This window comes from Triticum aestivum, chromosome 1A (genome assembly GCF_018294505.1).
Source record: "Triticum aestivum cultivar Chinese Spring chromosome 1A, IWGSC CS RefSeq v2.1, whole genome shotgun sequence".
In the NCBI taxonomy this organism is placed as follows: Eukaryota; Viridiplantae; Streptophyta; class Magnoliopsida; order Poales; family Poaceae; genus Triticum; species Triticum aestivum.
The window spans coordinates 393364616-393436704 of NC_057794.1; the positions used below are offsets into that span (position 1 = coordinate 393364616).

The following is a 72089-nucleotide window of genomic DNA, read 5'->3' on the forward strand; positions in this document are numbered from 1 at the left end:
TTTGGGCACAGCACAAAAAGAAAAACCCGAGCGTGTGTGCGTGTACCGTTCTTGGTCTTCCATCTCTGTTAGCGCGAGCGAGTTGCCGATCTGAAACGACACTCTCGGTCCAGCGCGCAGGCGCCCGAGCGCCTCCTCACCTTGTCCCCGCGCCGCTCGTCGCTAGAAGCCAGCAGGTCACCGCACCTCTCCTCCGTCTCCTTCCTCTTGATCTCTCTCTTACCCGACTCCCCTTCCTCTCAGTTTGCCTACAGGAGGAGCCCCGCCTCCGCCCGAGGGCCTCGCCCGACCTCGCACACCTCCACTGGCCGGTGACCTCACCTGAACCTCTTCGACGAGCAGCCCGCCAGGCCAGGCCAGTCCGCTCCGTCCGGCCGCCTCCTGCCGTCCCCATCGCCATTGGACTGCACCGCCGCACCGGAGCTCCTTCCACGACACCCGTGCCCGAGCTCCTCGCAGCCCCAGCGCCATGACCTCCCTGACAAGCAGCACACAGGCCCGTCGCCCTTGCTCTCCGCTTCCCTGGTCTCTCTCTTCCTTCGCCCTCTCAAGTCTCTACTGCTCAGTCCCTCTTCCCTCGTCCGCAGGAGACCAACGCTATGGCCACCGCTCCATTGCTCCGAGACCAGCTATCGTTCCTTGCTGGCAGCCATTGTTTTCCTAGGCATCAAGCCATGTGCCTCCTCTGCATCGTGTGAAGCCGCCAGCGCCAAGTCCCGCTCCCCTGCGTCCTCTGCATCGCAGCCGCGGCAAGGCCTTTGCTTCTACTGTGTTGACCGTGCCTCCCCTACCTGCCCGTTCGATCTAGCTGCATCGCCCCGAGCCGGCCTCTTCTCCCTGTGGGCCACACAAGCACGCTGTGGCCCAAATCCTTCAGTCCGCCCCGGCCCAGCCTCTGCACCAGCGGGCCGTGGCCCAGTGGTGAGCACTCTAGCGCCCCCCGTGTGCAGCCTGCCACTGTTTTGGCCCGTAGCGAGTCTCGGCCCATGTCCTGCTTTTTTAGTCTCTGCAAATTTACTATATCTCCAGGGAATAACAGTTTTACAGAAAACCCCCTATTGTTCATGCATTTAATATCTCACAAACCATGCATCGGATTAAAATGATTTTAATATGTATAATTCTTAGAATTTCATGTACTCTCACAATATGCCACTTTCATCTATGTTTAAAATGTTTAAAATTTTACTTGATTAAATTTGCTCAAATAACATGCTAAAATGGTTTATTTCATAACTAAATAACCGTAGCTCCGAATTTAATAATCTTTATATGTAAATGGGGTAGAAAAAATGCATAGATTAACATGGTGACATTACTTTGCATGTTTAACTACTCTATAATATGGTTTAGGGCAAAACAGTACCAAATTGCTACATTTCATATGTTTTTTTCCGGAATTGCTGTTTGATGTTTCCGGCCTCATTTAAACTTGCCTAGATAGGTAGTTTTATTATGCTTCATCTCTTGCCATGATTAACAACATTTAATATTGTTGAGTAGCTTAAATGAGAGCAAATTAAATAATTGAATGTGGTGTTTTGTCAATATGCAACGCGTTGCATATTGAGCCCCACTTAATTTGTAGTGTTGTTTGTTGCACTTTGCCATGCCATGAATCATTAAGCCGGACATGCATCATACTTGATTGTGCATCATGCCATGTTTATGTGGTGGTTGTTTACCATGTTGTTTGCTTATTTCCGGTTGTGCTTCTTCTTGATAGTTCCGGTTATCATTGCGATTGTGAGGATTCGTTCGACTACGCCCGTTCATCTTCTTCATGGAGTCAATCTTCTTCCTAGCGGGGTTTCAGGCAAGATGACCGTCACCTTGGATCTCACTACTATCTTTGCTATGCTAGTGGTCTCGATGATATCGCTATGTCGCGCTACCTACCACTTGTTTATCGAGCCTCCAATTTCCATGACAGCCTTTAACCTTTTTACCCTTCCTAGCAAACCGTTGTTTGGCTATGTTACCGCTTTGCTCAGCCCCTCTTATAGCGTTGTTAGTTGGAGGTGCAGTTGCAGGTTGTTCCATGTTGGGACATGGTTAACATGGGATATCACAATATCTCTTATTTAATTAATGTATCTATATACTTGGTAAAGGGTGGAAGGCTCAGCCTTATGCCTGGTGTTTTGTTCCACTCTTGCCGCCCTAGTTTTTGTCATACCAGTGTTATCTTCCTTGATTTTGCGTCCCTAACACGGTGAGGGGTATGGGGCCCTGTTGACAGTTCTCTTTGAATAAAACTCTTCCAGCAAGGCCCAACATTGGTTTTAACATTTGCCATAATAATACTTGCACTAAATAATTAATTTGCATAGGGCGTCATGAACCCGAGTTTTTTTCCTACATAGCAGGGGGGCCAGTGCTGATGGTGTTGGTCCCAAACGGGCAGCCCGCAAGGCCACCTGGGGAAACTCGAGGGCTGGTATTACTCGTAGCTTGTCCCATCTGGTGTACCCTGATAACAAGATCGCGCAACTCCTATCAGGCTAGGTTGGTGCATCAGGAGGTCTTACTGGACTTGTTTTACCATTATCAAAATGTCTTGTGCACCGGGATTCCGAGTCTGGTCGGAGGGTCCCGAGATGGAGGATTGTCTCCGCGGATCGCGAGCTTGTCATGGGCTAAGTTGGGACACCCCTGCAGGGTTTAAACTTTCGAGAGACGTGCCCGCGGCTATGTGGCAGATGGGAATTTGTTAATATCCGGTTGTAGAGGACTTGAAGTAAACTCAACTAAAATACGCCAACCGCGTGTGTAACCATGATTGTCTCTTTTCGGGGAAGTTCGAGAGGAGAACACGGTTGGGTTATGTTTGAACATAAGTAGTTCAGGATCACTTATTGATCATTACTATTTTGCGAACGTTTGCGTACTTTCTCATCTTACTCTTGTATTCATAAGTTAGCCACCATACATTGCTTAGTCGCTTGCTGCAACCTCATCACTTATTCTTTTCGTACCCATTAAGCTTTGCTAGTCTTGATACCCATGGTAATGGGATTGCTGAGTCCTCGTGGCTCACAGATTACTACAACAACAGTTGTAGGCACAGGTAGTGCGAAGCTCTGATGTGAGAGCGATGCTTGATTGCTTTTGGAGTTCTTCTTCTTATTTGATCAAGGGATAGGTTCCGGGTCAGGGAGCCTGGGATTAGCAGGGTGGATGTCGTTCTTCTTTTTCGTTTGTGTTCATCCATAGCCGGATCCTGCTTTTATGTATGATGATTGATGTGTATTGATGAACTGATGTATTCATGATGTAGCTTGTGGCGAGTGTAAGCCTTTATCTTGTATTCTCATCTATTCAGTACATGGTATGTTGTAATGGTATCCACCTTGCTAGGCGCTCGAAATGCGATAGTGCCCCAATCATGAGTTCATCACGTGATTGGGATAGAATCGCATCTTGGGTGCTACAAACTACCTCTGCAGCACGAGATCGTTTCTACGGTAACACACCGAAATCCATTATTTTCGGAAAATTTATCCAACAGTCTGCAAATACCTTTCCTTACGCCAGTCAAATGTTCAAGCTTCTAAATAAACCTCTTTCTATTTTGTCTAAAGAAAAAATAATAAATATAACACCAGTTAGGTTGTTCCTAACAGGACAAATACATGACTAATTTTGTACAAAAAATTTCAGTGTCCTTAGCAAGAAGCAGGGACCAACCTTTGTGGATACTATGTTTGCAGACACATGATCTCCATTTGCAAATCTGCTGATAGTTGTGACGATCCTCACGAGTTAGTACCAGTAAGTCTATCTTAATTAATATCTTCTACTCCACTCATAAGGCACATTCTGATCTTAAAAATACTACAGCTCATCTTAAAACTGAGGACCCCTGAACCGCTCCCGGCTGGTGAATTGTTGATGGTTCGGAGATTTATCGGCGACTTCTTCCTGGATCACTACATCAATCCCACTGGTGATAATGAAGATTTCAGCATGCCTTCTCCTGAAACATTGAGTAAGAGTTAGCTGCTAAAAATATAACGCATGGATCCATTGTTTTCCATCTGATGAGGTCTTCGTATTTCGTACACTATGATTAATTATGTAATGCATATATGTGTGAACAAATCATTGGAATTTAGCTACCATATATTCAATTGCAATTGTTGCAAAATCTGATGAATGTTCTTCATGTGGACACTATTTGTTCAATTCAATATTGTGGCGAATTTGCTTTTTGCATGCCGATTCAAAATGGGATATTTTTGTTTATTTGTTCAATTGAATATTGTGGCGAATTTGCTTTTTGCGTGCTGATTCAAAATGGGATATTTTTGTTTTAACCTAGCAATTGCTCCGCACACGGTTCAACTAAATGAGTGTGTGCGATCCACAACGGAAAGCATACGTCAATCGTAGCGGAACCGTCGGTGATACACAGCAGATCACAAATGATTTGCTGCGCTACTACATGTGCGTAGGGTCTCCGGAACCCTTTGTGATATCACGTTATCGCACACGGGAACTAGGAGTAAACCGTGCTGAATGCAAAATACAATCCCAGTAATAATTTTTCAGGAAACATGTGGGATCCCAAACGAAAAGCACACGTCACTCTTGCGGCAACCGTCGGTGATACTCAGCAAATCACAAACGGTCTGCAGTAGTTGTATGTGTGCGAAGGGGCTCCTGAACCATTTGTCATAAAACATTATCACAGACGGTAATTGTTGGCAAACGTGTGTGATGGAGTTTAGCATGGCAAACGGGTTACGCAGAAAACTCGTGTGCGATGGGGCACAAATCGTGCACAGTTCATATGTTGGCTCGTGTGCCTTACATGCTGTTTCCCAAAAGGTTCATTACGACAGACCGCGTGGTTTCACTGCGTCATTAGAAATGCTTAATCACCAATACCACACGTGCGAAAAAATTTAGTGTGTGCTGCATGGCACACGATTACATTTTGGAAGGCTTCTGGTCACTGCTCCATACCCCCAACGGTTTCTGGGTCGTGTGGCAAGGACACCCTATCGCACACACTCACTTGGCGACGGTCCCAAATGCTGTCATGGAAAGGGGTTAAAAACCGTTTGTATAGCACTGACGCGTACCAGTGATGATCGAATCCCCCTCCAGTAGGATGCCTGAAAAGGCCCCAAGATGGGATCTCACGGGAACAAAAGGGTGCGGCAGCGTAAAAGTATTTTCATGGACTCTAATAACCCACAAGTATAAGGGATCAATTGTAGCCTCTTTCGATAAGTAAGAGTGTCGAACCCAATGAGGAGCTAAAGGCAGAACAAATATTCCTTCAAGTTCTATCGACCACCGATACAACTCTACGCACGCTTGACGTTCGCTTTACCGAGAACAAGTATGAAACTAGAAGTACTTTGTAGGTGTTTTTGGATAGGTTTGCGAGAATATAAAGAGAGCGTAAATAAAAAGTAGGGGCTGTTTAGATAAAGACACAACTAAGTTAGTCTCAGTAAAGAGATTTTTGTTATGAGAAAGTTATTTGTCCCTAGGCAATCGATAACTAGACCGGCAATCATTATTGCAATTTTTTATGAGGGAGAGGCATAAGCTAACATACTTTCTATACTTGGATCATATGCACTTATGATTGGAACTCTAGCAAGCATCTGCAACTACTAAAGATCATTAAGGTAAAACCCAACCATAGCATTAAAGTATCAAGTCCTCTTTATCCCATACGCAACAACTCCCTTACTCGGGTTTGTGTTTCAGTCACTCACGCAACCCACTATAAGCGAATCATGAACGTATTGCAACACCCTACAACGGGGATCCCTCACGCTTGCGCGACACGGAGAGCACCATAGGACAGCACCAATAATAAAACATGCAACTCAAACCAATCTTGATCATCAAATAGCCCATAGGACAAAACGGATCTACTCAAACATCATAGGATAGCCATACATCATTGGGAAAAAATATATAGCGTTGAGAACCATATTTAAGTAGAGATTACAGCGGGTAAGAGAGAGGTTACACCACTGCATAGAGGGGGGAAGAGTTGGTGATGATGGCGGTGAAGTTGTTGGTGAAGATTGTGGTGATGATGGTGGGCCCCGGTGGCACTCCGGCGCCACCGGAAGCGAGGGGGAGAGAGCCCCCTTCTTCTTATTCTTCTTCCTTGACCTCCTCCCTAGATGAGAGAAGGGTTTCCCCTCTGGTCCATGGCCTCCATGGCACGGGAGGGGCGAGAGCCCCTCCGAGATTGGATATGTCTCTCTCTGTTTCTGCATTCTCATATTCTACCCCTTCACCGTTTTATATATTCCCGAAGATCTGTAACTCCGATTGGGATAAACTTTTAACACGATCTCTATCCGGATATTAGCTTTCTTGCGGCGAAAGAAGGGCATCAACCGCCTTACGGGGTGGCCACAAGGGTCAGGGGCGCGCCTGCCCCCCTAGGGCGCGCCCCCTGCCTCGTGGCCCCCTCGGGCATCGTCTCGCGTGGATTTTTCTTCCCCAAAATCATATATATTCCAAAAAAAATCTCCATCAGTTTTTATCCCGTTTGGACTCTGTTTGATATGGATATTCTACGAAACAAAAAACATGCAACAAACAGGAACTGGCACTGGGCACTGGATCAATATGTTAGTCCCAAAAATAGTATAAAAAGTTGCCAAAAGTGTATGAAAGTTGTAGAACATTGGCATGGAACAATCAAAAATTATAGATACGACGGAGACGTATTAGACTCCTCTGAGGGTTTTGGAATATATGTGAATATATAGGATGAAGGGCTAGGTCAAGGGATCCCCGAGGGGGCCAGAAGGTAGGGGACGCCCCCCCCCCACCTAGGGCGCGCCCTCCACCCTTGCTGCCGCCTCATGTCTCTCCTGGCTTGGACTCCAAGTCCTCTGGGTGTCTTTTGGTCCAAGAAAAACCATCATGAAGTTTTATTCCGTTTGGACTCCGTGTGGTATTCCTTTTCTGTGAAACTCAAAAACAAGGAAAAAACAGAAACTTGCACTGGCCTCTAGGTTAATAAGTTAGTCCCAAAAATAATATAAAATATCATAATAATGCATATAAAACATCCAAAAGAGATAATATAATAGCATGGAACAATAAAAAATTATAGATATGTTGGAGACGTATCAAGGTGATACTTGAATGAGTATCCTATGGTGTGGACATCTCGTGGTGTTTATCAGTTCTAAAAGGGGTTATGAACTCTGAATCAAGACCAACAGTCTTGTCAGAAATCAAAGAAGTTGGAACAATATAGTTCTTATGACTATCATCTGCATTTGTATTGACATCTATATCTACACCAATCTTAGAAGCTACAGAGATGAAGGAATGATTATTGAAATTAGAGAAGTAGGGGGCATGGCTAGTGATCTTACTTTGTTCTTTGAAGACCTCCATGTTTTGTACTTCCTTAAACTACTGAGCCTTCCGAAGGATGGTTATGTTGTCTCCAGCATGCCTAAAGCTCATTCTAGAGGCTTGCACTGGTCCCCATCTCTCTCTTTTGCCAATGATATTTGCAGAGAGGTCTAGGAACTCAGCTTCATAAGGAGGCTAGATCTCTCCCTCTGCTCCATCTTTGACATTTGCGGAGTGGTTTCCTGGTGCTCTTCACTTGTTCCATTCCATTCTTCCTCAGAACCAAATTCCTCATCAGCCCAACCTTCCATCTTCCTAAGCAGGTCAAACCCATTTTGCATATTTCCAAATTCCCCTAGGAGAAAGTCTAGGGGTTTTGGTTTGGTGTTCTGCAGGTTCTCTGGGGCCTGGTTCTTGAGCAAGGCTGTGGGAGTTGGAGGTACTAACTCATCTTGGCAATGGTGTTTTGTGGGGGTTTTGGTGTGGTTTCCACCCCCAGAACCATTGCTGTTTTCTTATTTAGCATTAGCATTTTTGAGTCTTGTGAAGAACATTTGCTCCAGAAGAAGGGTCATTTGCTGTCCCAGGGTCCTTGGCCACTTGGTTAGTAGCAATTGGAGTCTTTTTATGTCTCAACACTTCCCTCAGCAACTGGTGTCTCTACTTCTACCTGAATTCTATATAGCTGTCCATGGATACCAAACACTCTTTCTCTTGGGATTTTGGAGTAATCCTTACAGGAAATCTTGACTCTAACTATCTCATAGAAGCTCTGGAAGTTGTATTGCCAATCCACATCTAACAGCACACCAAAGGTGGAGGTGATTTGATCCAATAGGGACCACTCACACCACTTTGGATTTAGTTTCGTGAGTTTAAGCCACACTTCCTGAAGATCATCCTCAGCAGTCACATTTCCAAGCCAAACATCCACCTTGACAATGGTATTCTCTTTTATTAGACCAAAACAGGGGTACCCAGTCACCTGTTCAACATTTATCTCAGGAGGAAAATTGACCAGGAATGTCTACTCATCTAAGGCATTGGTGGGTCGTGGGTGCGTCAGGCTGCAAGTGGAGGTGGGATTAAGTGGGACTAATTAGCCCATCCCACTTAATTTACTTTAGTGGGTGCCCATTGGAAAGAAAATAATAATAATCGGGCTAACCCACCTATCCCGTTGGGAGCCCACCTTTGTCCTGTTAATTAGAGATCGACCCTGGTGGGTCGTGCCCCAAGGAGCAGAGAAGAGGACGGTGCCGCAGCTTGGTCCGGCCGTCGCCAGTCCGCCATCGCACCCCTGCTTCTTCCTCCTCCCACCGCGCCACCGCCGGCGGCCTCCTCATCACCGAGGCCACTCGCGTTGCGTCGGCGCTGCAGGACGAGGAGCCATCGCTGTTCAGGAACATGCCAGGGATCTAGGCGTCGTGAAGCTCGTAATGGACGCCGTGCACGCCGAGGGCGCTGTCTTCTTCTGCTAGCTCCAAGACGCCGGGGCCGTCGTCAGCGATGCCATCCGGCAAAGGCATTAGGTGAGCCCCCAGGTGAGCTTTGAGGGCCGCCGCGAGGAACTCACGTCGCCGAGGAGGGTGGCGGCCGAGGATGCGCCCGACATCATCGACGCGTTCAGACGCGTCGCCAGGAACACCACCGATGTCGATGCGTGCGCGGGAGGTCGTTGTTACAATTTTCTTCAAGTGAAGGAGCCCAGCTTCCCTGTTTCATTTCTAAAATCAGATATCAACCTTACTGTGCCATGGCAGGCTTCGACGATGGCGAGCTCCAACCCATCAATGGTTATTTCGTCGACGACGACGGCGGCCCGGAGAGGCGGTGCTGGGTCGCACCGGAGGTGGTGGATGCATGCTGCTTTGAATGTGTTTTCAGATGTGACCATGTTGCTCTGTACTGGCGTACTGCTGTTCAGTAAACTGCTCTGATTTGTTAAGTGAGAATCCCATTTATTCCCACTTAAGCTATGTTTATTTCGGTGGGATGCTCACTTTTTCAACACCAAACTGTACTAGGACTAGGTGGATTGTGGTGGGACTTCCATCTATAGTCCCACCTGCAGCCTGATGGGTGCGTGTTCATGTATTTGGTCCTTGTGTTGGAGTTGCATGATGAAACATAGATAGAACCGGCGTGGTAGGTTGGAGCCTCGGAGGATACCACGTCAGTTTCGTGGCCTCCTCCTCCATCCCGTGCGTGCCACCCACAATCATATGCTAACCTGACGCCGTCAACTTCTGTAGTGTTAAAAACAGATAATGTCGTTACCAGAAAGACCAGGCCCACAGACCACCCCTACGGTCACGAATCTCAACGCATCATTGACCGGCTTGCATACGCCCAAGTCCATACACCGCGTGCACAGCCGCGATATCTCCGCGACACCGCCGCACGACTAGCCTCGTCGTCACTGTAAAGCTTAGATAAAGTCCGGTAGGTCGCGGCAGCGCTCTCAACTCCATCGCCTTCCTCCGATTCCGGCGATCCAGACCGAATCCGGCCGATTCGAGGCGGACTGGGGGTTCGGGTTCGGGGCGGGGAAGAGGGGAGGAGGGGGAGATGGACCAGGTGCTGAACAAGGTGGGGAGCTACTGGTTCAGCAAGAGGGCCAGCAAGGAGATCGACTCCATCGGCGACGACCTCAACGTACGCCCTCCAATCCCTGGTCTGCATTGCGCTTACACTAGGAAGGTCTCCGCCGTCTGCGCCGACGCCTAGTCGCTAAATCGAGGATAAGCTAGACTAAATCGAGGATTATTCGCCTGGGTTTGCCACGAGATCCGAGATGTCCAGGAGGATGGATAATTTCGATTTGTGCATCGTATTAGATTAATCCGTTTCCTTGCGCCGCGGAGATATGATTCCATCTTTGTCTTTTCCAGGGTTTTCAGCTGGGAGATTGCTTCTAGATCTAAGTAATGTATTTATTGTGTCATAATTCTCCAACCAGTGTTGAAGTTCCTTGGTAATTGACTCAACTAGATTGGGTTTACAGGGAAAGATGTGATTTAGCATGAGCCTTGTAGTAAGCAGAGTCTACCTGTAACCTCGCATGGGTAATCGATTTATCATTTATGTTAGGCTGTAATAGTGCGTGAATATGCATTCGCCTATTCGATCTATCTCATGCTATTTAAATGTTTCCAGTACTAATGTAGACAGGATAGTATGTGCAAATCTTGAATGTGCACATCGTCTCTCTCCACTTTATCTTGTGGGTCATACTAAAGATGTTTAGCTCGATGTTTCTTTGCTACATGTGTATTTAAACTTGTAGTATTTATGATAAGAAGAATGTCCATGGTTTCCTTCATAGAGTTACAAATCTGATTGACACAACAGAGGAAATTCTTAACCACTTTCCTATAGCATAAGTATAACTAAAGAACCAATAAATAATTATTGTTTCCAGCTCATGCTACTGGGTTAGGCAACCTCACATTCAGATTCCTGAAACTCTGACATGATTGTTACGACTTTTGACTTGAGGAATAATGCATGAAAGACACGCAAAACAATGCTACTATTTTTTTATTGGAATCTAAGCTAATGAATCGTTAGAAATGAGTTTATATACCTGTACGAACATCACCTCTGAAAGTGTGTCAGGCTATTTTGGTGCAGTGCGTCCTACCAAATACACATGTCCACAGCGATGCACATGAGTGATAATACTAGTTATCTCTGTTATGTTCTGCTGTTAGCTTTGTAGCATTGGAAGATTTTTATTTTACAGTAATTTATCTTACTTAAATGTGTTTTCAGTATCAATATGAATGTACTATGTGAAGCATCTCCCACTGTTTTGATGATTTACGTTGTATTTCCAGACCCTACTTATAGGAAAGCCAAAGCTCTATATGCATTTCCAGCTTCTAACATAACATTATGTACATTTTGAATCCAGTCGGTCTCTTCCAGTATTGGCGGGGGAGCTAAATGGATGGTGAACAAGATCAAAGGTATGCCATGTCTACTCTGTATTTTCTAATGGCAAACTATGTTGTAGCAAATACCAAATATCCATACGATATTACCTATATGGTATACTGCTGGTACAACACTCCAGCAGTATTTAAAAGTTTACTATTATAAGTATGGCACAATATACTTCTTAGTGTATAAATTTTGATGAAGCTCATTAGCTGATGCACATCGATATCTAGTATTGATAGAAAATAGCAATGCTTGTTTACACTTCATAACTAAATGGGGCAGCCTGGTGCTATGTTACATGGTACGGGGATACGAATACGGGGATACGGGAAAACGGCATTTTCTGAAAATAGACTTACGGGGATACGGCGAGTATATGTACAAATGCGCAAATAATTCAGTGGTTCAAGCAGCAGCACACAACAGTAGTTTAGTACTGAATAATTAAATAAAACATGGAATAGAAATATGAAGTAAATGTGCTAACTTGAAGGCCAAGGCGTCAAGCTTCAGATGATTCATCTCCTACCATCTCTTGCTCAAATATTGGCTGTGGCTTCACGATCTTCCTCGTGAAGTTGCTCGAGGACAGGATGAGCAATCTTGTTACATATCTTCACACCAGAACCTGAAATCTTCAAAAGATGTGCTCTCACTCTTGAATAACTCCCTAGGAAAACCTCATCACAAAAGTGGCATTTAAATCTTGAAATTCCTCCACGACCAGAGTCACCACCAGCAGTGTTGTATCTTGTAACATGAACCCACAGGGGATATTTAGGATTGGTATGCTGGTTCTCCTCAGCGGCGTTACTCCCAGAACGACAAATAGAGCATGGACGGATCGACATAGACGCCATTCCCTAATGCTGCGGCACTGCCGGCGGCCCAAAAGAGAGATCAGCCCGGCGCTGCGTCTCACTGCCGGCGTCCGGCGGGAGAGATCCGCGAGACGCTGCTTGCTGCCGGCGGTGCGGACAGATCGCAGATGCGATGTGGCAACTGCCAGGTGACGGCGGCGATACGAATGAGTCGTGCGTGAGGGTTTGTTTTAGCGATCATATGTCCATATGAGGCAGCCCACGTCGGCCTCCTGATGGGCTGTGGTTCAAATCTTTACATCCCTACGTATCCCTGAGGTATCCCTTCGTATCCCAGCCGTTTTGCAATTTTTCCTTTTTTTTAATTCAGAAAAAGTGGATACTTCGGGATACGTGTATCCCCTGCGTATCCATGCGTATCCCCGTTCTGGCCACGTTTTTTGCACCGATACGGCACCTCCCAGCCGTATCCCTGCAACATAGGCCTGGTGCATGTAGCTCCCGCTGGTGCAGGGTCCGGGGAAGGGTCTGACCACTTTGGGTCTATTGTACGCAACCTTTCCCTGCATTTCTGCAAGAGGCTGTTTCCAGGACTCGAACCCGTGACCTCTTGGTCACAATGCAACAGCTTTACCGCTGCGCCAAGGCTCCCCTTCCACTTCACATCTAAATGGGACTTCTTAAAATTGTGATTTATGTCTGGTTGTGGTTTATTTACATTTTTGATATTTCTGATAGCTGTGTGTTAGTGATATTGAGCAATGGCCATCTATAATTTTAAGGCGCTAACATGTGCTCCCTCCGTTTCAGAATAATAAAAAGATGTATTTTTTAGAGCTGGGCACACAAATTTAGTGTTGGTGACGTGTCTATATGGCCCATCTCTTTTTCCTCACAAAGTCATTAAGTTCTCCTTTTCCTCCACAAAGCAAGGCCTTGCAAGCACACTCTTTTTTATGACACTTTTTAAGGGCAAGTAGGAAGACATTGACTAAAATTGCATTGGAACTTTGGAAGTGTAGGACAGTTATTTTGACAAAACTTGGAGAGGCTAAACGGACGTCTATTTTGAAACGAGGGAGCAAGAGGAAACCAAGACATACTCAGATAATTGAAAATATATCACTTACCAGTTATGCACCACCTTTTTAGGGATAAAAAATAATAGCAGATTGTTCATTTTATTGGAGTAAATCTGGAAGGGGCGGCATTTGTTAGTTTTTGGAGCAGTACAAGGTTTTGACGAGTGAATGCCTTGCAGGAAAATATCCACTCATATTTCATATGCCATGTGGTCTAGTACCCAGTTAATGCTGGTTCCCTTTATGTGATAACCAAAAATGTGGGTTTAATTGTATTAACTAGAAACAAAGCAGTATCATGATGATGTATTCTTGAATACCAAAGGCATGTCAGAATCATCCCGAAACTCTGATGAGTTTATGCTCTTATCGGCAACCCTAGTTGTTGTATTATTTTGTTTGCTTTAATGATCATCAATTTCAGGTGACATCTTTTGATTGGCCAAAATGTCAGTTTTGGTAACCATGAGTCACATCTATGTAAAGTAATGCTAGTAAGGGTCCATCTGCATTGCGAGCAAGGCGTTACATGAGAGATTACCTTGAGGGTCATGTTCATGATCTTACTATGTCTCCCCATCTTTTTATAGACATAGCCACTTGTTTTGTTCCTTTCTCTCTGTCTGATTGTCTTGCAACAAAAATTGCTTCTGAAGCAAGCAAAATAGGCAAAAGCTTTGGCATGTTGAGAAGGCTGAAATTTCCAATGTTTACTGATCTTTTTCTTCAAAAACACGTTTGCTGACCTGAGTACAACGTGTCTTGGTCGCAGGCAAGCTGCAGAAAGCATTACCAGATCTTCTCAAAGAATATGACATGCCAGCAGGCCTCTTCCCACGGGACACAACTAATTACGAGTTCAATGAAGAGACAAAGAAGCTGACAGTGTACATCCCGTCAGCTTGTGACGTCGGGTACAAGGACTCATCGGTGGTGCGGTTCTTCACCTGTGTGACCGGCTACCTCGAGAAGGGAAAGCTTTCTGACATCGAGGGCATGAAGACCAAGGTGCTTGTATGGACCAAGGTGACCTCCATCAAGACCGAGGGCTCAAAGGTCCATTTCACTGCCGGCATGAAGAAGACCCGCAGCCGCGATGCGTATGAGGTTGTCAGAGATGGCATCATCATAGACAAGTTCTAGAGCATACCTGTACCTGGGCTGGCAGGTGCAATGTAATTACTTAGATATGCTACATTGGAATCTGTTGTGCTATCGGATCGGCCTATTAACCAACTGTGTTGCTCAAATCTCCCATCCATGACTTTCTCTATATCTTGACAATGTGTGCTTGTTTTGCTGTCATCCTGATTCTTACACCAGACCAGAAAGGGCGACCGGACCGGGGCGCCATGTTGTATCCAGTTTTTAGTTTTGAATTCCTCTTGATCTTTGGGTGTGATGTGGCCTGTAAACGCCATCAAGTTTGGATGCAGGTGGCAATGCAGGAAATGGAGAGAAAAATAGATTATGGGTGTGATTTTTGCTTGTTTTCTGGGGGAGGGCTTCATCGACCTCAAACCGTGCTTGTGCTCTAGTCTCTACATTTTTGCTTGTTATCTGATTGAGGCTTTGCCCAATACATTGCATCCTTGTACGTTTTGTTTGTTGCTTTTTGGCCCGGTAGATGACTTTGTTAATTCAAAGTTGGTCGTTCTAATTTTATTTTGGGTGGTAGATGACTTTGTTAATTTAAAAGTAGGACCTTGAGCCTTAGTTCTACTATGTGTTCGGAATTACTTGTCTCGAAAATGGATGTATCTAGAACTAAAATACGTTTAGATACATTCATTTTTGTGACAAGTAATTCCGAACGGAGGGAGTAGTAGAAAATAAAACAAACAAATGCATATTATAACAGATCATAAACGCAAAATACTATGAACTGCCTAAACCTAGAGTTTGCAAACAGGAAAATGTCAGAAATGCGCACCAATGCGCAGCTGTTATGATTTGCATATTGCATATTTGCAAAGCTTAGAACACACTCCCCTCTCTTTTCGCCTCCTCCTGCTATCCACCCATCATCTGTACCAAAGCCAGATCGAGGCCGCCGCTTCTCTTTCTCAGCCCTAATGATAGGAACCGAGATCAATTCGAGCGCAAGCACACAAGATAATCAAGAGAACCGGGGAATCAGAGGAGTGATTGGGTTTTAGATACCCCGAATCATGTCACACATACAAGTTCTCTTGGACCGAGCTAATTCTACCAAGTAGCTAGGGTTCTAGAGCTAGTTACAATATTTGAAGAAAAAAAATGATGCCCGATCCACGGCAGGAAATGACCCACGGCAGTTAACTGAAGGGCAGTGAACAAGCTTCAGTTATTAACTGTTAAATTTGTCGGACGGTAAACAGGAGAGCTGAGCGTCAACGTGAGCCGTTCGTTGATCTGGCGAGCTTCAATCGTAGCCATCCATCGAATCGTTGTACTTTTCCTGAGCTTGTTTCTTCAGTCCGTGTCTCGCTGTCGATTTCTTCAGTTATCTTCAGGTTCAGATTAGCAGGGTCCTGAGCCTGACACCGAGTCCTCCTCGATCGACCGTCTCCTACCTGGACTGGAGTGGACTCTCCTTCACGTCGCATTGCCGGAGAAGACCCACTCCGCCGGGACGCCGGATTCCTCCTCCCTATCAACTCGGGCTATACAACTCCGACACCAACCCCCTACTCCAGGAACAGGGAGAAAGATGCTATAAAGGGTCAGCCGATCTCCTCAACTTCCTCCTCACATCGCACAGCGAGATCAAGGAACCAAGGATCGTTTACCCACTTTCCCAAGGAAAACAACTGAATCCAATCGAGACAAACGCGCGTCCCATCCCATGGCGAGCCAGGGCGACGCGAGCGGGAAGAAAGACTACTCCACGGCGATCCTGGAGAGGAAGAAGTCGCCGAACCGGCTGGTGGTCGACGAGGCGACCAACGACGAGAACTCCACCGTCGCCCTGCACCCGGACACCATGGACAGCCTCGAGCTCTTCCACGGCGACATCGTCCTGCTCAAGGGCAAGAAGCGAAAGGACACGATCTGCATTCTACTCCCAGACGACACGTGCGACAAGACCAAGGTCCGGATGAACAAGGTCGTCCGGAAGAACCTGAGGGTCCGGCTCGGCGACGTCGTCTCCGTCCATCAGTGCCCGGACGTCAAGTACGGGAAGCGCGTGCACGTACTCCCCGTTGACGACACCGTCGAGGGGATCGCCGGAAACCTGTTTCGACGCCTTCCTGAGACCCTACTTCCTCGAGGCCTATCGTCCCCTCAGGAAAGGAGACCTGTTCCTGGTGAGAGGCGGCATGACGAGCGTGGAGTTCAAGGTTGTGGAGACCGACCCCGCGGAGTACTGCATCGTCGCCTCTGACACGGAGATATTCTGTGACGGCGAGCCTGTCAAGCGGGAGGATGAGGAGAGTCTCGACGACGTCGGCTACGACGATGTCGGTGGAGTCAGGAAGCAGATGGCCCAGATCAGAGAGCTGGTTGAGCTCCCGCTGCGCCACCCCAGCTGTTCAAGTGCATCGGTGTGAAGCCTCCAAAGGGTATCTTGCTGTATGGGCCACCTGGGACCGGCAAGACCCTCATTGCCAGAGCTGTGGCTAATGAAACATGCGCCTTCTTCTTCCTGATCAATGGCCCGGAGATCATGTCGAAGATGGCCGGAGAGAGCGAGAGCAACCTCAGGAAGGCGTTTGAAGAGGCCGAGAAGAATGCGCCGGCCATCATCTTCATCGACGAGATCGATTCCATAGCCCCAAAGAGAGACAAGACCAATGGAGAGGTCGAAAGGCGTATTGTCTCGCAGCTGCTCACTCTCATGGATGGGCTCAAGTCCCGCTCACATGTTATTGTCATGGGTGCTACCAACCGCCCGAACAGCATCGACCCTGCTCTCAGAAGGTTTGGCAGGTTTGACCGGGAGATCGACATTGGAGTCCCCGATGAAGTTGGGCGGCTTGAGGTTCTCCGGATTCACACCAAAAACATGAAGCTGGCTGAAGATGTTGAGCTGGAGCATGTCTCGAGGGACACTCACGGGTATGTCGGCGCTGATCTCGCCGCCCTTTGCACCGAGGCTGCTCTCCAGTGCATTCGCGAGAAGATGGATGTTATCGACCTCGAGGATGACACCATTGATGCGGAGATACTGAATTCTATGGCTGTCACGAACGACCATTTCAAGATTGCATTAGGGACAAGCAACCCTTCCGCCCTTCGTGAAACTGTCGTTGAAGTTCCAAATGTCTCTTGGGAAGATGTCGGTGGTCTTGAGGGTGTCAAAAGGGAGCTGCAGGAGACCGTCCAGTATCCGGTGGAGTACCCAGAGAAGTTTGAGAAGTTTGGCATGTCTCCCTCCAAAGGTGTTCTGTTCTACGGCCCTCCGGGCTGCGGCAAGACCTTGTTGGCCAAGGCGATTGCTAACGAGTGCCAGGCTAACTTCATCAGCATCAAAGGACCGGAGCTGCTTACCATGTGGTTTGGTGAGAGCGAGGCCAATGTGCGTGAGATTTTCGACAAGGCAAGGCAGTCGGCACCATGTGTCCTCTTCTTCGATGAGCTTGACTCGATTGCCACCCAGAGAGGAAACAGTGTCGGCGATGCCAGAGGCGCCGCTGATAGAGTGCTGAATCAGCTTCTTACCGAAATGGACGGAATGAATGCCAAGAAAACTGTGTTCATTATCGGTGCCACCAACAGGCCAGACATCATAGACCCTGCCTTGCTTAGGCCTGGGCGCCTTGATCAGCTCATTTACATTCCTCTGCCTGATGTCGAATCAAGGCTCCAGATCTTCAGGGCCTGCCTTAGGAAGTCTCCTGTGGCCAAGGACGTTGACCTGAATGCACTCGCCAAATACACGCGAGGGTTCAGCGGCGCAGACATCACGGAAATCTGCCAGCGTGCGTGCAAATACGCCATCAGAGAGAACATTGAGAAGGACATGGAAAAGGAGAGGCGGCTGAAGGAAAACCCTGAAGCCATGGAGGAAGACGAGGTGGACGAGATCAAGGCTGCTCACTTCGAGGAGAGCATGAGGTATGCATGCCGGAGTGTGAGCGATGCTGATATTCGCAAATACCAGGCCTTTGCTCAGACGCTGCAGCAGTCCCGTGGTTTCGGTACCGAGTTCCGGTTCGTTGATCAGCCGGCGGCAGGCACTACCGCTGCGACAGATGCTTTCGCATCCTCTACCACGGCAGCTGAAGAAGATGATTTGTACAGTTAAATTATCTGTTGTCTCTTGAACTTACTGTATTATATTAGGAGTATGCATCTGTAAGACATAGGAAGATCAAGGCAGCTGAAGAAGATGATTTGTACAATTAAATTGTCTGTTGTCTCTTGAACTTACTGTATTATATTAGGAGTATGCATCTGTAAGACATAGGAAGATCATGTAATCATATTTTTACGTGCGGTGTTGTGATGTATATATATATGCTGAAGTTTGAAGATTGTATCCTCCACCTAAAAGAAAGAAAAAAAACATTTCCTCTCGTCTCCTATTCCAGTCTGTGTGACAAGGATATATCCATTGGCCTGTGGTAAAGTTCTCTTGTTCTGTACAGGCCCTAGCAAAGGGTAATAGCAATTTAGCATTATATGTGATGCCATTTTTTTCTTTGAAATGTACTAATTCGATTCCTTTATGTATCTAATAAACCTTCTGTCATATAATGCTAAATAAACCTTCTATCATACTGTACATTTTGTTGTTGCAATGAGTACCTCTACTGAGAAAATACCCCAGCCTCTCCAGAATGATGACAAATTAGTTCAGCATTACCTGAAAGTCTCTACAATGCACGAATATCAAAATTTTGGATTCTCTAACAAAGTAACCGAAATAATTTGCAAGGCAGTAGATTATTCATGTTGATATTAATTAGTTAGTTATTCACATAAGATCCTTTGGCATCTGCTGTCGTGTCAGCAGAAGAAGACGATGATTTATACTACAGTTGAATTTTCTGTTGTGCCATGAACTTACTCTTAAGAAACACAAACCTTTGATGTCCTACTGTCTAGTGTCCACGAGTCGAGTCCAATCAGTGTGCCAGGTATTGGCATGTGGTAATTGTTGTCCCTGTAGATAGTACCTTTGCTGCTCCCTTAGATGCTCAGTATTGGCCTGTTTACTCTGATCCAGGTATTGGCCATGCTCTCAAGCTTTAACTTGGGAAGAAATTTTACCCCAGCTGTGATGGATTTTTGGTATGAGGTAGAGCAGATTGCCTCCAGCATTAACAAGGTCAATGGCATGGCTGCCCAGAAATATCTGGCAATATACCGACAGCGGATTTACTCAACCAACTCACTCTAGAAAATTATTAAATACATGCTCCTTCAGAAGTTGAGATTTCCCTCTGGCTAGTAAGTGGTACCTCATGGCAAAATGATGACCATGGACAATCTGAGAAGGGGAAACATGAATAAAGCAGAGGATCATGTCTTCTGTTCAGAAACTGAAACTGTGCATCTATCACCTACACACCTTTTCCTATTTCTGTCGTTCCTCCGTTCCTACGGCTTTTTATCTTCTATTCCGAACAGGGCCTTAGATATGTTTTCTCCGCTAGCTTACATTCAAATCGTTGTGCTATATGATCGGCCTATTAACCAACTGTGTTGCTGAAAACTCCCATCCATGACTTTTTCTGTATCTCCACAATTTAGTGCTTGTTTTGCTGTCATCCTGAATCTTCCACCAGACCAGAAAGGGTGACCGGACCGGGGCGCCATGTTCTATCCAGTTTTTAGTTTGAATTCCTCTAGATCTTGGGTGTGATGTGGCCTGTAAAGGTCATCAAGTTTGGATGCAAGTGGCAATGCAGGAAATGGAGAGAAAAATAGACTATGGGTGTGATTTTTGCTTGTTTTCTGGCGGAGGGCTTTCATCGACCTCAAGCAGTGCTCGTGCTTTAATCTCTACATTTTTGCTTGTTATCTGATTGATGCTTTGCACAACACATTGTATCCTTGTCCGTTTTATTTGTTGCTTTTTAAGTCGTTGAAATTTTATTTTGGCCGGTAGATGACTTTGTTAATTCAAAGTTGGATCTTGAACCTTAGTTCTAGTAGAAAATAAAAAAACAAATGCATATTACAACAGATAATAAACACAAAATACTATGAACTGCCTAGACCTATAGAGTTTGCAAACAGGAAAATGTCAAAGTGCGCACCGTCACGCACACAACCATTATGATTTGCATATTTGCAAAGCTCAGAGCACACTCCTCTCTCTTTTCGCCTCCTACTGCTACCCACCCATCATCTGTACCGAAGCCAGACCGAGGCCGCCGCTTCTCTTTCTCAGCCCTAGTGATAGGAACCGAGATCTTGAGCGCAAGCACACAAGATAATCAAGAGAACTGGGGAATCAGAGGAGATTTTGTATCACTCCCTTTGTCCGTCCTCCTGTGGCGCTCCCGCGGGCAGCAGGGGAGGAACCCTAGCCGCCGCCCGCCTCTCCTCCTCCCCCTCCCACTGGCGCCAGAGGGGGCCGGCGCCGGTGGCGGCGGGGTCTTCTCACCTCCTCGCTCATCAGGGGCTGGCGCGGGCCGGCGATGATGGGCCAGGGAGCTGCGGTGCACGGGACGCAGCGGTGCGGTGGTGGTGGTTCGTGCTGGTGGTGGCGCCGGCGGCGGTGTGGGCTTCGGCCGACCTTGCGTGCGGCGGCCGTTGGCGGCGAGGGTGGTGGCGCTGGCTTGGGGCTGCCCCTCGGGGTCCCAACGTGGATGTGGGCTGCCACGGCGTGGTGGTGGCCCATGGCGGTGGTCTGGGTCGTTTCACGGCGGCGGCTGGACTTCTTCGGCGTCTGCCTGTCGGTGAGCGCCCTTATCGACCTTCGATTCATCTCCCTGTCGCTTGGGCGTTACCTTCATCGGAGGGTTGGTCCTCTCCCAGCTGCGGCCCATCACTCGTCTCGCGCCCGGCAACAGGACCGAGCTTGTCTCGCGCCCGGCAGCAGGACTGGACTCGTCTCGCGCCCGGCAGCAGGACCGAGCTCGTCTCGCGCCCGGCGGCAGGACCTGACTCATCTCGCGCCCGACAGCAGGACCTGACTCGTCTCGCGCCCGGCGGCAGGACGAGTCGATGGTGGCCAGTTTTGGCCGGCCTATTGGGCCTCGACGTTGGAGAATGCTCAGGGGTGCGAAAGGCGGTTCCTTTTCACTCGTCTCTTTGGTTGGGGTAGCGGTGGGTGGCGGGTGAGGTGGCATCGAGGTGCTGGATGCCGGGGCGGCGGCCCTGGTGGTGGTGTTGCGGTGCTCATGGGCAAAGCCCGTGGCTTGGTGCTGCCTGGCGGCCATGGCCGTGTGGGCGGCGTGGTAGTCAGGTTGTGACGTTCGGTGGTGGTGAATATTAGTCGGGGTGAAAACCTATTCTATCTTCCGACGGACCAGTGGTGGCGAAGTTCGTTCCCTTCTTGATGGCATCGTCGCGGCTCTCACTTCCCGTCGTGTTGCTCCAGGGGAAACCCCGACCCTTGGATCGGGCGGTGGCGGCGCTTCGGTGTCGTAACCTTCCTGTAGGCACCGCCTTGGAGCCCATGGTTCATCGTATGTAGCTTCTTCTCTTCACGGTGGCGTGTTCACGGTTGAGGCCCCCGGTTGCTCTTGTAGTGCTAGGGATGGTGTTGCTACGTTCAGCGCCTTTGTATCCTGCCTTGGGTGTGTGCATGTGTTCTGGTGGTGTGCGTTGTACCGGGTTGTTGATGATCTTTGCTTTATATATAAAGTGGGGCGAAAGACTTTTTCGGTAATCATGTCACACATACAAGTTCTCTTGGACCGATCTAATTCTACCAAGTAGCTAGGGTTCTAATTCCCAAGGAAGACAGTCCTGATAACCAAGGTAGACATGTTGGGGAACGCAGTAATTTCAAAATTTTTCCTACGCACACGCAAGATCATGGTGATGCATAGCAACGAGAGGGGAGAGTGTTGTCTACGTACCTACGCAGACGGACTGCGGAAGCGTTGACACAACATAGAGGAAGTAGTCGTACGTCTTCCCGATCCGACCGATCCAAGCACCGTTACTCCGGCACCTCCGAGTTCTTAGCACACGTACAGCTCGATGACGATCCCCGGGCTCCGAGTTCTTAGCACACGTACACGCAAAGCGTCGGGGAGGAGTTCCGTCAGCACGACGGCGTGGTGACGATCTTGATGTTCTACCATCGCAGGGCTTCGCCTAAGCACCGCTACAATATAATCGAGGTGGAATATGGTGGCAGGGGGCACCGCACACGGCTAAGGAACGATCTCAAGGATCAACTTGTGTGTCTAGAGGTGCCCCCTGCCTCCGTATATAAAGGATCCAAGGGGAGGTGCTGGCCGGCCAAGAGGGGCGCGCCAGGAGAGTCCTACTCCCTCTGGGAGTAGGATTCCCCCCCAATCCTAGTTGGAATAGGACTCCTTGAGGGGGGGGGAAGAGAGAGAGGGGGCCGGCCACCTTGGGCTGCCCCTTTCTCCTTTCCACTAAAGCCCACTAAGGCCCATATAGCTCCCGGGGGGTTCCGGTAACCTACCGGTACTCCGGTAAAATACCGATTTCACCCGAAACACTTCCGATATCCAAACATAGGCTTTCAATATATCAATCTTTATGTCTGACCATTTTGAGACTCCTCGTCATGTCCGTGATCATATCCGGGACTCCGAACTAACTTCGGTACATCAAAATGCATAAACTCATAATAACTGTCATCGTAACGTTAAGCGTGCGGACCCTACGGTTCGAGAACAATGTAGACATGACCGAGACACGTCTCCGGTCAATAACCAATAGCGGGACCTGGATGCCCATATTGGCTCCTACATATTCTAGAAGATCTTTATCGGTCAGACCGCATAACAACATACGTTGTTCCCTTTGTCATCGGTATGTTACTTGCCCGAGATTCGATCGTCGGTATCCAATACCTAGTTCAATCTCGTTACCGGCAAGTCTCTTTACTCGTTCCGTAATACATCATCTCACAACTAACTCATTGGCTGCAATGCTTGCAAGGCTTATGTGATGTGCATTTCCGAGAGGGCCCAGAGATACCTCTCCGACAATCGGAGTGACAAATCCTAATCTCGAAATACGCCAACCCAACATCCACCTTTGGAGACACCTGTAGAGCTCCTTTATAATCACCCAGTTATGTTGTGACGTTTGGTAGCACACAAAGTGTTCCTCCGGTAAACGGGAGTTGCATAATCTCATAGTCATAGGAACATGTATAAGTCATGAAGAAAGCAATAGCAACATACTAAACGATTGGGTGCTAAGCTAATGAAATGGGTCATGTCAATCAGATCATTCAACTAATGATGTGACCTCGTTAATCAAATAACAACACCTTGTTCATGGTTAGGAAACATAACCATCTTTGATTAATGAGTTAGTCAAGTAGATGCATACTAATGACACTAAGTTTGTCTATGTATTCACACATGTATTATGTTTCCGGTTAATACAATTCTAGCATGAATAATAAACATTTATCATGATATAAGAAAATAAATAATAACTTTATTATTGCCTCTAGGGCATATTTCCTTCAGTCTCCCACTTGCACTAGAGTCAATAATCTAGATTACATAGTAATGATTCTAACACCCATGGAGCCTTGGTGCTGATCATCTTTTGCTCGTGGAAGAGGCTTAGTCAACGGGTCTGCAACATCCAGATCCGTATGTATCTTGCAAATCTCTATGTCTCCCACCTGGACTAGATCCCGGATGGAATTGAAGCGTCTCTTGATGTGCTTGGTCCTCTTGTAAAATCTGGATTCCTTTGCCTAGGCAATTGCACCAGTATTGTCACAAAAGATTTTCATTGGACCCGATGCACTAGGTATGACACCTAGATCGGATATGAACTCCTTCATTCGCCGCTTCTGAAGCAGCTATGTATTCCGCTTCACATGTAGATCCCGCTACAACGCTTTGTTTAGAACTACACCAACTGACAGCTCCACCGTTTAATGTAAATACGTATCCGGTTTGCGATTTAGAATCGTCCGGATCAGTGTCAAAGCTCGCATCAACGTAACCTTTTACGATGAGCTCTTTGTCACCTCCATATATGAGAAACATATCCTTAGTCCTTTTCAGGTATTTCAGGATGTTCTTGACCGCTGTCCAGTGATCCACTCCTGGATTACTTTGGTACCTCCCTGCTAAATTTATAGCAAGGCACACATCAGGTCTGGTACACAGCATTGCATACATGATAGAGCCTATGGCTGAAGCATAGGGAACATCTTTCATTTTCTCTCTATCTTCTGCAGTGGTCGGGCATTGAGTCTTACTCAACTTCACACCTTGTAACACAGGCAAGAACCCTTTCTTTGCTTGATCCATTTTGAACTTCTTCAAAACTTTGTCAAGGTATGTGCTTTGTGAAAGTCCAATTAAGCGTCTTGATCTATCTCTATAGATCTTAATGCCTAATATGTAAGCAGCTTCACCGAGGTCTTTCATTGAAAAACTTTTATTCAAGTATCCCTTTATGCTATCCAGAAATTCTATATCATTTCCAATCAGTAATATGTCATCCACATATAATATCAGAAATGCTACAGAGCTCCCACTCACTTTCTTGTAAATACAGGCTTCTCCAAAAGTCTGTATAAAACCAAATGCTTTGATCACACTATCAAAGCGTTTATTCCAACTCCGAGAGGCTTGCACCAGTCCATAAATGGATCGCTGGAGCTTGCACACTTTGTTAGCTCCCTTTGGATTGACAAAACCTTCTGGTTGCATCATATACAACTCTTCTTCCAGAAATCCATTCAGGAATGCAGTTTTGACATCCATCTGCCAAATTTCATAATCATAAAATGCGGCAATTGCTAACATGATTCGGACAGACTTAAGCATCGCTACGGGTGAGAAGGTCTCATCGTAGTCAACCCCTTGAACTTGTCGAAAACCTTTTGCGACAAGTCGAGCTTTGTAGACAGTAACATTACCATCAGCGTCAGTCTTCTTCTTGAAGATCCATTTATTCTCAATTGCTTGCCGATCATCGGGCAAGTCAACCAAAGTCCATACTTTGTTCTCATACATGGATCCCATCTCAGATTTCATGGCTTCAAGCCACTTTGCGGAATCTGGGCTCACCATCGCTTCTTCATAGTTCGTAGGTTCATCATGATCTAGCAGCATGATTTCCAGAACAGGATTACCGTACCACTCTGGTGCGGATCTCGCTCTGGTTGATCTACGAGGTTCAGTAGTATCTTGTCCTGAAGTTTCATGATCATCATCATTAGCTTCCTCACTAATTGGTATAGGTGTCGCAGAAACAGTTTTCTGTGATGTACTACTTTCCAATAAGGGAGCAGGTACAGTTACCTCGTCAAGTTCTACTTTCCTCCCACTCACTTCTTTCGAGAGAAACTCCTTCTCTAGAAAGGATCCATTCTTAGCAACGAATGTCTTGCCTTCGGATCTGTGATAGAAGGTGTACCCAACATTCTTCTTTCGGTATCCTATGAAGACACATTTTTCCGATTTGGGTTCGAGCTTATCAGGTTGAAGCTTTTTCACATAAGCATCGCAGCCCCAAACTTTAAGAAACGACAACTTTGGTTTCTTGCCAAACCACAGTTCATAAGGCGTTGTCTCAACGGATTTTGATGGTGCCCTATTTAACGTGAATGCGGCCGTCTCTAAAGCATAACCCCAAAACGATAGCGGTAAATCAGTAAGAGACATCATAGATCGCACTATATCTAGTAAAGTACGATTACGGCGTTCGGAAACACCATTGCGCTGTGGTGTTCCGGGTGGCGTGAGTTGTGAAACTATTCCACAATTTTTCAAATGTACACCAAACTCGTAACTCAAATATTCTCCTCCACGATCAGATCGTAGAAACTTTATTTTCTTGTTACGATGATTTTCAACTTCACTCTGAAATTCTTTGAACTTTTCAAATGTTTCAGACTTATGTTTCATTAAGTAGATATACCCATATCTGCTTAAGTCATCTGTGAAGGTGAGAAAATAACGATATCCGCCACGAGCCTCAATATTCATCGGACCACATACATCTGTATGTATGATCTCCAACAAATCTGTTGCTCTCTCCATAGTACCGGAGAACGGTGTTTTAGTCATCTTGCCCATGAGGCACGGTTCGCAAGTACCAAGCGATTCATAATCAAGTGGTTCCAAAAGTCCATCAGTATGGAGTTTCTTCATGCGCTTTATACCGATATGACCTAAACGGCAGTGCCACAAATAAGTTGCACTGTCATTATCAACTCTGCATCTTTTGGCTTCAACATTATGAATATGTGTGTTACTACTATCGAGATTCATCAAAAATAGACCACTTCTCAAAGGTGCATGACCATAAAAGATATTACTCATATAAATAGAACAACCATTATTCTCTGATTTAAATGAATAACCGTCTGGCATCAAACAAGATCCAGATATAATGTTCATGCTCAACGCTGGCACCAAATAACAATTATTTAGGTCTAATATTAATCCCGAAGGTAGATGTAGAGGTAGTGTGCCGACTGTGATCACATCGGCTTTGGAACCGTTTCCCACGCGCATCGTCACCTCGTCCTTTGCCAGTGTTCGCTTAATCCGTAGTCCCTGTTTCGAGTTGCAAATATTAGCAACAGAACCAGTATCAAATACCCAGGTGCTACTGCGAGCTCTAGTAAGGTACACATCAATAACATGTATATCACATATACCTTTGTTCACCTTGCCATCCTTCTTATCCGCCAAATACTTGGGGCAGTTCCGCTTCCAGTGACCAGTCTGCTTGCAGTAGAAGCACTCAGTTTCAGGCTTAGGTCCAGACTTGGGTTTCTTCTCCTGAGCAGCAACTAGCTTGCCATTCTTCTTGAAGTTCCCCTTCTTTTTCCCTTTGCCCTTTTTCTTGAAACTAGTGGTCTTGTTAACCATCAACACTTGATGCTCCTTCTTGATTTCTACCTCCGCAGCTTTACAGCATTGCGAAGAGCTCGGGAATAGTCTTGTTCATCCCTTGCATATTATAGTTCATCACGAAGCTCTTGTAGCTTGGTGGCAGTGATTGGAGAATTCTGTCAATGACGCAATCATCTGGAAGATTAACTCCCATCTGAATCAAGTGATTATTATACCCAGACATTTTGAGTATATGCTCACTGACAGAACTGTTCTCCTCCATCTTGCAGCTATAGAACTTATTGGAGACTTCATATCTCTCAATCCGGGCATTTGCTTGAAATATTAACTTCAACTCCTGGAACATCTCATATGCTCCATGACGTTCAAAACGTCGTTGAAGTCCCGATTCTAAGCCGTAAAGCATGGCACACTGAACTATCGAGTAGTCATCAGCTTTGCTCTGCCAGACGTTCATAACATCTGGTGTTGCTTCCAGCAGCAGGCCTGGCACCCAGCGGTGCTTCCAGGACGTAATTCTTCTGAGCAGCAATGAGGATAATCCTCAAGTTACGGACCCAGTCCGTGTAATTGCTACCATCATCTTTCAACTTTGCTTTCTCAAGGAACGCATTAAAATTCAACGGAACAACAACACGAGCCATCTATCTACAATCAACATAAACAAGCAAGATACTATCAGGTACTAAGTTCATGATAAGTTTAAGTTCAATTAATCAAATTACTTAAGAACTCCCACTTAGATAGACATCCCTCTAATCCTCTAAGTGATCACGTGATCCAAATCAACTAAACCATAACCGATCATCACGTGAGATGGAGTAGTTTTCAATGGTGAACATCGTTATGTTGATCATATCTACTATATGATTCACGCTCGACCTTTCGGTCTCTGTGTTCCGAGGCCATATCTGCATATGCTAGGCTCGTCAAGTTTAACCTGAGTATTCTGCGTGTGCAAAACTGGCTTGCACCCGTTGTAGATGGACGTAGAGCTTATCACACCCGATCATCACGTGGTGTCTGGGCACGACGAACTTTGGCAACGGTGCATACTCAGGGAGAACACTTCTTGATAATTTAGTGAGAGATCATCTTATAATGCTACCGTCAATCAAAGCAAGATAAGATGCATAAAAAGATAAACATCACATGCAATCAATATAAGTGATATGATATGGCCATCATCATCTTGTGCTTGTGATCTCCATCTCCGAAGCACCGTCATGATCACCATCGTCACCGGCGCGACACCTTGATCTCCATCGTAGCATCGTTGTCGTCTCGCCAATCTTATGCTTCCACGACTATCGCTACCGCTTAGTGATAAAGTAAAGCATTACATCGCGATTGCATTGCATACAATAAAGCGACAACCATATGGCTCCTGCCAGTTGCCGATAACTCGGTTACAAAACATGATCATCTCATACAATAAAATTCAGCATCATGCCTTGACCATATCACATCACAACATGCCCTGCAAAAACAAGTTAGACGTCCTCTACTTTGTTGTTGCAAGTTTTACGTGGCTGCTATGGGCTTTAAGTAAGAACCAATCTCACCTACGCATCAAAACCACAACGATAGTTTGTCAAATAGACTCTGTTTTAACCTTCGCAAGGACCGGGCGTAGCCACACTTGGTTCAACTAAAGTTGGAGAGACTATCGCCCGCAAGCCACCTATGTGCAAAGCACGTCAGGAGAACCGGTCTCAGTAAGCGTACGCGTAATATCGGTCCGGGTCGTCTCGTCCAACAATACCGCCGAACCAAAGTATGACATGCTGGTAGGCAATATGACTTATATCGCCCACAACTCACTTGTGTTCTACTCGTGCATATAACATCAAACCATAAAACCTAGGCTCGGATGCCACTGTTGGGGAACGCAGTAATTTCAAAAAATTTCCTATGCACACGCAAGATCATGGTGATGCATAGCAACGAGAGGGATGAGTGTTGTCTACGTACCTACGCAGACCGACTGCGGAAGCATTGACGCAACGTAGAGGAAGTAGTCGTACGTCTTCCCGATCCGACCGATCCAAGCACCGTTACTCCGGCACTTCCGAGTTCTTAGCACACGTACAGCTCGATGACGATCCCCGGGCTCCGATCCAGCAAAGCGTCGGGGAGGAGTTCCGTCAGCACGACGGCGTGGTGACGATCTTGATGTTCTACCGTCGCAGGGCTTCGCCTAAGCACCGCTACAATATGATCGAGGTGGAATATGGTGGCAGGGGGCACCGCACACGGCTAAGGAACGATCTCGAGGATCAACTTGTGTGTCTAGAGGTGCCCCCTGCCTCCGTATATAAAGGATCCAAGGGGAGGGGCTGGCCGGCCAAGGGGGGCGCGCCAGGAGAGTCCTACTCCCTCTGGGAGTAGGATTCCCCCCCCCCAATCCTAGTTGGAATAGGACTCCTTGAGGGGGGGGGGGAAGAGAGAGAGGGGGCCGGCCACCTCTCCTGGTCCTAATAGGACTAGGGAAGGGGGAGGCGCACGGCCACCTTGGGCTGCCCCTTTCTCCTTTCCACTAAAGCCCACTAAGGCCCATATAGCTCCCGGGGGGTTCCGGTAACCTCCCGGTACTCCGGTAAAATCCGATTTCACCCGGAACACTTCCGATATCCAAACATAGGCTTCCAATATATCAATCTTTATGTCTCGACCATTTCGAGACTCCTCGTCATGTCCGTGATCACATCCGGGACTCCGAACTAACTTCGGTACATCAAAATGCATAAACTCATAATAACTGTCATCGTAACGTTAAGCGTGCGGACCCTACGGTTCGAGAACAATGTAGACATGACCGAGACACGTCTCCGGTCAATAACCAATAGCGGGACCTGGATGCCCATATTGGCTCCTACATATTCTACGAAGATCTTTATCGGTCAGACCGCATAACAACATACGTTGTTCCCTTTGTCATCGGTATGTTACTTGCCCGAGATTCGATCGTCGGTATCCAATACCTAGTTCAATCTCGTTACCGGCAAGTCTCTTTACTCGTTCCGTAATACATCATCTCGCAACTAACTCATTAGTTGCAATGCTTGCAAGGCTTATGTGATGTGCATTACCGAGAGGGCCCAGAGATACCTCTCCGACAATCGGAGTGACAAATCCTAATCTCGAAATACGCCAACCCAACATCTACCTTTGGAGACACCTGTAGAGCTCCTTTATAATCACCCAGTTACGTTGTGACGTTTGGTAGCACACAAAGTGTTCCTCCGGTAAACGGGAGTTGCATAATCTCATAGTCATAGGAACATGTATAAGTCATGAAGAAAGCAATAGCAACATACTAAACGATCGGGTGCTAAGCTAATGAAATGGGTCATGTCAATCAGATCATTCAACTAATGATGTGACCTCGTTAATCAAATAACAACACCTTGTTCATGGTTAGGAAACATAACCATCTTTGATTAATGAGTTAGTCAAGTAGAGGCATACTAGTGACACTAAGTTTGTCTATGTATTCACACATGTATTATGTTTCCAGTTAATACAACTCTAGCATGAATAATAAACATTTATCATGATATAAGGAAATAAATAATAACTTTATTATTGCCTCTAGGGCATATTTCCTTCAAGACAATCCTGAGGTAATAACACATCACAGATCTATTAGTCTCTGTAATTAGGTTTACAAAATGATTTCAAAGATGATTGCTAACAGACTGAAGAGAATTCTCCTAGAAATTATTTCTCATACATAGAATGCATTCGTACCTGGAAGACTTATTACTGATATGTACTGGTGGCATATGAGTGTTTCCACACTATAAAAAACAAAACACATGGGTCTTCTAGTTTCTGTGCAGTAAAGCTGGACATGAATAAAGCTTATGACAGAGTTGGATGGATTTTTTTGGAAAGGATGATGTTGAAGTTGGGATTTCATGAGGAATTGGTCCAACTAATAATGGAGTGTGTACCTTCTGTCAGCTACAGGGTCCGCTTCAATGATACCGAGACAGATGAGTTTACACCCACCAAGGGTCTTCGGCAGGGGGATCCTCTTTCACCGTACCTTTTTTTGTTATGCTCGGAAGGACTATCTAGTATGCTTGCTTATGAGGAAGAAATTGGGAATCTGGAAGGTATTGAAGTGTGTAGGAATGCCCCTACTATTTCAATCTTCTTTTTGCAGATGATTCCCTAATACCGATGAAAGCAAACATGCAATGTGCAAACACTTTGAAGAGGATCTTTGGATGCCTATTGTAGGAGTTCAGGTCAGATGGTGGGTAATCCCAAACCTAGCATTTTCTTTAGCCCTAATACTACGGTTGGTGCAAGAGAAGAGGTATGCGGGGAACTAAACATTGTCACGGAGGCCCTGTCAGATAAATATTTGGGGCTCCCTACTATGGTGGGGGTTGAAATAAGCGATTGTTTCCGGCATCTTATTGACCGGGTATGCCAGCGCCTCAAATGTTGGAAGGTGAAAGTTCTGTCTTTGCAGGGCAAGGAAAATTTACTAAAATCGGTAGCCCAAGCAATACCATCTTATGCAATGCCCGTATTCAAACTGCCTAAAGGAATTTACAAAACAATCACTGATGAGTTGGATGGATTTTGGTGGGGTGACAATGAGGACAAGAAGAAGATGCATTAGTTCGCATGGTGGAAATTATGTGTACCGAAGAAGAAAGGGGAATTGGGATTTAGAGACCTTCACAGTTTTAACCTTGCTATGTTAGCAAAACAGTGTTGGCGACTGGTCCAGAACCCTGACTCCTTATGTGCACGCGTTTTGAGTGAAAAGTATTATCTAGACGACAACATTTTGAAGGCAGGACCGAAGAATGGTTCATCATACACTTGGCAAAGTATTGTCGTGGGCATCCAAGCGTTCCAAAGGGGTTGTATTTGGCGTGTTGGGTTGGGGTCACAAATTAATATTTGAAGAGATCCTTGGATACCAGAAAGTCCTTCACAAAGGTAATCACCCCGAGAGGTGCATCGATGCTCGCTTAGGTTGAGGAGCTTATTAATCTGCATGATGGGCAGTGAGATGAAGTGTTGATTAGAGATATATTCTCCCCGGTGGATACCAATAGGTTTCTTCAGATTCCGTTAAATGTTCAGCTTGTGGAAGACTTTGTTGTTTGGTACTATGCACGGCCGGGGACGTTCTCAATCTGATCAGCCTATCACAGAGAATTTGAACATCAGTTCAGGCAGCGACTTGTGCGATCAGACGGACAGGGGAATATAAACGCTAATACAATATGGAAAGAGATTTGGAACCTCAAAATTCCAAGGAAGATCAAACATTTTGCATGGAAGGCACTAAATGGTTCACTTCCTTGCTACGGAATTCTTGCAAATAGACACATACCACTCATCCCTTAATGCCCGTTCTGTACGACCGGTATTGAGGATATCCAGCATTGTCTGTTTACCTGTAAGAGAGCAATGGTGGTTTGGTCAAAGCTAGGGGTGAAGGACAGGGTAGAGGAAGTAGTACGACAAGATCACTTAGGGCCTATAACTGTCAATCTTGTGCCGGACGAATGCAGTCATTGACAGGCTGACTGCTGCAAAACATATGATGGTAGCCGCCTGGTACCTATGGTGGCAACGACATTAGCATGTTAAAAGCGAACCAATCCAGACCCTTGACAGAGCCGCAATCTCTATTAAGGTTTTGGCAACGAACTATACCCGGGCTTATACGGCTGGACAACCAATGAGGATCCATGATCATATGTGGAAGAAACCGACTAGTGATGTGGTTAAAATGAACGTCGACGCGGCGTTCCAAGCTGTAACTTTATCGGGTGCAACTGGCGCTATTGCTTGGGATGGGAGAGGGAATTTTATTGCGGCTGCAACATGGTTTGTTCCTCATGTGGTCGGTGTTGATTCTGCGGAGATGATAGCAATTCGGAATGGACTATATCTAGCAGAGAGGATCGGTTGCAACAAAGTGACCATCGAGTCTGATAGTAGCTTTGTGGTGGAAGTGGTTCAACAATCGACACATATGTTGGTTCAGACACATATGTTGGAGGTTTTTTCCCAACATGGGTGGCAGCATAACCTCCGGATCGATCCACCACCGAATTCGACATAGGCAAAGTGTCAGTCCATAGGACTCTACTGTTGCCGTATTGTCGGTTTTCTTACCTTTTCTAGTGTCAGACTTTGATGTTTGACTGTGTGCATTCTAGTTATGCAGAGGCCGGGTGTTACTCATAATGTTTTGTATCCGCTTGATGCTACATTTGAGATAATAAAATTTCTCTGTTTTGGGAATCTATAGTCCCTGATTTTATTTCTCATTCACTTGTAGACGATATGTCCATTATATAAGAAATAAAATCAGTTGCTTTAAAAAAAAGTAGCTAGGGTTCTAGAGCTAGTTACAGTAGTTGAAGAAAAAGATGATGCCCGATCCACGGAATGTGCGAGCTACTTATGGGCAGGAAATGACCCACGGCAGTTAAGTGAAGCGCAGTGAACAAGTTTTTTTTTGCGAAACAAGATTCAGTTTTTAACTGTTATAAATTTGTCGGACGGTAAATAGGGGAGCTGAGCGTCGACGTGAGCCGTTGGTTGATCTGGCGAGCTTCAATCGTAGCCGTCCATCGTATCGTTCTCTTCGTGCGTCGTTTCTTCAGTCCGTGTCTCGCTGTCGATTTCTTCAGTTATCTTCAGGTTCAGATTAGCAGGATCCTGAGCCTGACACCGAGTCTTCCTCGATCGACCGTCTCCTACCTGGACTGGACTCTCGTTCACTTCCCTTTCGTCTCGGACTTGTTTCAGCGACTCCGATTGAGAACTCCGACACCAACCCCCTACTCCAGGAACAGGGAGGAAGAACCTATAAAGGTCAGCCTCAACTTCCTCCTCACATCGCACCACGAGACCAAGGATCCAAGGATCGTTTACCCACTTTCCCAAGGAAAACAACTGAAACGAATCGAGACAATCCCGCTTGCCATGGCAAGCCAGGGCGACGCGAGCGGGAAGAAGGACTACTCCACGGCGATCCTGGAGAGGAAGAAGTCGCCGAACCGGCTGGTGGTCGACGAGGCGACCAACGACGAGAACTCCACCGTCGCCCTGCACCCGGACACCATGGACAGCCTCGAGCTCTTCCACGGCGACATCGTCCTGCTCAAGGGCAAGAAGCGGAAGGACACGGTCTGCATTCTGCTCCCAGACGACACGTGCGACAAGACCAAGGTCCGGATGAACAAGGTCGTCAGGAAGAACCTGAGGGTCCGGCTCGGCGACGTCGTCTCCGTCCATTAGTGCCCGGACGTCAAGTACGGGAAGCGCGTGCACGTACTCCCCGTCGACGACACCGTCCAAGGGATCGCCGGAAACCTGTTCGACGCCTTCCTGAGACCCTACTTCCTCGAGGCCTATCGTCCCCTCAGGAAAGGGGACCTATTCCTGGTGAGGGGCGGCATGACGAGCGTGGAGTTCAAGGTTGTGGAGACCGACCCTGCCGAGTATTGCATCGTCGCCTCTGACACGGAGATATTCTGTGACGGCGAGCCTGTCAAGCGGGAGGATGAGGAGAGGCTCGACGAGGTTGGCTACGACGATGTCGGCGGAGTCAGGAAGCAGATGGCCCAGATCAGGGAGCTGGTCGAGCTCCCACTGCGCCACCCTCAGCTGTTCAAATGCATCGGTGTGAAGCCTCCAAAGGGCATCTTGCTGTATGGGCCACCTGGGACCGGCAAGACCCTCATTGCCAGAGCGGTGGCTAATGAAACAGGTGCCTTCTTCTTCCTGATCAATGGTCAGGAGATCATGTCGAAGATGGCCGGAGAGAGCGAGAGCAACCTCAGGAAGGCGTTTGAAGAGGCCGAGAAGAATGCGCCGGCCATCATCTTCATCGATGAGATTGATTCCATAGCACCAAAGAGAGACAAGACCAACGGAGAAGTCGAAAGGCGGATCGTCTCGCAGCTGCTCACTCTCATGGACGGGCTCAAGTCCCGCGTACATGTTATTGTCATGGGTGCTACCAACTGCCCGAACAGCATCGACCCTGCTCTCAGAAGGTTTGGGAGGTTTGACCGGGAGATCGACATTGGAGTCCCCGATGAAGTTGGGCGGCTTGAGGTTCTCCGGATTCACACCAAAAACATGAAGCTAGCTGAAGATGTTGAGCTGGAGCATGTCTCGAGGGACACTCATGGGTATGTCGGCGCTGATCTCGCCGCCCTATGTACCGAGGCTGCTCTTCAGTGCATTCGCGAGAAGATGGATGTTATCGACCTCGAGGATGACACCATTGATGCTGAGATACTGAATTCTATGGCTGTCACCAACGACCACTTCAAGATTGCACTGGGGACAAGCAACCCTTCCGCCCTTCGTGAAACTGTCGTGGAAGTTCCAAATGTCTCTTGGGAAGATGTTGGCGGTCTGGAGGGTGTCAAAAGGGAGCTGCAGGAGACCGTCCAGTATCCGGTGGAGTACCCAGAGAAGTTTGAGAAGTTTGGCATGTCTCCCTCCAAAGGTGTTCTGTTCTATGGCCCTCCGGGCTGCGGCAAGACCTTGTTGGCCAAGGCGATTGCTAACGAGTGCCAGGCTAACTTCATCAGCATCAAAGGACCGGAGCTGCTTACCATGTGGTTTGGCGAGAGCGAGGCCAATGTGCGTGAGATTTTCGATAAGGCAAGGCAGTCGGCACCATGTGTCCTCTTTTTCGATGAGCTCGACTCGATTGCCACCCAGAGAGGAAACAGTGTCGGTGATGCCGGAAGCGCTGCTGATAGTGTTGAATCAGCTTCTTACCGAAATGGACGGAATGAATGCCAAGAAAACCGTGTTCATTATCGGTGCCACCAACAGGCCAGACATCATAGACCCAGCCTTGCTTAGGCCTGGGCGCCTTGATCAGCTCATTTACATTCCTCTGCCTGATGTCGAATCAAGGCTCCAGATCTTCAGGGCCTGCCTTAGGAAGTCTCCTGTGGCCAAGGACGTTGACCTGAATGCACTCGCCAAATACACGCGAGGGTTCAGCGGCGCAGACATCACGGAAATCTGCCAGCGTGCGTGCAAATACGCCATCAGAGAGAACATTGAGAAGGACATGGAAAAGGAGAGGCGGCTGAAGGAAAACCCTGAAGCCATGGAGGAAGACGAGGTGGACGAGATCAAGGCTGCTCACTTCGAGGAGAGCATGAGGTATGCACGCCGGAGTGTGAGCGATGCTGATATTCGCAAATACCAGGCCTTTGCTCAGACGCTGCAGCAGTCCCGTGGTTTCGGTACCGAGTTCCGGTTCGTTGATCAGCCGGCGGCAGGCACTACCGCTGCGACAGATCCTTTCGCATCCTCTACCACGGCAACTGAAGAAGATGATTTGTACAGTTAAATTATCTGTTGTCTCTTGAACTTACTGTATTATATTAGGAGTATGCATCTGTAAGACATAGGAAGATCAAGGCAGCTGAAGAAGATGATTTGTACAGTTAAATTGTCTGTTGTCTCTTGAACTTACTGTATTATATTAGGAGTATGCATCTGTAAGACATAGGAAGATCATGTAATCATATTTTTACGTGCGGTGTTGTGATGTATATATATATGCTGAAGTTTGAAGATTGTATCCTCCACCTAAAAGAAAGAAAAAAAACATTTCCTCTCGTCTCCTATTCCAGTCTGTGTGACAAGGATATATCCATTGGCCTGTGGTAAAGTTCTCTTGTTCTGTACAGGCCCCAGCAAAGGGTAATAGCAATTTAGCATTATATGTGATGCCATTTTTTTCTTTGAAATGTACTAATTCGATTCCTTTATGTATCTAATAAACCTTCTGTCATATAATGCTAAATAAACCTTCTATCATACTGTACATTTTGTTGTTGCAATGAGTACCTCTACTGAGAAAATACCCCAGCCTCTCCAGAATGATGACAAATTAGTTCAGCATTACCTGAAAGTCTCTACAATGCACGAATATCAAAATTTTGGATTCTCTAACAAAGTAACCGAAATAATTTGCAAGGCAGTAGATTATTCATGTTGATATTAATTAGTTAGTTATTCACATAAGATCCTTTGGCATCTGCTGTCGTGTCAGCAGAAGAAGACGATGATTTATACTACAGTTGAATTTTCTGTTGTGCCATGAACTTACTCTTAAGAAACACAAACCTTTGATGTCCTACTGTCTAGTGTCCACGAGTCGAGTCCAATCAGTGTGCCAGGTATTGGCATGTGGTAATTGTTGTCCCTGTAGATAGTACCTTTGCTGCTCCCTTAGATGCTCAGTATTGGCCTGTTTACTCCGATCCAGGTATTGGCCATGCTCTCAAGCTTTAACTTGGGAAGAAATTTTACCCCAGCTGTGATGGATTTTTGGTATGAGGTAGAGCAGATTGCCTCCAGCATTAACAAGGTCAATGGCATGGCTGCCCAGAAATATCTGGCAATATACCGACAGCGGATTTACTCAACCAACTCACTCTAGAAAATTATTAAATACATGCTCCTTCAGAAGTTGAGACTTCCCTCTGGCTAGTAAGTGGTACCTCATGGAAAAATGATGACCATGGACAATCTGAGAAGGGGAAACATGAATAAAGCAGAGGATCATGTCTTCTGTTCAGAAACTGAAACTGTGCATCTATCACCTACACACCTTTTCCTATTTCCGTCGTTCCTCCGTTCCTACGGCTTTTTATCTTCTATTCCGAACAGGGCCTTAGATATGTTTTCTCCGCTAGCTTACATTCAAATCGTTGTGCTATATGATCGGCCTATTAACCAACTGTGTTGCTGAAAACTCCCATCCATGACTTTTTCTGTATCTCCACAATTTAGTGCTTGTTTTGCTGTCATCCTGAATCTTCCACCAGACCAGAAAGGGTGACCGGACCGGGGCGCCATGTTCTATCCAGTTTTTAGTTTGAATTCCTCTAGATCTTGGGTGTGATGTGGCCTGTAAAGGTCACCAAGTTTGGATGCAAGTGGCAATGCAGGAAATGGAGAGAAAAATAGACTATGGGTGTGATTTTTGCTTGTTTTCTGGCGGAGGGCTTTCATCGACCTCAAGCAGTGCTCGTGCTTTAATCTCTACATTTTTGCTTGTTATCTGATTGATGCTTTGCACAACACATTGTATCCTTGTCCGTTTTATTTGTTGCTTTTTAAGTCGTTGAAATTTTATTTTGGCCGGTAGATGACTTTGTTAATTCAAAGTTGGATCTTGAACCTTAGTTCTAGTAGAAAATAAAAAAACAAATGCATATTACAACAGATAATAAACACAAAATACTATGAACTGCCTAGACCTATAGAGTTTGCAAACAGGAAAATGTCAAAGTGCGCACCGTCACGCACACAACCATTATGATTTGCATATTTGCAAAGCTCAGAGCGCACTCCTCTCTCTTTTCGCCTCCTACTGCTACCCACCCATCATCTGTACCGAAGCCAGATCGAGGCCGCCGCTTCTCTTTCTCAGCCCTAGTGATAGGAACCGAGATCTTGAGCGCAAGCACACAAGATAATCAAGAGAACTGGGGAATCAGAGGAGCTTTTGTATCACTCCCTTTGTCTGTCCTCCTCTGGCGCTCCCGCGGGCAGCAGGGGAGGAACCCTAGCCGCCGCCCGCCTCTCCTCCTCCCCCTCCCACTGGCGCCAGAGGGGGCCGGCGCCGGTGGCGGCGGGGTCTTCTCACCTCCTCGCTCATCAGGGGCTGGCGCGGGCCGGCGATGGTGGGCCAGGGAGCTGCGGTGCACGGGACGCGGCGGCGCGGTGGTGGTGGTTCATGCTGGTGGTGGCGCCGGCGGCGGTGTGGGCTTCGGCCGACCTTGCGTGCGGCGGCCGTTGGCGGCGAGGGTGGTGGCGCTGGCTTGGGGCTGCCCCTCGGGGTCCCGACGTGGATGTGGGCTGCCATGGCGTGGTGGTGGCCCATGGCGGTGGTCTGGGTCGTTTCACGGCGGCGGCTGGACTTCTTCGGCGTCTGCCTGTCGGTGAGCGCCCTTATCGACCTTCGATTCATCTCCCTGTCGCTTGGGCGTTACCTTCATCGGAGGGTTGGTCCTCTCCCAGCTGTGGCCCATCACTCGTCTCGCGCCTAGCAACAGGACCGAGCTTGTCTCGCGCCCGGCAGCAGGACTGGACTCGTCTCGCGCCCGGCAGCAGGACCGAGCTCGTCTCGCGCCCGGCGGCAGGACCTGACTCATCTCGCGCCCGACAGCAGGACCTGACTCGTCTCGCGCCCGGCGGCAGGACGAGTCGATGGTGGCCAGTTTTGGCCGGCCTATTGGGCCTCGACGTTGGAGAATGCTCAGGGGTGCGAAAGGCGGTTCCTTTTCACTCGTCTCTTTGGTTGGGGTAGCGGTGGGTGGCGGGTGAGGTGGCATCGAGGTGCTGGGTGCCGGGGCGGCGGCCCTGGTGGTGGTGTCGCGGTGCTCATGGGCAAAGCCCGTGGCTTGGTGCTGCCTGGCGGCCATGGCCGTGTGGGCGGCGTGGTAGTCAGGGTGTGACGTTCGGTGGTGGTGAATATTAGTCGGGGTGAAAACCTATTCTATCTTCCGACGGACCAGTGGTGGCGAAGTTCGTTCCCTTCTTGAAGGCATCGTCGCGGCTCTCACTTCCCGTCGTGTTGCTCCAGGGGAAACCCCGACCCTTGGATCGGGCGGTGGCGGCGCTTCGGTGTCGTAACCTTCCTGTAGGCACCGCCTTGGAGCCCATGGTTCGTGGTATGTAGCTTCTTCTCTTCACGGTGGCGTGTTCACGGTTGAGGCCCCCGGTTGCTCTTGTAGTGCTAGGGATGGTGTTGCTACGTTCGGCGCCTTTGTATCCTGCCTTGGGTGTGTGCATGTGTTCTGGTGGTGTGCGTTGTACCGGGTTGTTGATGATCTTTGCTTTATATATAAAGCAGGGCGAAAGACTTTTTCGGTAATCATGTCACACATACAAGTTCTCTTGGACCGATCTAATTCTACCAAGTAGCTAGGGTTCTAATTCCCAAGGAAGACAGTCCTGATAACCAAGGTAGACATGTTGGGGAACGCAGTAATTTCAAAAATTTTCCTACGCACACGCAAGATCATGGTGATGCATAGCAACGAGAGGGGAGAGTGTTGTCTACGTACCTACGCAGACCGACTGCGGAAGCGTTGACGCAACATAGAGGAAGTAGTCATACGTCTTCCCGATCCGACCGATCCAAGCACCGTTACTCCGGCACCTCCGAGTTCTTAGCACACGTACAGCTCGATGACGATCCCCGGGCTCCGATCCAGCAAAGCGTCGGGGAGGAGTTCCGTCAGCACGACGGCGTGGTGACGATCTTGATGTTCTACCATCGCAGGGCTTCGCCTAAGCACCACTACAATATAATCGAGGTGGAATATGGTGGCAGGGGGCACCGCACACGGCTAAGGAACGATCTCAAGGATCAACTTGTGTGTCTAGAGGTGCCCCCTGCCTCCTTATATAAAGGATCCAAGGGGAGGGGCTGGCCGGCCAAGGCGAGCGCGCCAGGAGAGTCCTACTCCCTCTGGGAGTAGGATCCCCCCCCCAATCCTAGTTGGAATAGGACTCCTTGAGGGGGGGAAAGAGAGAGAGGGGGCCGGCCACCTCTCCTAGTCCTAATAGGACTAGGGAAGGGGGGAGGCGCGCGGCCACCTTGGGCTGCCCCTTTCTCCTTTCCACTAAAGCCCACTAAGGCCCATATAGCTCCCGAGGGGTTTCGGTAACCTCCCGGTACTCCGGTAAAATACCGATTTCATCCGGAACACTTTCGATATCCAAACATAGGCTTCCAATATATCAATCTGTATGTCTCGACCATTTCGAGACTCCTCGTCATTTCCGTGATCACATCCGGGACTCCGAACTAACTTCGGTACATCAAAATGCATAAACTCATAATAACTGTCATCGTAACGTTAAGCGTGCGGACCCTACGGTTCGAGAACAATGTAGACATGACCGAGACGCGTCTCCGGTCAATAACCAATAGCGGGACCTGGATGCCCATATTGGCTCCTACATATTCTACGAAGATCTTTATCGGTCAGACCGCATAACAACATACGTTGTTCCCTTTGTCATCGGTATGTTACTTGCCCGAGATTCGATCGTCGGTATCCAATACCTAGTTCAATCTCGTTACCGGCAAGTCTCTTTACTCGTTCCGTAATACATCATCTCGCAACTAACTCATTGGCTGCAATGCTTGCAAGGCTTATGTGATGTGCATTACCGAGAGGGCCCAGAGATACCTCTCCGACAATCGGAGTGACAAATCCTAATCTCGAAATACGCCAACCCAACATCAACCTTTGGAGACACCTGTAGAGCTCCTTTATAATCACCCAGTTACGTTGTGACGTTTGGTAGCACACAAAGTGTTCCTCCGGTAAATGGGAGTTGCATAATCTCATAGTCATAGGAACATGTATAAGTCATGAAGAAAGCAATAGCAACATACTAAACGACCGGGTGCTAAGCTAATGAAATGGGTCATGTCAATCAGATCATTCAACTAATGATGTGACCTCGTTAATCAAATAACAACACCTTGTTCATGGTTAGGAAACATAGCCATCTTTGATTAATGAGTTAGTCAAGTAGATGCATACTAATGACACTAAGTTTGTCTATGTATTCACGCATGTATTATGTTTCCGGTTAATACAATTCTAGCATGAATAATAAACATTTATCATGATATAAGGAAATAAATAATAACTTTATTATTGCCTCTAGGGCATATTTCCTTTAGTCTCCCACTTGCACTAGAGTCAATAATCTAGATTACACAGTAATGATTCTAACACCCATGGAGCCTTGGTGCTGATCATGTTTTGCTCGTGGAAGAGGCTTAGTCAACGGGTCTGCAACATTCAGATCCGTATGTATCTTGCAAATCTCTATGTCTCCCACCTGGACTAGATCCCGGATGGAATTGAACAGTCTCTTGATGTGCTTGGTCCTCTTGTGAAATCTGGATTCGTTTGCCAAGGCAATTGCACCAGTATTGTCACGATGAGCACTTTGTCACCTCCATATATGAGAAACATATCCTTAGTCCTTTTCAGGTATTTCAGGATGTTCTTGACCGCTGTCCAGTGATCCACTCCTGGATTACTTTGGTACCTCCCTGCTAAACTTATAGCAAGGCACACATCAGGTCTGGTACACATCACTGCATACATGATAGAGCCTATGGCTGAAGCATCGGGAACATCTTTCATTTTCTCTCTATCTTCTGCAGTGGTCGGGCATTCAGTCTTACTCAACTTCACACCTTGTAACACAGGCAAGAACCCTTTCTTTGCTTGATCCATTTTGAACTTCTTCAAAACTTTGTCAAGGTATGTGCTTTGTGAAAGTCAATTAAGCGTCTTGATCTATCTCTATAGATCTTAATGCCTAATATGTAAGCAGCTTCACCGAGGTCTTTCATTGAAAAACTTTTATTCAAGTATCCCTTTATGCTATCCAGAAATTCTATATCATTTCCAATCAGTAATATGTCATCCACATATAATATCAGAAATGCTACAGAGCTCCCACTCACTTTCTTGTAAATACAGGCTTCTCCAAAAGTCTGTATAAAACCAAATGCTTTGATCACACTACCAAAGCGTTTATTCCAACTCCGAGAGGCTTGCACCAGTCCATAAATGGATCGCTGGAGCTTGCACACTTTGTTAGCTCCCTTTGGATTGACAAAACCTTTTGGTTGCATCATATACAACTCTTCTTCCAGAAATCCATTCAGGAATGCAGTTTTGACATCCATCTGCCAAATTTCATAATCATAAAATGCGGCAATTGCTAACATGATTCGGACAGACTTAAGCATCGCTACGGGTGAGAAGGTCTCATCGTAGTCAACCCCTTGAACTTGTCGAAAACCTTTTGCGACAAGTCGAGCTTTGTAGACAGTAACATTACCATCAGCGTCAGTCTTCTTCTTGAAGATCCATTTATTCTCAATTGCTTGCCGATCATCAGGCAAGTCAACCAAAGTCCATACTTTGTTCTCATACATGGATCCCATCTCAGATTTCATGGCTTCAAGCCACTTTGCGGAATCTGGGCTCACCGTCGCTTCTTCATAGTTCGTAGGTTCATCATGATCTAGCAGCATGATTTCCAGAACAGGATTACCGTACCACTCTGGTGCGGATCTTGCTCTGGTTGATCTACGAGGTTCAGTAGTATCTTGTCCTGAAGTTTCATGATCATCATCATTAGCTTCCTCACTAATTGGTATAGGTGTCGCAGAAACAGTTTTCTGTGATGTACTACTTTCCAATAAGGGAGCAGGTACAGTTACCTCGTCAAGTTCTACTTTCCTCCCACTCACTTCTTTCGAGAGAAACTCCTTCTCTAGAAAGGATCCATTCTTATCAACGAATGTCTTGCCTTCGGATCTGTGATAGAAGGTGTACCCAACATTCTTCTTTCGGTATCCTATGAAGACACATTTCTCCGATTTGGGTTCGAGCTTATCAGGTTGAAGCTTTTTCACATAAGCATCGCAGCCCCAAAATTTAAGAAACGACAACTTTGGTTTCTTGCCAAACCACAGTTCATAAGGCGTCGTCTCAACGGATTTTGATGGTGCCCTATTTAACGTGAATGCGGCCGTCTCTAAAGCATAACCCCAAAATGATAGCGGTAAATCAGTAAGAGACATCATAGATCGCATTATATCTAGTAAAGTACGATTACGACGTTCGGAAACACCATTGCACTGTGGTGTTCCGGGTGGCGTGAGTTGCGAAACTATTCCACAATTTTTCAAATGTACACCAAACTCGTAACTCAAATATTCTCCTCCACGATCAGATCGTAGAAACTTTATTTTCTTGTTACGATGATTTTCAACTTCACTCTGAAATTCTTTGAACTTTTCAAATGTTTCAGACTTATGTTTCATTAAGTAGATATACCCATATCTGCTTAAGTCATCTGTGAAGGTGAGAAAATAACGATATCCGCCACGGGCCTCAATATTCATCGGACCACATACATCTGTATGTATGATCTCCAACAAATTTTTTGCTCTCTCCGTAGTACCGGAGAACGATGTTTTAGTCATCTTGCCCATGAGGCACGGTTCGCAAGTACCAAGTGATTCATAATCAAGTGGTTCCAAAAGTCCATCAGTATGGAGTTTCTTCATGCGCTTTATACCGATATGACCTAAACGGCAGTGCCACAAATAAGTTGCACTGTCATTATCAACTCTATATCTTTTGGCTTCAACATTATGAATATGTGTGTTACTACTATCGAGATTCATCAAAAATAGACCACTTCTCAAAGGTGCATGACCATAAAAGATATTACTCATATAAATAGAACAACCATTATTCTCTGATTTAAATGAATAACCGTCTCGCATCAAACAAGATCCAGATATAATGTTCATGCTCAACGCTGGCACCAAATAACAATTATTTAGGTCTAATATTAATCCCGAAGGTAGATGTAGAGGTAGTGTGCCGACTGCGATCACATCGGCTTTGGAACTGTTTCCCACGCGCATCATCACCTCGTCCTTTGCCAGTGTTCGCTTAATCCGTAGTCCCTGTTTCGAGTTGCAAATATTAGCAACAGAACCAGTATCAAATACCCAGGTGCTACTGCGAGCTCTAGTAAGGTTGTGACGCCCCCGGTGAAATCATACACTAATCATGCACGCAAATGTGTACGATCAAGATCAGGGACTCACGGGAAGATATCACAACACAACTCTAAAACATAATAAGTCATACAAGCATCATAATACAAGCCAGGGGCCTCGAGGGCTCGAATACAAGTGCTCGATCATAGACGAGTCAGCGGAAGCAACAATATCAGAGCACAGACATAAGTTAAACAAGTTGCCATAAGATGGCTAGCACAAACTGGGATACAGATCGAAAGAGGCGCAGGCCTCCTGCCTGGGATCCTCCTAAACTACTCCTGGTCGTCGTCAGCAGGCTACACGTAGTAGTAGGCACCTCCAGTGTAGTAGGAGTCGTCGTCGACGGTGGCGTCTGGCTCCAGGGCTCCAGCATCTGGTTGCGACAACCAGGTAGAAGGGAAAGGGGAAAAGAGGGAGAAAAGCAACCGTGAGTACTCATCCAAAGTACTCGCAAGCAAGGAGCTACCCTACATATGCATGGGTATATGTGTAAAAGGCCATATCGGTGGACTGAACTGTAGAATGCCAGAATAAAAGGGGGATAGCTAATCCTGTCGAAGGCTACGCTTTTGGCAGCCTCCGTCTTGCAGCATGTGGAAGAGAGTAGATTGTAGTCCTCCAAGTAGTATCTCCAAGTAGCATCTTCAAGTAGCATCTCCAGTCGCATCGCATAGCATAATCCTACCCGGCGATCCTCTCCTCGTCGCCCTGTAGAAAAGCGATCACCGGGTTGTCTGTGGAACTTGGAAGGGTGTGTTTTATTAAGTATTTGGTTCTAGTTGTCATAAAGTCAAGGTACAACTCCAAGTCGTCCTGTTACCGAAGATCACGGCTATTCGAATAGATTAACTTCCCTACAGGGGTGCACCAACTTACCCAACACGCTCGATCCCATTTGGCCGGACACACTTTCCTGGGTCATGCCCGGCCGCGGAAGATCAACACGTCGCAGCCCCACCTAGGCACAACAGAGAAGCCAGCACGCCGGTCTAAACCTAAGCGCACAGGGGTCTGGGCCCATCGCCCATAGCACACCTGCACGTTGCGAGGGCAGCCGAAAGCAGACCTAGCCTAGTGGCATTCCAGTCCAATTCGGCGCGCGCCGCTCCGTCGCTGACGTCTGAAGTGCTTCGGCTGATACCACGACGTCGGGATACCCATAACTACTCCCGCGTAGATGGTTAGTGCGTATAAGCTCGTAGCCAACTCAAATCAAATACCAAGATCTCGTTAAGCGTGTTAAGTATCCGCGAACGCCGAACAGGGCCAGACCCACCTCTCTCCTAGGCGGTCTCAACCTGCCCTGTCGCTCCGCCACAAGGATCCACTCGCGGGTGCTCCACCAGCCGACCCGACTTTAGTATCCATATGTATCATGTATAAAGTATATAGTATATACCCGTGATCACCTCCCGAGTGATCACGGCCCGATAGTATAGCACGACAGACGGACAAGAATGTAGGGCCATAGATGAAAATACTAGCATCCTATACTAAGCATTTAGGATTGCGGGTAAGGTATCAATGACAGGCTATGCATCAGAATAGGATTAACGGAAAGCAGTAACATGCTGCACTACTCTAATGCAAGCAGTATAAAGGAGAATAGGTGATATCTGGTGATCAAGGGGGGGGGGGGGGCTTGCCTGGTTGCTCTGGCAAGAGAGAGGGGTCATCGTCGATGTAGTCGTACTCGGTGGCATCAGCGCCGGTCTCGGGGTCTACCGGGGAAGAAGAGGGGGGAAGAAACAGTAAATACAGAGCCAACAAAGTATCACAAACAAAACGAGGCAATACGCGGTGCTAGGTGTGCCCGAGCACGGTAGTAGGTGATACCGACGAAGGGGGAAAGCATCCGGGAAAGTATTCCCAGTGTTTCGCGTTTTCGGGCAGAGGAGCCGGAGGGGGAAAGTTGCGAGTTCGATAGGTTAGGGGTGTGTGGCGGACGAACGGACTTCGTATCCGGATGCGTCTCGTCGTTCTGAGCAACTTTCATGTAGAAAGTATTTTCATCCGAGTTACAGATTAAAAGATATGATTTTCTAAAGATTTAAATCATTTTCTGATTTTTATTTAATTCATTTAAATCAACATTATCCAAAACAGTGTTTGCTGACGTCAGCATGACGTCAGCAGTCAACAGAGGTGTTGACTGGTCAACTCACGTGTGGGTCCCGCATGTCATTGACTGTTAACTATCCTAACAGATTAATTAACTAAACTAGGTGATTAGGTTAATCTAATCAGGATCAATTAAGTGACAGTGGGCGCGAGGTGAGCGCGGCCACGACGTTGGCAGCCTGGGAGGCACGGGGGAAAACGGGGTCAGGCCGATGCGGCGGCGACCGGAGAAAGCCCCGGCGGCGGCGAGCGGGGAGGGGGAACAAGGCGTGTGCGAATCAGGCGCGGTCGGGGTTGGCGTCCGCGGGGAGGAACGGGGCGGCGCGGGCGAGACAGGGCCGCGGTGATGCGGTGGCTGGCCGGGACGGGGACGCAGGTGTAGAGAGGCGTCGGGGGTGACCGCGGGCGCGATCAGTGCGGCGACCACGGGCGTAGGGAGCAGAGGGGAGTGGAGAGGGGCGAGGCCTCACAGGGGTTCGTAGGGTCCATGGCAACGGGGCGCGAGGAGGAGGTGGAGACGACGCGTCGGAGGAGGCAGACCGGTGGGGTGGAGGAAGCAGGCCGGTGAGGTAGTCCGACGTGGTCGTCCGGCGGCTCGGGCTCCAGGCGGCGTCAGCGAGGCAACGAGGCGATGGGGTCGGGGCAGCGATGAGGCGCGGCCGCGGCTTCAGGTGGGTGTCGCGCGAGGAGAGGAGGGCGAGGAGGCAACGACGACGGCAGGCGTCAGCGATCCGGGGCGGTGGCATCGACAGGGTCGGGTGCGTGGTCGCCCCGATCTCGATCTAGATCGGGGAAGTGAGGGGAGAGTGGGGGGAGTGGGGATCGGGTGAGGGTTTCGGTGGGTGAGGAGATAAGGAGGAGTGGGGGAGTGGCCGGCTGGGCCTGGTGGGTTGGCCCAGTGGGGTTGTGGCCTGCTGGGCCGAAGCCCAGTGGGGGGGGGGTTTGCTTTCTCTTTTTTTAGCTTTGTTTTCTGTTTTCTTTTCTTTATCTATTTTCTTTTAATTTCTGTTTTATAAAATATAAATACAACTCCTAATTTAATGTTATAATTTATTCTACTGCCCCAAAAGTTTGACACCTAATTAAAATAGTTTGCATTATTATTATTTTTAAAAGGCATTTAATTAATTGTCATAGCTGCTATTTTAATTAGTTTAGAGCCTTTAAACATTTTATAAAATTTGTGGTTTCTCCACTAGTATTACCCATGATTTATTTGACACATTTTGGACATTTTAGTTTTAATGTTTGAAAACTTTTGTTGTTCGCCTAAATCCAAATTTGATTTTGAAATGTTTTGATCTAACATGTGTTTAGCAATAGTGACAAGGGTGACAAGGCATCATTAGCAGGGTTTTACTGTAGCCTAACTATCTGGGCGTCACAATTCTCCTCCACTAAAAGAAATCTCGTCCCGAGATTTAGGAGGGGGAGTAAGGTTGAAGGGATCTGGTTACGAAATTCTAACGGAACATCTCGGCTTTGGTTGCTCTTCTCGAAGAGGTCGATCCCTTACATTGACGTCTTCATTACTCTGCTTCAGGTCATCATGATGAAGTTGTCGTCCTTCCTTGGGGATCTTCATCGTACTTACGGAAAGGATAAGGGGTAGCTTCAAAAGGACAGACCTCTACAAGGTTGACTATCTGGTCGATAACATCGAGGAAGGTGGCGGAAGTTACTCTTGAATTGAATCTTAAGAAAATATCGAGAGCAAAGTAAGGAGGTATCATGAGAAGTTTCAAATGGATAGGCAAGCATTCGATGCCTAATCAGAAGGTGAAAGGGGTTCAGGGCAACGAGAATAAGTGTTGCGTCTGATACCAAAATAGATCACTTGGGACGGTGGACCGTGAATTACATACGAGTCCACGCGCGAGGAATAACTTTGGGAACAGGGGGTGTGCAGGAGAGTCAGGTTTCGATCCTGTGGAACTGTGGGTTATGGGCCCACCATGTGGTTGAAAGTAGGAAGGGGGCCGACATCTTGCACGGTCACGATAGTAAGGCGTGTCAGAGGGTAGCCTATCAGTTATGTCGGCAACAACATCGATACCAAGGGCGAGGGACGAAGAGAACCATTTTTCTGCTCGTTGAACGAGGCGGGCCAATAGGCAAGGTTCTCGTCCATCGGTGGCTACCGGAATGTCATCAACAATAGTAACAGGGTCTTACTGACAGAGCGGTACCACGAGGTGTTTACATAAGCAGGAGAATATTACTGCTTAGGTTATATAGATCACAAGAAAGGTTAAATCAAACAATGGAAAGGAAAATATGAGTATCAGATTAAACAGAACAATGGAAAGGAAAATGTGTTAAAACACATATTTCGGGGTATTTCCTTCGCAAGGACAAACAGAGCATGATATCCATGACAGGATAGAAAGTAGAAAACCATTTATGTAAGGGGAGAGGAATTTCATGACATTACCCATATGGCGGTGTTTGGATAATTGAGCAGGAAACATTTAGCATTGGGCTTCAAATGTTCTTGTTGAAAATCGGAGTACCATTGACATGCTTCGAGGTAGCATTGACATGGTCTTCAGGTGAAGATCAAACTTTGGAAACACGAAGGATCCATCAAGAATAACTTGTAGAATAAGTCTTACAATTTCCCCATGGATGAACGGATAACCTAGCTGAAAAGGAATCTATAATGATAGGTCCTCCAGCCGAGGGGGGGGGTGCTAGGCATGACATCATGTTACCGGGTCATCAAAGGATCAACATCATAACTCTTGGAAAATGTCCCAACCATCATATCCGACCAAGATTCAGATCCGATTGGTGTCATGATACCCCAGACTCAGGATGTCCGAGAAGAAAAACTGCGGTACATATCGACGAAATGACATGGTAAGATTCTCGGGAAATGAACTATGGGAGCGGGTTCCTGAAACAATAGTTCATCATTAAACCAAGGAGAGGACAAGGAGGTGTCTGGTGAACTCAACGACAATTCACCGAGATTCCCAAAAGATGGATTTCCACCATTAAGTGAACAAGGAGATAACATTTGTCAGATCAAATGATATAAGGAAGTATGCTCGAGGAAAACATACACAATTAAACATTGGTTGAAGGGTGCGCCCGAAATGTGGATTGGGTTGCACGACCAATGTCAGAATGGTGATTCAATTAGCGAAGGACTTAGAATGAACTATCGCCCATTCACTTCAAAGCAATAGGGTTGCTAGAAGTTTGGAATTCACACGTCATAGCTCCATTGTCGGTATTCCGGTTGAAAACAATACGGGGACCAAGGAATGAACGAAGATGGCAAGAAGTATTATGATATCAAGAATTATTAAGAGGTGGTGAAATTCTCACCACATTCTTGACAAAAAGAGATGGTAATACTTCCGAGGTAAGGAAGACCAACTGCTGGGTAGCAGTGATCTCAAGGTTTACACAAAACACGAACAAGTTGTGTTGAACGGAAGGCAATAAAGTGGTCGATGAGAACAGGAATCATCGAGGGGCAAGGATGGTATTACCCATCATGAATTCAATTGAATTCCTGGAAGAGCTCATAAGGTTGATGATGATCACGACACAATTGTCGAGAGATTTCATGCAGATGTAGTCAACTAGCGACGACATCAAGTCAAAGGAATGATGAAGCAAGAGGTTATTGGAACCACAGTTACGACACAAACTCGAACTCAAGCTTGTTGTTTAAGGTGAAAGGGTATGACGAGGAAAATCGACGTAAGGTTAGTTCATCGTCGAAAATTGGTGCTCCGAGAATAAGGACCAGGTAGCACCGTTAGAATCGTCACGACAATGATATAGCCAAACAGGCTAGGAATGGCGTGATCGGGTACAAACTCGTACTTATAGAAGCTTACTGAAGAGTTGTTGAACCGTAGAGCGGACTCGGTTCAGTTATCGGTGTCTTTGAGTGTTCAGTAACACAGAGCCCGCGAAAAAAATTGGAATCAGTGGGAAGGTAGCACTTGATGAAGAACTCATAAAAAGTTATGCAGTTCCATGATAATCTTGAGATACCAGGGGGGTAATACCCGACACAAGATCAAAGTAAGGTTGGACTGGTGTATTGATCCATAGAAGACAATTGTTTTAACTTGTCCGAGAAATGAGATCAAAGAAGAACAATCATGGTCGGAACCACGGTTGCAAGGGATCAATTCACAGATACCATAGGTTAGTTATCAAGGAAATAGTTATTGTTACAAGAAGCTTTCATGATAGGATATATATCGCGTCCATGGGCATGAGCACAAGGTTCAAGGTCGACTCCCACTTCTCCAATGCATACCCTTTCATTCACCTCTCGTATTTCAAAGATGACATTAGTTGTTGAAAGTTTTACCTGGTGCAATACCAGATAAGTATGACTCGTGAAAACTTTCGGGTTCACACGGTTTAGAGAAGGCATATGTTCAACCCATAGGGGCTTCTTAGAAACATATACCACAAGTTTCAAGAGTAATTAACACAAGCCCGAAAGCAGAGCATGGTTGGCCAAGCAGAGGATACAACTTAACAAAGGCATTATGTATCAGGGGAAGAACTCACAAGGTGATCAAATGTGTAGGACACTGTCGGATAACAATCCAACAAAGGACTTGATGGTCCACAAAGGATCTGATACGAGTATCGGTACTCAACTAGAGGAAGAAGAATGCAAGGAGATCAGATTATAGAAACAACTGACTAACTCAATTGTCAAATGCAAAGGAATTATGATTTCCAAATCAAGGGATCAGAAGCAATGCTCTGATTAGGGATGGGTAAGTTGAATAGCCTTAGGGTACAATCAACGACAATTGGATTGGTCGAGAACCAATTCCAGTTAAAAGAATGGAAGCTCAGCCGGAAAGGTAATTTATAAGGATCAATGATGATTGCGTGTATTCGCAACATATTGAGTCAACAGACTCAAAATGATAATGACAAGGAATGTCAATAAGATTTCTATACTTATGGGATTAATCATAATGAAAGCAAACAAGAAATTCCAGAGCAATAGGTTGCTGAGGATTTTCGGAATATCGGGTGGTATTTCAAAGACTTTTGTGTAACACATGAACAACTGGGGGATGAGCGGATACTCGATAAGTGCGAGAATTAACCGTAGGGGTATTCATGCAGCAAGGAACTGCAGGGCAGTAAGCGTAAAGAATTCTCGGAATATCAAAGATTATTTCAGGACATCTTGTAATAACAAGAGCAACTGGGGATGACAATATGAACGATAGGTGTAAGTAGTTATCCAGAGGGATTTATCGATGGAAGTGAATTGCAAAAGCGATGGCACATAGTCTCGAGAGCACATCGTAGAGTATCTTCGGAATCTTCTGGTGCAGTCGGTGATCATCCGGACTGAAGGGCCTCTCCGGTTGAAAGTATTTTCGAGAACCTAAAGTTAGATTTTAGTAAAAATCATTTAACCCGAATAGAAGAGCGTTCAGAATCCCAGAGTAAAGGTCGAGGAGTAAAAGATCCTAATACCACCCAATGGTGACGTGGGCCCGTAAGGCACACATCCAAGTTAGTAAAAGTTTTTGCAATGTCTAGACTCGACTTCGGCCAAGGAGTTGGAAGGGGGATTCCTACAGGCAGTTGGCTCTGATACCAACTTGTGACGCCCCCGGTGCAATCGTACACTAATCATGCACGCAAATGTGTACGATCAAGATCAGGGACTCACGGGAAGATATCACAACACAACTCTAAAACATAATAAGTCATACAAGCATCATAATACAAGCCAGGGGCCTCGAGGGCTCGAATACAAGTGCTCGATCATAGACGAGTCAGCGGAAGCAACAATATCAGAGCACAGACATAAGTTAAACAAGTTGCCATAAGATGGCTAGCACAAGCTGGGATACAGATCGAAAGAGGCGCAGGCCTCCTGCCTGGGATCCTCCTAAACTACTACTGGTCGTCGTCAGCGGGCTGCACGTAGTAGTAGGCACCTCCGGTGTAGTAGGAGTCGTCGTCGACGGTGGCGTCTGGCTCCAGGGCTCCAACATCTGGTTGCGACAACCAGGTAGAAGGGAAAGGGGAAAAGAGGGAGAAAAGCAACCGTGAGTACTCATCCAAAGTACTCGCAAGCAAGGAGCTACCCTACATATGCATGGGTATATGTGTAAAAGGCCATATCGGTGGACTGAACTGCAGAATGCCAGAATAAAAGGGGGATAGCTAATCCTGTCGAAGACTACGCTTCTGGTAGCCTCCGTCTTGCAGCATGTAGAAGAGAGTAGATTGTAGTCCTCCAAGTAGTATCTCCAAGTAGCATCTTCAAGTAGCATCTCCAGTCGCATCGCATAGCATAATCCTACCCGGCGATCCTCTCCTCATCGCCCTGTAGAAAAGCGATCACCGGGTTGTCTGTGGAACTTGGAAGGGTGTGTTTTATTAAGTATCCGGTTCTAGTTGTCATAAAGTCAAGGTACAACTCCAAGTCGTCCTGTTACCGAAGATCACGGCTATTCGAATAGATTAACTTCCCTGCAGGGGTGCACCAACTTACCCAACACGCTCGATCCCATTTGGCCGGACACACTTTCCTGGGTCATGCCCGGCCGCGGAAGATCAACACGTCGCAGCCCCACCTAGGCACAACAGAGAGGCCAGCACGCCGGTCTAAACCTAAGCGCACAGGGGTCTGGGCCCATCTCCCATAGCACACCTGCACGTTGCGAGCGCGGCCGAAAGCAGACCTGGCCTAGTGGCGTTCCAGTCCAATTCGGCGCGCGCCGCTCCGTCGCTGACGTCTGAAGTGCTTCGGCTGATACCACGACGTCGGGATACCCATAACTACTCCCGCGTAGATGGTTAGTGCGTATAAGCTCGTAGCCAACTCAGATCAAATACCAAGATCTCGTTAAGCGTGTTAAGTATCCGCGAACGCCAAACAGGGCCAGGCCCACCTCTCTCCTAGGCGGTCTCAACCTGCCCTGTCGCTCCGCCACAAGGATCCACTCGCGGGTGCTCCACCAGCCGACCCGACTTTAGTCTCCATATGTATCATGTATAAAGTATATAGTATATACTCGTGATCACCTCCCGAGTGATCACAGCCCGATAGTATAGCACGGCAGACGGACAAGAATGTAGGGCCATAGATGAAAATACTAGCATCCTATACTAAGCATTTAGGATTGCGGGTAAGGTATCAATGACTGTAGCAACAATGACAGGCTATGCATCAGAATAGGATTAACGGAAAGCAGTAACATGCTGCACTACTCTAATGCAAGCAGTATAAAGGAGAATAGGCGATATCTGGTGATCAAGGGGGGGGGCTTGCCTGGTTGCTCTGGCAAGAGAGAGGGGTCGTCGTCGATGTAGTCGTACTCGGTGGCATCAGCGCCGGTCTCGGGGTCTACCGGGGAAGAAGAGGGGGGAAGAAACAGTAAATACAGAGCCAACAAAGTATCACAAACAAAACGAGGCAATACGCGGTGCTAGGTGTGCCCGAACACGGTAGTAGGTGATACCGACGAACGGGGAAAGCATCCGGGAAAGTATTCCCAGTGTTTCGCGTTTTCGGGCAGAGGAGCCGGAGGGGGAAAGTTGCGAGTTCGATAGGTTAGGGGGGTGTGGCGGACGAACGGACTGCGTACCTGGATGCGTCTCGTCGTTCTGAGCAACTTTCATGTAGAAAGTATTTTCATCCGAGTTACGGATTAAAAGATATGATTTTCTAAAGATTTAAATCATTTTCTGATTTTTATTTAATTCATTTAAATCAACATTATCCAAAACAGTGTTTGCTGACGTCAGCATGACGTCAGCAGTCAACAGAGGTGTTGACTGGTCAACTGACGTGTGGGTCCCGCATGTCATTGACTGTTAACTATCCTAACAGATTAATTAACTAAACTAGGTGATTAGGTTAATCTAATCAGGATCAATTAAGTTAATTAATTATTTAATTATTAACTATTTAATTATTAATTATTTATTTACTTCTTTTATTAAATTTTTTTAAATCTTTTTTTTAATTTGCGTTCTGAGGGGTGGGGCCCCCTAGTCAGTGACCTAGAGGGCCATCGCAGGGCGGTTGCTAGCCGGCGCTGGGGCGCTAGCCTGTCTGGGTTACAGGCTTTGCCTGTGCGGGCGCGGCGCCGGTGGGGCACCGGCGGCCAAGTGCCCGGCCGGAGGCGCCGACCGGACCGGCGAGCGGGAGGCGCAGTGGCCGCAAGGGGGGGGGGGCACTGCGGTAGTGGCCGCTCGGGGCATAGAGGGAGCAGGGCGGCATCGGAGCGGTGACAATGGGCGCGAGGTGAGCGCGGCCACGACGTTGGCGGCCTGGGAGGCACGGGGGAAAACGGGGTCAGGCCGGTGCGGCGGCGACCGAAGAAAGCCCCGGCGGCGGCGAGCGGGGAGGGGGAACAAGGCGTGCGCGAATCAGGCGCGGTCGGGGTTGGCGTCCGCGGGGAGGAACGGGGCGGCGCGGGCGAGACAGGGCCGCGGTGATGCGGTGGCTGGCCGGGACGGGGACACAGGTGTAGAGAGGCGTCGGGGGTGACCGCGGGCGCGGTCAGTGCGGCGACCACGGGCGTAGGGAGCAGAGGGGAGTGGAGAGGGGCGAGGCCTCACAGGGGTTCGTAGGGTCCATGGCAACGGGGCGCGAGGAGGAGATGGAGACGACGCGTCGGAGGAGGCAGACCGGTGGGGTGGAGGAAGCAGGCCGGTGAGGTAGTCCGACGTGGTCGTCCGGCGGCTCGGGCTCCAGGCGGCGTCAGCGAGGCAACGAGGCGATGGGGTCGGGGCAGCGATGAAGCGCGGCCGCAGCTTCAGGTGGGTGTCGCGCGAGGAGAGGAGGGCGAGGAGGCAACGACGACGGCAGGCGTCAGCGATCCGGGGCGGTGGCATCGACAGGGTCGGGTGCGTGGTCGCCCCGATCTCGATCTAGATCGGGGAAGTGAGGGGAGAGTGGGGGAGTGGGGATCGGGTGAGGGTTTCGGTGGGTGAGGAGATAAGGAGGAGTGGGGGAGTGGCCGGCTGGGCCTGGTGGGTTGGCCCAGTGGGGTTGTGGCCTGCTGGGCCGAAGCCCAGTGGGGGGGGGTTGCTTTCTCTCTTTTTTTAGCTTTGTTTTCTGTTTTCTTTTCTTTATCTATTTTCTTTTAATTTCTATTTTATAAAATATAAATACAACTCCTAATTTAATGTTATAATTTATTCTACTGCCCCAAAAGTTTGACACCTAATTAAAATAGTTTGCATTATTATTATTTTTAAAAGGCATTTAATTAATTGTCATAGCTGCTATTTTAATTAGTTTAGAGCCTTTAAACATTTTATAAAATTTGTGGTTTCTCCACTAGTATTACCCATGATTTATTTGACACATTTTGGACATTTTAGTTTTAATGTTTGAAAACTTTTGTTGTTCGCCTAAATCCAAATTTGATTTTGAAATGTTTTGATCTAACATGTGTTTAGCAATAGTGACAAGGGTGACAAGGCATCATTAGCAGGGTTTTACTGTAGCCTAACTATCTGGGCGTCACAAAGGTACACATCAATAACATGTATATCACATATACCTTTGTTCACCTTGCCATCCTTCTTATCCGCCAAATACTTGGGGCAGTTCCGCTTCCAGTGACCAGTCTGCTTGCAGTAGAAGCACTCAGTTTCAGGCTTAGGTCCAGACTTGGGTTTCTTCTCCTGAGCAGCAACTAGCTTGCCGTTCTTCTTGAAGTTCCACTTCTTCTTCCCTTTGCCCTTTTTCTTGAAACTAGTGGTCTTGTTAACCATCAACACTTGATGCTCCTTCTTGATTTCTACCTCCGCAGCTTACAGCATTGCGAAGAGCTCGGGAATAGTCTTGTTCATCCCTTTCATATTATAGTTCATCACGAAGCTCTTGTAGCTTGGTGGCAGTGATTGGAGAATTCTGTCAATGACGCAATCATCTGGAAGATTAACTCCCATCTGAATCAAGTGATTATTATACCCAGACATTTTGAGTATATGCTCACTGACAGAACTGTTCTCCTCCATCTTGCAGCTATAAAACTTATTGGAGACTTCATATCTCTCAATCCGGGCATTTGCTTGAAATATTAACTTCAACTCCTGGAACATCTCATATGCTCCATGACGTTCAAAACGTCGTTGAAGTCCCGATTCTAAGCCGTAAAGCATGGCACACTGAACTATCGAGTAGTCATCAGCTTTGCTCTGCCAGACGTTCATAACATCTGGTGTTGTTCCAGCAGCAGGCCTGGCACCCAGCGGTGCTTCCAGGACGTAATTCTTCTGAGCAGCAATGAGGATAATCCTCAAGTTACGGACCCAGTCCGTGTAATTGCTACCATCATCTTTCAACTTTGCTTTCTCAAGGAACGCATTAAAATTCAACGGAACAACAACACGAGCCATCTATCTACAATCAACATAAACAAGCAAGATACTATCAGGTACTAAGTTCATGATAAGTTTAAGTTCAATTAATAAAATTACTTAAGAACTCCCACTTAGATAGACATCCCTCTAATCCTCTAAGTGATCACGTGATCCAAATCAACTAAACCATAACCGATCATCACGTGAGATGGAGTAGTTTTCAATGGTGAACATCGTTATGTTGATCATATCTACTATATGATTCATGCTCGACCTTTCGGTCTCTGTGTTCCGAGGCCATATCTGCATATGCTAGGCTCGTCAAGTTTAACCTGAGTATTCTGCGTGTGCAAAACTGGCTTGCACCCGTTGTAGATGGACGTAGAGCTTATCACACCCGATCATCACGTGGTGTCTGGGCACGACGAACTTTGGCAACGGTGCATACTCAGGGAGAACACTTCTTGATAATTTAGTGAGAGATCATCTTATAATGCTACCATCAATCAAAGCAAGATAAGATGCATAAAAAGATAAACATCACATGCAATCAATATAAGTGATATGATATGGCCATCATCATCTTGTGCTTGTGATCTCCATCTCCGAAGCACCGTTGTGATCACCATCGTCACCGGCGCGACACCTTGATCTCCATCGTAGCATCGTTGTTGTCTCGCCAATCTTATGCTTCCACGACTATCGCTACCGCTTAGTGATAAAGTAAAGCATTACATCGCGATTGCATTGCATACAATAAAGCGACAACCATATGGCTCCTGCCAGTTGCCGATAACTCGGTTACAAAACATGATCATCTCATACAATAAAATTCAGCATCATGCCTTGACCATATCACATCACAACATGCTCTGCAAAAACAAGTTAGACGTCCTCTACTTTGTTGTTGCAAGTTTTACGTGGCTGCTACGGGCTTTAAGTAAGAACCAATCTCACCTACGCATCAAAACCACAACGATAGTTTGTCAAATAGACTCCGTTTTAACCTTCGCAAGGACCGGGCGTAGCCACACTTGGTTCAACTAAAGTTGGAGAGACTGTCGCCCGCAAGCCACCTATGTGCAAAGCACGTCGGGAGAACCGGTCTCACATAAGCGTACGCGTAATGTCGGTCCAGGTCGTCTCGTCCAACAATACCGCCGAACCAAAGTATGACATGCTGGTAGGCAGTATGACTTATATCGCCCACAACTCACTTGTGTTCTACTCGTGCATATAACATCAAACCATAAAACCTAGGCTCGGATGCCACTGTTGGGGAACGCAGTAATTTCAAAAAAATTCCTACGCACACGCAAGATCATGGTGATGCATAGCAACGAGAGGGAAGAGTGTTGTCTACGTACCTACGCAGACCGACTGCGGAAGCGTTGACGCAACGTAGAGGAAGTAGTCGTACGTCTTCCCGATCCGACCGATCCAAGCACCGTTACTTCGGCACCTCCGAGTTCTTAGCACACGTACAGCTCGATGACGATCCCCGGGCTCCGATCCAGCAAAGCGTCGGGGAGGAGTTCCGTCAGCACGACGGCGTGGTGACGATCTTGATGTTCTACCGTCGCAGGGCTTCGCCTAAGCACCGCTACAATATGATCGAGGTGGAATATGGTGGCAGGGGGCACCGCACACGGCTAAGGAACGATCTCAAGGATCAACTTGTGTGTCTAGAGGTGCCCCCTGCCTCCGTATATAAAGGATCCAAGGGGAGGGGCTGGCCGGCCAAGGGGGGCGCGCCAGGAGAGTCCTACTCCCTCTGGGAGTAGGATCCCCCCCCCCAATCCTAGTTCGAATAGGACTCCTTGAGGGGGGGCGAGAGAGAGGGGGCCGGCCACCTCTCCTAGTACTAATAGGACTAGGGAAGGGGGGAGGCGCGTGGCCACCTTGGGCTGCCCCTTTCTCCTTTCCACTAAAGCCCACTAAGGCCCATATAGCTCCCGGGGGGTTCCGGTAACCTCCCGGTACTCCGGTAAAATACCGATTTCACCCGGAACACTTCCGATATCCAAACATAGGCTTCCAATATATCAATCTTTATGTCTCGACCATTTTGAGACTCCTCGTCATGTCCGTGATCACATCCGGGACTCCGAACTAACTTAGGTACATCAAAATGCATAAACTCATAATAACTATCATCGTAACGTTAAGCGTGCGGACCCTACGGTTCGAGAACAATGTAGACATGACCGAGACACGTCTCCGGTCAATAACCAATAGCGGGACCTGGATGCCCATATTGGCTCCGACATATTCTACGAAGATCTTTATCGGTCAGACCGCATAACAACATACGTTGTTCCCTTTGTCATCGGTATGTTACTTGCCCGAGATTCGATCGTCGGTATCCAATACCTAGTTCAATCTCGTTACTGGCAAGTCTCTTTACTCGTTCCGTAATACATCATCTCGCAACTAACTCATTGGCTGCAATGCTTGCAAGGCTTATGTGATGCGCATTACCGAGAGGGCCCAGAGGTACCTCTCCGACAATCGGAGTGACAAATCCTAATCTCGAAATACGCCAACCCAACATCCACCTTTGGAGACACCTGTAGAGCTCCTTTATAATCACCCAGTTACGTTGTGACGTTTGGTAGCACACAAAGTGTTCCTCCGGTAAACGGGAGTTGCATAATCTCATAGTCATAGGAACATGTATAAGTCATGAAGAAAGCAATAGCAACATACTAAACGATCGGGTGCTAAGCTAATGAAATGGGTCATGTCAATCAGATCATTCAACTAATGATGTGACCTCGTTAATCAAATAACAACACCTTGTTCATGGTTAGGAAACATAACCATCTTTGATTAATGAGTTAGTCAAGTAGAGGCATACTAGTGACACTAAGTTTGTCTATGTATTCACACATGTATTATGTTTCCGGTTAATACAATTCTAGCATGAATAATAAACATTTATCATGATATAAGGAAATAAATAATAACTTTATTATTGCCTCTAGGGCATATTTCCTTCAAGACAGTCCTGAGGTAATAACACATCACAGATCTATTAGTCTCTGTAATGTGGTTTACAAAATGATTTCAAAGATGATTGCTAACAGACTGAAGAGAATTCTCCTAGAAATTATTTCTCATACATAGAATGCATTCGTACCTGGAAGACTTATTACTGATATGTACTGGTGGCATATGAGTGTTTCCACACTATAAAAAACAAAACACATGGGTCTTCTAGTTTCTGTGCAGTAAAGCTGGACATGAATAAAGCTTATGACAGAGTTGGATGGATTTTTTTGGAAAGGATGATGTTGAAGTTGGGATTTCATGAGGAATTGGTCCAGCTAATAATGGAGTGTGTATCTTCTGTCAGCTACAGGGTCCGCTTCAATGATACCGAGACAGATGAGTTTACACCCACCAAGGGTCTTCGGCAGGGGGGTCCTCTTTCACCGTACCTTTTTTTGTTATGCTCGGAAGGACTATCTAGTATGCTTGCTTATGAGGAAGAAATTGGGAATCTGGAAGGTATTGAAGTGTGTAGGAATGCCCCTACTATTTCAATCTTCTTTTTGCAGATGATTCCCTAATACCGATGAAAGCAAACATGCAATGTGCAAACACGTTGAAGAGGATCTTGGATGCCTATTGCAGGAGTTCAGGTCAGATGGTGGGTAATCCCAAACCTAGCATTTTCTTTAGCCCTAATACTACGGTTGGTGCAAGAGAAGAGGTATGCGGGGAACTAAACATTGTCACGGAGGCCCTGTCAGATAAATATTTGGGGCTCCCTACTATGGTGGGGGTTGAAATAAGCGATTGTTTCCGGCATCTTATTGACCGGGTATGCCAGCGCCTCAAATGTTGGAAGGTGAAAGTTCTGTCTTTGCAGGGCAAGGAAAATTTATTAAAATCGGTAGCCCAAGCAATACCATCTTATGCAATGCCCGTATTCAAACTGCCTAAAGGAATTTACAAAACAATCACTGATGAGTTGGATGGATTTTGGTGGGGTGACAATGAGGACAAGAAGAAGATGCATTAGTTCGCATGGTGGAAATTATGCGTACCGAAGAAGAAAGGGGAATTGGGATTTAGAGACCTTCACAGTTTTAACCTTGCTATGTTAGCAAAACAGTGTTGGCGACTGGTCCAGAACCCTGACTCCTTATGTGCACGCGTTTTGAGTGAAAAGTATTATCTAGACGGCAACATTTTGAAGGCAGGACCGAAGAAGGGTTCATCATACACTTGGCAAAGTATTGTCGTGGGCATCCAAGCGTTCCAAAGGGGTTGTATTTGGCGTGTTGGGTCGGGGTCACAAATTAATATTTGAAGAGATCCTTGGATACCAGAAAGTCCTTCACAAAGGTAATCACCCCGAGAGGTGCATCGATGCTCGCTTAGGTTGAGGAGCTTATTAATCTGCATGATGGGCAGTGAGATGAAGTGTTGATTAGAGATATATTGTCCCCGGCGGATACCAATAGGTTTCTTCAGATTCCGTTAAATGTTCAGCTTGTGGAAGACTTTGTTTCTTGGTACTATGCACGGTCGGGGACGTTCTCAGTCTGATCAGCCTATCACATAGAATTTGAACATCAGTTCAGGCAGCGACTTGTGCGATCAGACGGACAGGGGAATATAAACGCTAATACAATATGGAAAGAGATTTGGAACCTCAAAATTCCAAGGAAGATCAAACATTTTGCATGGAAGGCACTAAATGGTTCACTTCCTTGCTACGGAATTCTTGCAAATAGACACATACCACTCATCCCTTAATGCCCGTTCTGTACGACCGGTATTGAGGATATCCAGCATTGTCTGTTTACCTGTAAGAGAGCAATGGTGGTTTGGTCAGAGCTAGGGGTGAAGGACAGGGTAGAGGAAGTAGTACGACAAGATCACTCGGGGCCTATAACTGTCAATCTTGTGCCGGACGAATGCAGTCATTGACAGGCTGACTGCTGCAAAACATATGATGGTAGCCGCCTGGTACCTATGGTGGCAACGACATTAGCATGTTAAAAGCGAACCAATCCAGACCCTTGACAGAGCCGCAATCTCTATTAAGGTTTTGGCAACGAACTATACCCGGGCTTATACGGCTGGACAACCAATGAGGATCCATGATCATATGTGGAAGAAACCGACTAGTGATGTGGTTAAAATGAACATCGACGCGGCGTTCCAAGCTGTAACTTTATCGGGTGCAACTGGCGCTATTGCTTGGGATGGGAGAGGGAATTTTATTGCGGCTGCAACATGGTTTGTTCCTCATGTGGTCGGTGTTGATTCTGCGGAGATGATAGCAATTCGGAATGGACTATATCTAGCAGAGAGGATCGGTTGCAACAAAGTGACCATCGAGTCTGATAGTAGCTTTGTGGTGGAAGTGGTTCAACAATCGACACATATGTTGGTTCAGACACATATGTTGGAGGTTTTTTCCCAACATGGGTGGCAGCATAACCTCCGGATCGATCCACCGCCGAGTTCGACATAGGCAAAGTGTCAGTCCATAGGACTCTACTGTTGCCGTATTGTCGGTTTTCTTACCTTTTCTAGTGTCAGACTTTGATGTTTGACTGTGTGCATTCTAGTTATGCAGAGGCCGGGTGTTACTCATAATGTTTTGTATCCGCTTGATGCTACATTTGAGATAATAAAATCTCCCTTTATCAAAAAAATGTTGGTTCAGATGTTTCAATGATGCTCGAGTGCAAACAGTTAGCGATGGACTTCGTAAGTGTTTCTTACACAGTGCCCAGGTGAAGCAAATGAAGTAGCTCATAGCCTAGCCAAGAACTCATTTAGTGAAAATTTCTCTGTTTTGGGAATCTATAATCCCTGATTTTATTTCTCATTCACTTGTAGACGATATGTCCATTATATAAGAAATAAAATCAGTTGCTTTAAAAAAAGTAGCTAGGGTTCTAGAGCTAGTTACAGTAGTTGAAGAAAAAGATGATGCCCGATCCACGGAATGTGCGAGCTACTTATGGGCAGGAAATGACCCACGGCAGTTAACTGAAGCGCAGTGAACAAGTTTTTTTTTTTTGCGAAACAAGATTCAGTTTTTAACTGTTATAAATTTGTCGGACGGTAAACAGGGGAGCTGAGCGTCGACGTGAGCCGTTGGTTGATCTGGCGAGCTTCAATCGCAGCCGTCCATCGTATCGTTCTCTTCGTGCGTCGTTTCTTCAGTCCGTGTCTCGCTGTCGATTTCTTCAGTTATCTTCAGGTTCAGATTAGCAGGATCCTGAGCCTGACACCGAGTCTTCCTCGATCGACCGTCTCCTACCTGGACTGGACTCTCGTTCACTTCCCTTTCGTCTCGGACTTGTTTCAGCGACTCCGATTGAGAACTCCGACACCAACCCCCTACTCCAGGAACAGGGAGGAAGAACCTATAAAGGTCAGCCTCAACTTCCTCCTCACATCGCACCACGAGACCAAGGATCCAAGGATCGTTTACCCACTTTCCCAAGGAAAACAACTGAAACGAATCGAGACAATCCCGCTTGCCATGGCGAGCCAGGGCGACGCGAGCGGGAAGAAGGACTACTCCACGGCGATCCTGGAGAGGAAGAAGTCGCCGAACCGGCTGGTGGTCGACGAGGCGACCAACGACGAGAACTCCACCGTCGCCCTGCACCCGGACACCATGGACAGCCTCGAGCTCTTCCACGGCGACATCGTCCTGCTCAAGGGCAAGAAGCGGAAGGACACGGTCTGCATTCTGCTCCCAGACGACACGTGCGACAAGACCAAGGTCCGGATGAACAAGGTCGTCAGGAAGAACCTGAGGGTCCGGCTCGGCGACGTCGTCTCCGTCCATCAGTGCCCGGACGTCAAGTACGGGAAGCGCGTGCACGTACTCCCCGTCGACGACACCGTCCAAGGGATCGCCGGAAACCTGTTCGACGCCTTCCTGAGACCCTACTTCCTCGAGGCCTATCGTCCCCTCAGGAAAGGGGACCTATTCCTGGTGAGGGGCGGCATGACGAGCGTGGAGTTCAAGGTTGTGGAGACCGACCCTGCCGAGTACTGCATCGTCGCCTCTGACACGGAGATATTCTGTGACGGCGAGCCTGTCAAGCGGGAGGATGAGGAGAGGCTCGACGAGGTCGGCTACGACGATGTCGGCGGAGTCAGGAAGCAGATGGCCCAGATCAGGGAGCTGGTCGAGCTCCCACTGCGCCACCCTCAGCTGTTCAAATGCATCGGTGTGAAGCCTCCAAAGGGCATCTTGCTGTATGGGCCACCTGGGACCGGCAAGACCCTCATTGCCAGAGCGGTGGCTAATGAAACAGGTGCCTTCTTCTTCCTGATCAATGGTCCGGAGATCATGTCGAAGATGGCCGGAGAGAGCGAGAGCAACCTCAGGAAGGCGTTTGAAGAGGCCGAGAAGAATGCGCCGGCCATCATCTTCATCGATGAGATTGATTCCATAGCACCAAAGAGAGACAAGACCAACGGAGAAGTCGAAAGGCGGATCGTCTCGCAGCTGCTCACTCTCATGGACGGGCTCAAGTCCCGCGCACATGTTATTGTCATGGGTGCTACCAACCGCCCGAACAGCATCGACCCTGCTCTCAGAAGGTTTGGGAGGTTTGACCGGGAGATCGACATTGGAGTCCCCGATGAAGTTGGGCGGCTTGAGGTTCTCCGGATTCACACCAAAAACATGAAGCTAGCTGAAGATGTTGAGCTGGAGCATGTCTCGAGGGACACTCATGGGTATGTCGGCGCTGATCTCGCCGCCCTATGTACCGAGGCTGCTCTTCAGTGCATTCGCGAGAAGATGGATGTTATCGACCTCGAGGATGACACCATTGATGCTGAGATACTGAATTCTATGGCTGTCACCAACGACCACTTCAAGATTGCACTGGGGACAAGCAACCCTTCCGCCCTTCGTGAAACTGTAGTGGAAGTTCCAAATGTCTCTTGGGAAGATGTTGGCGGTCTGGAGGGTGTCAAAAGGGAGCTGCAGGAGACCGTCCAGTATCCGGTGGAGTACCCAGAGAAGTTTGAGAAGTTTGGCATGTCTCCCTCCAAAGGTGTTCTGTTCTATGGCCCTCCGGGCTGCGGCAAGACCTTGTTGGCCAAGGCGATTGCTAACGAGTGCCAGGCTAACTTCATCAGCATCAAAGGACCGGAGCTGCTTACCATGTGGTTTGGCGAGAGCGAGGCCAATGTGCGTGAGATTTTCGATAAGGCAAGGCAGTCGGCACCATGTGTCCTCTTTTTCGATGAGCTCGACTCGATTGCCACCCAGAGAGGAAACAGTGTCGGTGACGCCGGAGGTGCCGCTGATAGGGTGCTGAATCAGCTTCTTACCGAGATGGACGGAATGAATGCCAAGAAAACCGTGTTCATCATCGGTGCCACCAACAGGCCAGACATCATAGATCCTGCCTTGCTGAGGCCGGGGCGCCTTGATCAGCTTATCTACATTCCTCTGCCTGACGTTGAATCCAGACTCCAGATCTTCAGGGCCTGCCTCAGGAAGTCTCCTGTGGCCAAGGACGTCGACCTGAATGCACTCGCTAAATACACGCAAGGGTTCAGCGGCGCAGACATCACGGAAATCTGCCAGCGTGCGTGCAAATACGCCATCAGAGAGAACATTGAGAAGGACATGGAAAAGGAGAGGCGGCTGAAGGAAAACCCTGAAGCCATGGAGGAAGACGAGGTGGACGAGATCAAGGCTGCTCACTTCGAGGAGAGCATGAGGTATGCACGCCGGAGTGTGAGCGATGCTGATATTCGCAAATACCAGGCCTTTGCTCAGACGCTGCAGCAGTCCCGTGGTTTTGGCACCGAGTTCCGGTTCGCTGATCAGCCGGCGGCAGGAACTACCTCTGCGACAGATCCTTTCGCATCCTCTACCACAGCAGCTGAAGAAGATGATCTGTATAGTTAAATTGTCTGTTGTGCCATGAACTTACTGTATTATATTATGCATCTGTAAGACATATAGGAAGATTATATAAGATACCCTTTCAATCAAAAATATTGGATTGTTCTGATATCTTGTTTGATGCATTGGGAAAGTAGGATGTAGAATTAGTTGGTCCTGAATGCATGAGAATACCCTCTTTAAGTAACTTTAAGAGTGGTGCAAACTTTTAATGAGGGTGTACCAAAGCAAAACTCTGATATTTGTATGTGCAGTGTTGTGATATACTTATATATATACTGAAGTTTGAAGATTGTATCCTCCACGTAAAAGAAAGAAAAAACATTTCCTCGTCTCCTATTCCAGTTACAATTCTCTTGTTCTCTAGAGGCTCCATCAAGGGCATTAGCAATTTAGCGTTATATGTGATGATATTTTTCTTTCTTGTAAATGTACTAGTTCAAAAATCTTCTGTTATACCGCACCTCTTTTTTCCGCAAAAATGATTAAACCTCTACTGAGAAATGCCGCAGCCTCTCCAGAATGTTGACAAATTAGTTTAGTAGTAGCTGAAAGTTTCTGCAATGCACCAAAACAATTTTTTGGATTCTCCAGCATAACTGAAATAATTTGCAAGGTAATAGATTATTCATGTTGATGTTGAATAGTTATTCACTGCAAGGGCTACCTTTGACATCCGCTGTCGCGGCAGCTGAAGACAATACAATTTATATAGTTGAATTGTCTATTGTGCCATAAACTTACTCCTAAGAAGAGATACAAACCTTTGATGTTCTCCATGTAGTACCTTTGCTGCCCGCCTGCTCCACGGGCTGTGTTGACTAGCACCACCCTAAGCACCTTGCATTTGAATAAAGTACCTTCAGAAGTTGAGAATTTCCTCTGGCTAGTATCTCATAACAAAATGATGACCATGGACAACCTGAAAAGGGGAAAGATGAATAAAGGAGAGGATCGTGTCTTTTGCTCACAAACTGAAACTGTGCATTCATCACCTGCTTCTTTGATTGCTTAGTTGTTGTTCTTAAAAAAGGATTGTGTAGTTACTAAGAATATCTATGGCTGCATGCATCTTCATGATGCAGAGGCCGGGGCCTTGTCTCCATTTCCAAAAAAAGTTACTAAGAATATCTGGGAAATTACCCTTTTCTGGCTCCACATTGGGCACTGATTATGAATATGTGGCTAATTTTTGGGTTTCTGTTAAAAAAGCACTCTACTCTTGCTCAAGTAAAGATAAGGAACCCGCCAGAGGATTTCTTCGGTTTCGGCAGGGAAGCCATTGGTTCATATTATGCTATGATTGAGGGACCTTCTCGGTTCAAAGCTAACAAATACTCCCTCTGTCCGGAATTACTTGTCGCTCAAACGGACGTAGAGAAAGGTCTCATTTGGCATTCAATCGCTAAGAGCAGCCACAAATTTAACTTGCAGTGCAGTTTGTGCCTGTGCTCTTTGGTGCACCTGGAAAATTAGAAACACCCTCGTCCATATAATAAGCAACCAGCATATTGATAATATCAGAGACAATTCAAATAAATAGGATCACAAGTTCACAGCAGCTTCTCACACTAACCCAATCGATTTATTTCTTTGTTCTTTCCTTCAAGGTAAATGAAACATGGTAATGGAATGAATCGTTGCGTGGTAATCATATCAATGTTAAACACCAGTGCCAACTGGCACCAAAAACAACTTTGGACATTCGACGAGTTCTTGGTAAGTGCCATCATGCCCACACGCTTGAATGATAAATTTAAGGCTGGTGACTTCAGCGGGAACCTGGAGGTCTGACACATACAAGGCAACACCAAGAAAGCTTCAGGAAGCCTCGGCATTTGAATCAGCAAGCAACTTCTCCACATATATGTTATATTTCATGAATGATGCTTGATGGCTGGTATTCAGCTTCCAGTTAATTTTCAGATTCAGAAGCTTAGACGTGTTGGAATTGCTTGACCAAGAGATGTACTTGCCTTCTGTCACCCATGATTCTGCTGAAGGGAACCGTGTGTCTTCGTCTATGTTCCGGATGGTTATGTGGCCCAGTGATTCATGGTAAGGCGACGATTTATCTACATTTTCTTCTGGGCTATCTCCCTCTGCTTGTGAATTGATTTTGCCAGTGGTTTTCAGTGTGCAGACAATGTTGATTCCAGTTAATGCGTGGCTGGCACTGGACTGGACAGTTGCTCGGTAGAGGACCCAGTTTTGGTTATCAGATTGAACATATGAGCTGTACAAGCGATGATATTTCTTTCTACTGAATGTCGCTATGTCCTCTGCAATGAGAATGGAGGTATTCCCCTTGTTTCTGGATGACGAGTCCAAGGACAATCCTATGTCACAGTTTGCATCAGCTTTGACCCGAATCAATCATCAGGAAGGAACTATAACATTTTGCTGAGAAGAATAAGGCTTATAGAAAAAGCAGAACAGTAAGGTAAGGGTGTGATACTGTACATACTTTCTCCTGCTCCCCCGCGTCGCTACCGCATCGGGCAGCTCGGCCGGGCTGCTACCCTAGCCGCCGCCGAGCCCCGATCTACTCCCTCCTCTCCTCCCGTCGCCACTGTGTGACGCCGTCGGGCTAAGCCTGGGGGCAAATGGCGGTGACGGGGGTCTTTCCTTCTCTCCCAAGGCTTGGGGTGGGCCAGGTCCCCCGGCTTGTGGAGGCACGGCTGGTCGGGTCCTGCGGCGCAGCGATGGCGGCCAGCTTTGCGTATGGTCGGATCTCGGATTGTCAGCGGCGGCATGGAGGGCCTGGTGGATGGATCGGCTGTACATGTAGTCTGGCATTCGGTCAGAACTGGTCTACGCGGTGCGGCCTACTCCATGCGCGGCAGCGGTAATCGATGGCGGTCCCGTGGACACGAGGCTGGATGGAGGTTCCTCAAGTGGATCCGGGTGAAAACCCTAATCTTGGGGTGTTGCCAAGGCTGGCGATGGTGCCATTTTCTGCATCGTCCCCTTCCTGAAGGTACCGTCGTGGAGAAGCTCTAGACCCCTATCCGCCACCTCCGGGGGATGAAGAAAATATGCCCTAGAGGCAATAATAAAGTTATTATTTATTTCCTTATATCATGATAAATGTTTATTATTCATGCTAGAATTGTATCAACTGGAAACATAATACATGTGTGAATACATAGACAAACAGAGTGTCACTAGTATGCCTCTACTTGACTAGCTCGTTAATCAAAGATGCTTATGTTTCCTAACCATGAACAAAGAGTTGTTATTTGATTAACAGGATCACATCATTAGGTGAATGATCTGATTGACATGACCCATTCCATTAGCTTAGCACCCGATCGTTTAGTATGTTGCTATTGCTTTCTTCATGACTTATACATGTTCCTATGACTATGAGATTATGCAACTCCCGTTTATCGGAGGAACACTTTGTGTGCTACCAAACGTCACAACGTAACTGGGTGATTATAAAGGAGCTCTACAGGTGTCTCCAAAGGTACATGTTGCGTTAGCGTATTTCGAGATTAGGATTTGTCACTCCGATTGTCGGAGAGGTATCTCTGGGCCCTCTCGGTAATACACATCACATAAGCCTTGCAAGCATTGCAACTAATGAGTTAGTTGTGAGATGATGTATTACGGAACGAGTAAAGAGACTTGCCGGTAACGAGATTGAACTAGGTATGGGATACCGACGATCGAATCTCAGGCAAGTAACATACCGATGACAAAGGAAACAATGTATGTTGTTATGCGGTCTGACCGATAAAAGATCTTCGTAGAATATGTAGGAGCCAATATGAGCATCCAGGTTCCGCTATTGGTTATTGACCGGAGACGTGTCTCGGTCATGTCTACATTGTTCTCGAACCCGTAGGGTCCGCACGCTTAAGGTTTCGATGACAGTTATATTATTAGTTTATGAGTTTTGATGTACCAAAGTTAGTTCGGAGTCCCGGATGTGATCACGGACATAACGAGGAGTCTCGAAATGGTCGAGACATAAAGATTGATATATTGGATGGCTATATTCGGACACCAGAAGTGTTCCGGAGAAGTTTCGGATAAAACCGGAGCAACGGGGGGTTACCGGAACCCCCCGGGGGGTTAATGGGCCTCATGGGCCTAAAGTGGAGAAGAGGAGGGGCTGCCAGGGCAGGCCGCGCGCCCCCTCTCCTCCTAGTCTGAATTGGACAAGGAGGGAGGGGCGGCGCCCCCCCTTTTCCTTCTCTCCTTCCCCCTCTCCTACTTGGACAAGGAAAGGGAGGGGAGTCCTACTCCCGGTAGGAGTAGGACTCCTCCTGCGCGCCTCCTACTAGGGCCGGCCGCACCCCCCCCCCTTGGATCCTTTATATACGGAGGCAAGGGGCACCCCTAGACACACAAGTTGATCCACGTGATCATATTCTTAGCCGTGTGCGGTGCCCCCTTCCACCATAGTCCTCGATAATATTGTAGCAGTGCTTAGGCGAAGCCCTGCGACGGTAGTGCATCAAGATCGTCACCACGCCGTCGTGCTGACAGAACTCTTCCCCGACACTTTGCTTGATCGAAGTCCGGGGATCGTCATCGAGCTGAACGTGTGCTAGAACTCGGAGGTGTCGTAGTTTCGGTGCTTGATCGGTCGGGCCGTGGAGACGTACGACTACATCAACCAAGTTAACGCTTCCGTTGTCGATCTACAAGGGTACGTAGATCACACTCTCCCCCTCTCGTTGCTATGCATCACCATGATCTTGCGTGTGCGTAGGATTTTTTTTGAAATTACTACGAAACCCAATAGTGGCATCCGAGCCTAGGTTTTATATGTTGATGTTATATGCACGAGTAGAACACAAGTGAGTTGTGGGCGATATAAGTCATACTGCTTACCAGCATGTCATACTTTGGTTCGGCGGTATTGTTGGACGAAGTGGCCCGGACAGACATTACGCGTACGCTTACGCGAGACCGGTTCTCCCGACGTGCTTTGCACATAGGTGGCTTGCGGGTGACAGTTTCTCCAACTTTAGTTGAACCGAGTGTGGCTACGCCCGGTCCTTGCGAAGGTTAAAACAGCACCAATTTGACAAACTATCATTGTGGTTTTGATGCGTAGGTAAGATTGGTTCTTGCTTAAGCCCGTAGCAGCCACGTAAAACTTGCAACAACAAAGTAGAGGACGTCTAACTTGTTTTTGCAGGGCATGTTGTGATGTGATACGGTCAAGACATGATGCTGAATTTTATTGTATGAGATGATCATGTTTTGTAACCGAGTTATCGGCAACTGGCAGGAGCCATATGGTTGTCGCTTTATTGTATGCAATGCAATCGCGCTGTAATGCTTTACTTTATCACTAAGCGGTAGCGATAGTCGTGGAAGCATAAGATTGGCGAGACGACAACGATGCTACGATGGAGATCAAGGTGTCGCACCGGTGACGATGGTGATCACGACGGTGCTTCGAAGATGGAGATCACAAGCACAAGATGATGATGGCCATATCATATCACTTTTATTGATTGCATGTGATGTTTATCTTTTATGCATCTTATCTTGCTTTGATTGACGGTAGCATTATAAGATGATCTCTCACTAATTATCAAGAAGTGTTCTCCCTGAGTATGCACCGTTGCGAAAGTTCTTCGTGCTGAGACACCACGTGATGATCGGGTGTGATAGGCTCTACGTTCAAATACAACGGGTGCAAGACAGTTGCACGCGCAGAATACTCAGGTTACACTTGACGAGCCAAGCATATACAGATATGGCCTCGGAACACGGAGACCGAAAGGTCGAGCGTGAATCATATAGTAGATATGATCAACATAGTGATGTTCACCAATGAAACTACTCCATCTCACGTGATGATCGGACATGGTTTAGTTGATTTGGATCACGTAATCACTTAGAGGATTAGAGGGATGTCTATCTAAGTGGGAGTTC

The 72089-nt window shown here is 47.1% G+C and overlaps 2 protein-coding genes and 2 pseudogenes across 2 annotated transcripts; all 4 read left to right on the top strand.

The window, feature by feature from the left end:
- The first annotated feature begins 9767 nt into the window (after positions 1–9767).
- On the top strand, positions 9768–14451 carry LOC123052613 (uncharacterized protein At5g01610). The gene is made up of 3 exons (XM_044475865.1): positions 9768–10014; positions 11276–11330; positions 13980–14451. The coding sequence occupies exons 1-3, from the start codon at positions 9928–9930 to the stop codon at positions 14348–14350; spliced, it is 513 nt and encodes a 170-aa protein (XP_044331800.1). The 5' UTR covers positions 9768–9927; the 3' UTR covers positions 14351–14451.
- Positions 14452–15954: 1503 nt separating this feature from the next.
- LOC123136849 (cell division control protein 48 homolog E-like) lies at positions 15955–18455 on the top strand (annotated as a pseudogene).
- Positions 18456–34053: 15598 nt separating this feature from the next.
- LOC123136912 (cell division control protein 48 homolog E-like) lies at positions 34054–36511 on the top strand (annotated as a pseudogene).
- A 27203-nt stretch (positions 36512–63714) lies between these two features.
- Positions 63715–66424, top strand: LOC123136981 (cell division control protein 48 homolog E-like). Its single transcript, XM_044556524.1, has one exon. The coding sequence runs from the start codon at positions 63786–63788 to the stop codon at positions 66186–66188; it is 2403 nt and encodes an 800-aa protein (XP_044412459.1). The 5' UTR covers positions 63715–63785; the 3' UTR covers positions 66189–66424.
- Positions 66425–72089: the final 5665 nt, after the last annotated feature.

Bases quoted from the DNA above. Each gene is read 5' to 3' on its own strand.
- LOC123052613 (XM_044475865.1), top strand. From the start codon at position 9,928: ATGGACCAGGTGCTGAACAAGGTGGGGAGCTACTGGTTCAGCAAGAGG. The intron at 10,015-11,275 runs GTACGCCCTCCA...TTTTGAATCCAG, and splicing joins CCATCGGCGACGACCTCAAC to TCGGTCTCTTCCAGTATTGG. The intron at 11,331-13,979 runs GTATGCCATGTC...TCTTGGTCGCAG, and splicing joins GATGGTGAACAAGATCAAAG to GCAAGCTGCAGAAAGCATTA.
- LOC123136981 (XM_044556524.1), top strand. From the start codon at position 63,786: ATGGCGAGCCAGGGCGACGCGAGCGGGAAGAAGGACTACTCCACGGCG.